General features: G+C 40.0%; 1 protein-coding gene across 15 annotated transcripts; it reads right to left on the bottom strand.

Annotated features, from left to right (window-relative positions):
- Nucleotides 1–39377: 39377 nt before the first annotated feature.
- On the bottom strand, nt 39378–56557 carry LOC106604631 (protein FAM204A). Of its 15 annotated transcripts, none has more exons than XR_006770040.1 (9): nt 56174–56557; nt 55864–55955; nt 55305–55347; nt 53194–53299; nt 51956–51991; nt 51277–51366; nt 50207–50257; nt 40192–40449; nt 39378–39766 (listed from the first exon to the last, which is right to left on the bottom strand). XR_006770040.1 is itself a non-coding variant. In XM_014199507.2 (8 exons), the coding sequence occupies exons 1-8, from the start codon at nt 56419–56421 to the stop codon at nt 39715–39717; spliced, it is 777 nt and encodes a 258-aa protein (XP_014054982.1). In that variant the 5' UTR covers nt 56422–56557; the 3' UTR covers nt 39514–39714. The 15 variants fall into 15 exon arrangements, 8 of the variants coding, with proteins under 8 accessions (XP_014054982.1, XP_014055001.1, XP_014055010.1 ...); XR_006770041.1 differs by having other exon boundaries at nt 39514–39766; nt 53194–53296; XR_006770044.1 differs by lacking the exon at nt 50207–50257 and having other exon boundaries at nt 39514–39766.
- Nucleotides 56558–72089: the final 15532 nt, after the last annotated feature.

The following is a 72089-nucleotide window of genomic DNA, read 5'->3' as shown; positions in this document are numbered from 1 at the left end:
AGCTCGTTAGCTACCACCAACCCTGCACAAACCTGTGGCTAACTCTGCTGCTGCTGAACTTTGACTTTCTGTCTGTTCTGCCCTCCACCCCATTCACTGCTTCCTCAACCTGCTCACTTTTTTTTGTCTGTCTTTCGGAAGAAGTTCAGAATACCCATATTTTCTCTGAGCTATGCTGCAGACCAGGAGGGGTTAAGGGACGTGAGCGGTCCACTGCGTTTTGAAATCTCGACCCATAACAGCAGGCACCTCGTCCAATCAGTGTGGTATATTGTACTGTTTATTTTTGCCATAAAAATGTGTCAGTATGTGTGTGTGTATATGTGTGTGTGTGTGTGTGTGTGTGTGTGTATATATTGCATAGCGCAAGTGATGCATGGTTGTGGAAAATAAAAATACATTTGGATCATCAAAATGTTCGGGGCTGGACCAAAAACATCCGTGCCTGAAGCCACAGAAGCCCTAATGACGCTACTGTTCCGTTGCACATAAAAGCATCAGTATTTTAGCTCTGGATCAAATTCCCTCCTTTATGCCCTAATTTGGTAATGAAATTGGTGTCTATACCTATACCAAGTTGTATTGGAATTGACAAAGGTCTTAACCTAGCCTAATAGTGGCAATAGTATCAGATGCAATAGATTCCTCAAGAAGATATTGGTGTTCAAAGACAGAAATGCAGCATACTCTTTCTGACGTTTACCATAAAACATTGTGATGTTCCGTACAGTATGGTCTTGTAATGTGTCACGTCCTGATCCTAGTAAGATGTCATTTTCAATAGTAGAGTAGGTCAGGGCGTGACAGGGGGTGTTTTTGTGTTTTTCTATTTCTATGTTTAAGTTCTAGTTTTTCCATTTCTATGTTGGGATTGTTTGGGTTGAACTCTAATTGGAGGCAGCTGATCCTCGTTGCCTCTGATTAGAGATCATATTTAAGTAGGGGTTTTTCTTCATGGGTTTTGTGGGTAGTTGTTTTCTGTTTAGTGTATTTCACCTGACGGAACTGTTGTCGGTCATTTTGTTCTAGCGTCTTCATAATAAAAGTGAATATGAGCACTATACACGCTGCACCTTGGTCCCCTTTATACGACCCGCGTTACATAATGAATAAAACGATTTAACGTTATTGATAGTAAGATGTACACCCTTGGGTGTCATCTGTTGCTATTGATTAAAATCTAAGTCTGTGAAATCTTAGAGGAAAACATCAGGATGATAGGAAAACTGTGAGGAAACCTACACCTGCACACATACATCAAGGATCTTGTACAGTAACTCCAATTCAAATGACACGTCTTCTTACAATGCCAGCTATCTGCTTTGACACAGGAGAAAAGAGGATGTGAGGAAACACAAGGTCTGTAAAGTGTCAGGAGATTAACTATGACATTTTATGGAACTTAATTTTTATACAAATTATGGCGACTACATTCAAAGGAGAAATATGTAATTTGCTGATGATGTGGGTCCACCTCAGTAATGATGTAAAATTGTAATTGAATCCAATTAATATTTGTCTGGTTTGAGTACAGCTCTATTATCAAAAGAAAAAAACATCTAGACTAATGCATAGAGTAGGGTGTCATAACTTCCTTATCCTGATGCTGACAGAGGCACAATTCTAGAACTAGCTCGAGATATATAAAAATAACTTTTCATTTATGGAGTAAGCTCATATCAACATCATTCTTCAAGTGTTCTATTACATGAAGAGATTAAAAGTCAAATTAAAATGATATTAATTTGAACTAACTGTAAATATCAGCAATAATTTATGTTTGAAGGTTTCAGTTACTGAATTTGTAATAAAAGAAAATTGTAATGAGTCCATGGAAAGTGTTTGATACAGCAGAAGCATATTTATTACATAAAAAGTATATTATTAAGTACGTATACTGTGCCATTGTAGGTATTTACAAATACTTCACAATTAAAAACATGCCAACTGGTGCTAAGTTGTTGCTTCTCCAGTGGAACCTTAACCTGCTAGTGAGAGTGAGAAAATAACCTCTTGATTAGAATACCAGACATTATCCCTTATTGCAACACATAAAACAACTTAAATGGAAGAAGCATGTGAACTCAACAGACAAGTGTGAATAACTTAACCTTAAATGTATTGAATATACTGCCCAGTATCTTCAACTACATAAAAATACATAACTTTATGATTCACCACCCTATTACCCCTGATATATTCAATTGTCATCCACATGCTTGACTCTGAAGCACACCTTGCAGTGATACAGTAAGATTGTCAATAAAGTATGTGGACGGTCCAGTAACGCAGCATCTTAAAATGGGATTCATAAATGGAAACGAGATGTCCAAAAATGAAATCCCATACATTATTGAAGGTTGATTATCATTCTTAATGTCTCAATTGAAAAATGTACCAGGACATCACTCATGGCTCTAAACAGGGCTGCATATTGTCTAAATGGTGCAAGATTCTGATGTGGTTTTGAACAGAGAGCTCCACGGAGCAGGCCATAAGCTGGGGAGACCGTTGTTCCATTCTTTCAGTAGACATTTAGGTATTTGTATGTCTCTCACGCATGCTCACTTAAGTTTCCAAACTACACCGCTGTCATGATGACATGCAGGCCATCTGAGGAAGTATTTGTTTGTGTTCGCCATTTTGCATGATGGAGCACTTTTCTTATAAACAATATATTTCAATGTTGTGCTTCTACATTTAGACTTAGAATTGGAAAGAAAGAGTATCTATTCAGGTATATTCGGAATACGTTCATCATATGAAGTCAGATGTTCCCTTTCAAAAATACGCAAACAAAATCCAATACTCTATTCAGTATTAATGTCAACAGAGATTTGTCTGATTGTAAGACCTGTCAGGGGGATATATGTGGGCAAGAAGAACACATAAAGGACATAGTTACCTTTCTTCAAAATGCTTTCACAGCTTAAACACATTTAATAAGAATCTTTTGATTGACAGGAGCGAGGACTCCCACAATGTATTTTTGCTCTCACATTCCTTCTCAGCAGCTGTGTGCTGTTTTGAATGGAGTTGAAGAGACTAAAAACCGGCACAGCTCAAGTACTACCTGAACTATTAACTATGAACCATTTATTCATCTGTGACTGTGCAGTTCAGTTGACTGCACACTAGTTGTGCCTTGTATTTGTGATGCAAGTATTACTTATACTGCATCAATTGTTTTGTGGGTGTGCTATATTTTATCAAAGGGCTTTACAATTTCCTACAACAATTAAAGGAGTACAATTGAGAGGAAAATATTTACAGAATAAAAGTCCAAACAGTGGAGTGGCGCAGTGGTCTGAGGCACTGCATCACAGTGCTAGCTGTGCCACTAGAGATTCTGGGTTGGAGTCCAGGCTCTGTCGCAGCCGGCCACGACCGGGAGACCCATGGGGCGGCTCACAATTCGCCCAGCGTTGTCCGGGTTAGGGGAGAGTTTGACCGGCAAGGATGTCCGTGTCCCATCGCGCACTACGACTCCTGTGGCGGGCCGGGCGCAGTGCATGCTGACACGGTTGCCAGGTGTTTCCTCCGACACATTGGTGCGGCTGGCTTCCGGGTAAAGTGGGCATTGTGTCAAGAAGCAGTGCGCTTGGTTGGGTTGTGTTTTGGAGGACGCACAGCTCTCGACCTTCGCCTTTCCCGAGTCCGTACGGGAGTTGCAGCGATGGGACAAGACTGTAACTACCAATTGGATACCACGAAATTGGGGAGAAAATAATAATCATCCAAACAGAGATATTTGCATTTATCTTTGTGTTGATGTACATTTTTCCAGGAGTCATCTAACCATGTATTGGTGTTGTCAGACAGTCTCAGCTCTGTGCTGAACCCAGGCTGATTGAGTGTGAGTCAGAGCCACTGCAGAGGTCAGTGCAGGTGGCATCGCTGCAGAGCCCAGTGGGGCTTTCTCTGCTCCATCTCCACAGGTGCTTATTAGCACATAGGAGCTGCCATATGTTCCTAGCTGGGCCACAGCCTGAGGGAGCACAAACAGTGTTTGCCTATAATCTTCAGAACCTGATCAGGCCTTACTCCCACTAACAGGGCCACATGGTGTTGAATATATGTTAGTTCAGCAAAAATATAGCTCAAACATGATCTTTTTTTGAGTTACAGGACAACCTTCCTCCGCATCCCACCTCTATTTCCATACTCACCCGGTTCGAGTTGAAGGTCCGTTTGAAAAGAGATATGTATGTACAGAACGTGTAAGAGATATCTATTCTCAGAGACCAAGAATGATTCAGGTTCGGCACATGTCATAGTAAAATGTTCTTTTAACAGATATCAAACAGCTTTTGACTTCACAGCTTTTGACTTCACCACTTCACCGAAATGTCTCACATCTGGTCAGCATGACAGAAACCCATCATGACAGAAACCCATTGTCATCTTAACAGCCCCCGCTTTGTGAAACGTGAACGGTTCTGCTGTGAAAGTCTGCGAGGGACAGAAGAGTGGGGAGGGAGGTGTTGGGGAGGATGGGAGCTGTCCGTGTTTGAAGTGGGCATATGGTCGTCGCATTTGCATTTAATACCCTTCAGATTACTTGTTTTAACTTGTGCTAAACACCTCACTGGGTTGAGGCTAATTTGATGAGGTCATGGTGTGACCCGATGACCCCCCCCCCCCCCCACATGTTCTCTAAGTGAAACCAGCTGAGCCAGAGAGAGAGAGAGAGGGCCTCTGCCCTATCGACCGTGTGTGAATAGCTCGGGCTATCCCATCCCCACCCAACACTCTGGAGTTCTGTGCACTTATCTGCACAGTGGACCCCTGTGCTGTGTCCACAAAGTCTGTAGACCTAGACCCTATTCCAACCCCCTAAAAGCTAAAGAGCTTCACAATCCTCTCGGCCACCAAAACAAGTGTAGTCAAAACACATACAATTGAGTCTGGAAAGAATAACATACGCCTCAGTTTCTTATCGCACACTTTCCACTTTGAAGATGTTTGCAGGAGAGGAATTGGGAAATATACAAAATCTATGTGAGCATGACCTGCAGGACCCACATTAGGTTATTTATTTTCATTTCCAGGTATATACTTTCTTGTGTTACAAAACGTTAAATTACTGCTATGCCGTGAGATGTTCATTAAAATGGTCTTTTGACTTTACTCACAAGGAAAATAAATAATGTTTCTAATTGTCATCCTCCGCTTGTCATTGTTGTTGAAAAGGACAAACCAATGACGTGTTACCGTTTAGGAGTTGAAGGTGTTTAGGATGTCAAACTTTTGGATTGTTTTGCATTTGTATCAACAATATGATTTGGCAGAACACTTGCATTAAGTTTTGTTCTAAAATACTGATGTCCTTTCAAAATAATAAATGGTCATAAAAAAAGTTTCAAAAAAGGTATAATAATACATTTGTTCTTCGCAATTCATGTTAAAGGCCCAGTGCAGTCAAAATGTTAATTTTTGTGTTTTCTATCATGTTGTACAACAGCTGATGAAATGAACACTGTACAATTTTTGGAAAATGTGATCAGTGTTATTTCCTTCTAGTTGGTGGTTGACAATACAATCCACACAGGACATTCTAATCAGCAGGTTTGCATGGGCGGGAGTTTATGACATCACCATGCGGTAAATTGGTTAATAGACCAATAACAAAGAGTGTTCCAAACCTCTCAGCCAATAACAGCTTGTTTTCAGTTCCCCCTTCCCACTCAGACCACGCCCAGGCAAGTCCTAGCAACATTTTAGCTTGAGAAATATATTTTTCCTAAAAGCTACATTTGGCCATTTTAATGGAAATCTATTACAGTAAGGCACTTAATTGTTACCCAGAAATGATTTGATATTGATAGAGAACAGCTGCATAGGGCCTTTAAAATAAACAGGAATTATGAAAAGTCACAGTAGGGTGTTTACAATTTCCATTTTACTCTACTGGAAAGGTCTGTTTGACTGATGCACTACTAGACAGATCATACAAAAGAAACATCGAATACAATTATATTTTGTTTCTGTATTTGCTTTAGCTCACATTGTCTTTCTAAAACACAAAAAACACATATACATACACACACACACACACACACACACACACACACACACACACACACACACACACACACACACACACACACACACACACACACACACACACACACACACACACACACACACACACACACCAACATGAATGTCCCCTCATACAGTATAGAAACACAAAAAAAGCCGTCTTATAGAATTTCAGTGAAGGTTGTTGAGGACACTGATACGCAGTGAGAGTGAGACCACTCTGCTGGAGAGCAGGCTCAACTGTTGTCCAGAGAGCAGTCTGAGGGGCTATGTTTTTCTAACCTCCAAGGCTACCGCTGCGAGGGCGCCTCAAGAGAGTCCCTCTCGTGTTGAAAGGGGAAGCCATTCGGCCTTAGCCTTTTGATCAGTTCACAAGTTACAGTTTTGCTCAGACCTTTTTTTCATGCAAATGGAATTCCATCCAACACAGTGCCGAAAAAAACATCTCTTTCTTCCGTGCCTTAATAGGACGTGCTCTTAACATGGGAAATTTCACAACCAAGGACTTGCCTCAAGAGTGTACCCAGACAACTGAAAAATAGCCTCAACTTAGGCTACAGGTGTAGACGGGGTTCCTTCTAAGAACTTATTTTAGGTCCAAAGTACTTTCCAATCATTGCCTTTGTGTGCTTAGAAGACCACATTGAATCCCAATTAAAGGATTCGATATTCAGGATGGCATTTAGGACAAACTGCTTTCAAATAGTTTCCCACAGCATACAATTAGATCATCAGGTTGAATTTATATTGTGTAATAGTGTGGCTGTTTTTCTGAATATTCATTTTGTAACCAGTATTTCCTATTTTTAAAAGAAATCCAGCGTGGATCGATTTTTTGGTAGAAACACCATCCCACTGGACGATCAGTTCTGGGTTTTATTTGGTGTGTTTCATATCATGTGTGTGCATTGGCTCTCCAAAGCTTTTAATTACGTCCCTCATAAAGTTCATGGTGATAGAAATTGGGAAGGGGGTGAGTCAAAACTCTTGTCAAGGTCATGTTCCGACAGAAAGCACCAATAATGCCATGGATAATCCCTCCCCCTCCAACACGATCTGACCCGGGTCCTGCCGCTTGGAGGACTCAGAGGCTGGTGGAGCCTGGAGAACTGGAGGACAAGGACCCGGCTCACTCCTCGTCATCCTCGCATTAGGCATCCGAGAGACCCTGGATTATCTGCCAATTAGCACCAATTGTGGCGAATGGTTTTACTATAATGTTCTATATTTTTTATACTGTTTCATTTCTGCTCCTCTTCTCTTCCCCCTCTTCTCTTCAGCACAACTGAGATTGTCAACACTCTCCCTATGCTATTTCTCAATTAAAATAAAAGATTTGGGCTTTAATTAGCGTAGAATATGCCCTGCCAGCACAGCATTTGTTAGAGAGAGAGAAAGGAAGGGGGGAGAGAGAGAAGGGAGTACTGTAAATCATTTTAAGGGGGATACTGTGAAGGACTTGTTTGAACAGGCCCCAAGCCTTCCAGTGTTCCCTAATATTGGTGGAAAAGTCTGCTTTGTGTTGGAAGAACGTGTTGCCTGACTATTGTGCCCCCTATGGTGGTAGGGTTTGGTGAGTTTGGATTAGGAGACTCCATTACATTACCCTAATAACTGGATCAAACTGTCACATCCAGTGCATCAGATCCTCAAGTATTAGTGCTCATGACTCATTAAAGCGTTTCAGTGGTTGATCTGAGGACGATGGTTACAGAAATAAATGTCTGAAATCTTCTGAGTTAGCTAGTCATCCTTTGTCTCTCTCTATTAGATGTTCACATTTAATTATTTGAACCTTTATTTAACTAGGCAAGTCAGTTAAGAACAAATTCTTATTTCCAATGATGGCCTAGGAACAGCGGGTTAACTGCCTTGTTCAGAGGCAGAAGGACAGATTTTTACCTTGTCAGCTCGGGGATTCGAGCCACCAACATTTCGGTTACTGGCCCAACTCTCTAACCACTAGGCTACCTGCCGCCCCATAGAGTGGGGTCCGAAATGATTGACACCCTTGATAAAGATGAGTAATAATGACTGATGTTAAATATTTCAAATACTGAGCTATATTATATGCAGACAAACTGGGAAATTATATTATTTTATATTAATACAATTGCTCAGTGAAAGAGATTTTGTTTAACAAATAATATTGTTTTTTCTCAAAAAGGTAAGGGTTAAAATTATTGACATCCCTAAAGATTCTTATAAAATAGGAGTCAAAAGTTTAGTATTTGCACCCATATTCCTAGCACACAATGACTACATCAAGCTTGTGACTCACCTCTCACCATTACCAATAACAGGGGAGGTTAACATGTCTTTGGGGTATGATAAATGACATTCTGTAACTTTCTCACTCATCATTATTCACTATTCATTCAGGATTATCCGTAGTCATGGTAGCATCCACATTCATTTAGTAGTGTTGAGAAACATTCTATTGTCATTTACAATAAAAGTGGCAATACATTATTTACCATACATCTCTATTGGACACAAAATAATCTTAAACACAACCAAAGCGAACTGCAAATGCATCCAACAAGTTTGTAAAGTCACAAGCTTAATGTAGTCATTGCGTGCTAGGAATATGGTACCAAATGTTAAACTTTTGACTATTTTATTTATAAGAATATTTAGTCGTGTCAATAATTTTGACTCTAACGTTTTTGACAAAATCGTACTTGCTAAACAAAATCTATTTCGCTAAGCAATTGTTTTGGTGTAAAATAATATAATTTCCCAACATTTTGAGCATACAATATAAGCTCAGTATTTGAATTATTTATTTTATACAGTTATTCCTCATCTTGATCAAGGGTGTCAATAATTTCAGGCCCCACTGTATATTTGTATTTTCCATATAAAGTTATGAGTATCATATTTTGCCTTAACCTTTCATTTACAAACAATTAATGAATACCATTATCTTAAACTTTTAACTTGCACTGTATGCAAATATTGAAAACAGCTAGAAGAGCACACTTCACGAACACACATGTGCAGTTATTGTCATTTTGAAGACTACCGTAAAACTCATTAGTCGTTTTCAACATCCTAAGGTGAGATTGTGGTACAAACTGACAGTCTTTTCACATGCCTCCGTGATTACTGTGGCAAAATGACAACAATTAATCGGCTATGTCAGAATTTCCACATGGGTTACAACTCTATTGTACAGATGAATGGTTTCTAATTTGGAGGCATTTGACTAACTTTAGTGCTACCTCAGAGTATTTACAAAGGTCATCACAGTCAAGTGTCACCCTAATGCCTTGATACCCACATATTGTGACAGCAATGTGGAACAATAGAGAAAATTCCCCTTATGATTACAAGTCTTTATGGGTTTATGGGTCGTTACAGACAACAATAGTTTGTGCAGGTATCAAATATCCTTCTGTGTGTATACCTCTTGATAATGGAAAACTGTACATTTGTACCACATCCATTGATAACAACATTAATTCATGCATGTTGCAACCTTTAAAATAAATCAGCATTTGATTTTTAAGTGTAATATATTTTTCGATTTTAGCTTTTAGTTTCTGGGATAACAAATGACTTTCTAGAACACAACACATAGGGTAGTCTATGGTACATTCACAAACATTATGCTATACACCCTTGCAGTAATTCGACATAGCCACAAATTCATATTTTCCGTGTGTGTGTGTGTGTGTGGGGGGGGGGGTCTGTACAGTAAAGGATTCTTATTAAAATGCTAAACTTAGTGCATTTACATCAAAGTGAATTAATGGAGAATGACCTTCATTATAATGTTTGAATATAAAAAAGAAAATGGTCTGTATGAGAATGCGGTAAAGGCATGAACAGATTACATATAAAGCCTATCTCCTTTGATGTTAACTGTCCAGACCAATTAGGCCTGAGGACATCAGTGATTTCTGATGGTTTCACGGTTTCAGGTTGCAGCATGAGCTTTCACTGTGCTATTCTTCACTGGAAAACCAACCCAATCTGCTGAGATTTGGCCGAAATTAAATCAAATGTCTATAAAAAAAAAAAAGATGTAGATAGTTTTTTTTAGGGAATAGGTGATTTGTAAAAGTTGTTACAGTAACTTTCTTTATAGAGTTTATGTTGCTATGTTTATGCAAAGGATCATGTCTACAATGGAATAGCTCATAAATGGTCAAATTAACCTCCACTGTAAGCAGGTGTAAAGAAATAAAAAGCTGTCAAGGAAGGGATATCACACTTTGCAAACTGTACGGTCTAAAAATAAGTATGTGCATCCACTGTACATCACTAAGTCTAGTTTTAACTTAAAACTGGTTCAGACTTTCTCTGTTGCTCTTTCCCAAAGTTATCACCAACCTGCCTCCAATATGAGAAACCAGCGTCCAGAGGTATGTGCGTTGTATGGAAGGGGTGTTTTGCTCAGGTTGGGCCAGAGGCCAGTGGTCATTAGCAATCCGGCTTCCCTTTATAGTGTTAATATGGGGTCAGGCTGTGGACTAAAAACCCTCGGCCACAGCTGGCACATACAGAAACTCCATGGCCGGTGTTTTCACTACTGGAGAGAAAACAACCCACCCGCTGTTCCCCCTGGTCTGCTGTCCGACCTTGCCCTTGGGCAACACCAACATGCCCAGCTGCTGTCGATCTGTGGCAGGGGGAAAACTGACCAGTTTGTCTCACTTGCATGGGCGTTCTCTTGTCTATGCTGTCGGCCCTTCCTTCAGGTGTGCTAGGGCCCTCTACCTCCCCTCTGTTTGATTACCTCGCAGAACCAACGCTTAGGGCTTCCCTCTAACCCAATTCTCAGACTGATTCAGGGCCTCCAAAAGCCTTTTAGATCCCTAATCCCAAACATTTAAGCCCTTCCTGATGGGTTCAACTCCAGGTCCTGCTGTTTAACCAATCCAAAGAAATTCTACCTACCTTTTAACCTTTTTGTATTATTATTTGCTGTCATAACTTAATTCTTCTGGGGAATAATCTCTAGATCTCTAGAGTTATTGTTATAGCACAAGTGTGTGTGTGTGTGTGTGTGTGTGTGTGTGTGTGTGTGTGTGTGTGTGTGTGTGTGTGTGTGTGTGTGTGTGTGTGTGTGTGTGTGTGTGTGTGTGTGTGTGTGTGAGTATACAGGTACATAATGTAAACATACTGTATAGTACATGCTCTTAGATTCCATCTAACTTACTGGGACAGCCTATGTTCGTTTATACATGCAAACATACAGTATGAATGAATACAAAACTCATATACGAACATTGGGCCACACCTTCCTGGAACTATCAGATGCCTTGGGCTTTGGCATGTATGCTTTTAGATGTATGTTTTTACTTTTCTAAACAGGCAAAGTAACAGTCACTATTTTCGTTTCTTAACATGTCTTGCATATTTTACTTGTAAGTGCTGCACTCACTCTTTCACACAAGAGGTCAGAGAAATGTCACTGTTTTTTGTGTACGCTTCTGTACAGGAGTTTGTGTACCCACCCAAACTCCCACTTTCTTATTGTGAAACACTATACAAGGGTGGTATTTCTTCAGCAGTGCTTCCACTTCCCTCATTTAGTTTGGGTAAATAGTGGTGTCCAGGCCGCCACCTGTTTCAGGCTGCTTGAGAAATTAACTTTTCCTGAAAAGTCCCCTGACCTCTGATCTCTGGGGAGCAGGAAGGGGCTGCCAGCAAACCAGTGAGCCTGTGCCATCCTGTGTGGCCAGCTGCCATTTAACCCCCTAATTGTTACAAGGCAGCTCCTGGCCCTCAAAAACCTAGTTTCCGGAAATCGCTCTTAAACAATCAAATAAACGCACATGCACGAAATTCGCTATGCCCAAGGCCTGAGAGAGAGTTTGTGTGGGCACACTCGCTGATTTTCTTAGGGGTTCGACCAGAGGAACGACGCATGACAAATTATGGGGGAATTTTCTCAAATCTAAAGGCCATTTTGGACATAGTATACAAAATATATTTTGACAGAATAGTCATTAGTAAGCTTAGTATCGCCGTTCATTTGCTAAAGAAATATACAGTTGTCGTGTTCACTAGGCATATGAAACATCAACAGTCAGGCTAAAAAAGATTAAGTATGGTTCACTAGGTGTCACCCAATGTAATGGCCTACTCAGCATTCAGTTGCCATTTCACAGAAATCCTATAAAGGCTATGAAAACACTGTTATAGTCATAATGCTGTACACATTCAAGTTAGAAAAGGGTGCAGTAATATCAAGTTCAAAGACAGTGCAGTAAAATGATTCCTACCTTTAGGAAAGTGGTCAGTAGAGTGCAGATCTCCCTTTGCTTACATAACACCAGAGAAGATGTCTAACGATGTTTCTGTGCGTTTGGTAGTATTGACTCACACCAGGCCTCAGAAAGTGTTGTCGATTTCCTCAGTACTTTTTATCATTCTATATGCTGGGGCCCATCAGGCTCTCTATGTGGTTGGCTGCACTTTGCTATTTTGTTCCATCCCCACACATTTGCTTTTTGCTTTGGCGCTCACCTCCGGAGTCAGGCTTAGAGTGTTTTCCAACAGCCTTTCTGATAGCAGTCCTCACCGTGATTGCTTCCCAGCGAACGCCAAGAGCAGGCGGCTCGGCATACCACACATGCTGCAAGATCAAAGGTCATTCTTGGAAGCCTAGGATTATGGGGGAGGTAAAATTATATTTAGTATTCCTTCTGCTTTGTTTTTGATCACCCTAACTGACCCACCTTAACCTGTAGTCCCATGCCACCTCAACCTAGAACTTAGACTCATGTAATTTCTTAAGAGGGGCTCTTGTGGGGCGTAGGGGTTGAAGTTCGGTAACGTAACGAAACAACAGACAAATGCAACGCGAACTTCAGCACCAGCAAATGAGGTTTGGAGAGAGTTCTAAAGCGACGCCAAGGTCAGTTGATGCAGGAACTGATGTCTGTCCCGAGCCTGACGGAAATAGAGACCGAATCAAAGGCAGCTCATGACTGATGTTTTCAACGGAGGTCATTTATTACTGCAGGCAGAAAGTATGACTTATACAATACAGAAGCTAGCATCCACATTGACAGATAATGTATATGATAACCTCTGCTTTATTGTGCTGTGTAAATGACTGGGTTATCAAAGTATTTACTGTGCAAGTAGCTACTGACGTTTCCACAATTGTTTCAGCAAAATATTACGGTACTGTTCAAATGTTCACCTATTTCACCATTTTGAATCTTTAAAAGTTGAGGCATTTACTATGCAATGCTTGACTACAATGCAATATCTTAAATCTGTCATCAATTCTATCCAGCCTTTAACTTTATAAGTGTTTGAAGCTTAAGAAAGACACTCTTTTTTTATATTGAAAAGCTATAAAGGTAATTTGCACACTGGTAGGAATCCCAAAAGTGCAAATTGCTAATGATTTGTTCAAGGTGATGTCAGGTTGATAAAACAATAAGACGAGACATACTTTCTCATAAGACGTTCTTATCGCTTACCTAATGTAACTCAGCTTTTACGTTTCTGCACAACGGAAATATTTCTTACAGTATTCTCACTAACAATTACGTAAGTAAGAATATACATATTCACACAAAATAAAAGATGAAAACAGAACGTCTGAAATGGTGGTGGATGAATGAAACGCCATTTTCTCAAATCCAATTGTTTTAACACCCTTACACCCATCATATTACCTGTGTTGATCAGTCATATATCTTCAATTCAAAATGTGCAGAAACTGTATTAAATGCATATGAAAATTGATTACATCGTATTACTATCGTCAGTATTCGCAATTGAAGACAATTATAAATAACGACCATGACAAGTGGTAATTATAGTCACAGTAAGCGGTTTATGCTGACATAAGCCATTTTAAAATAGTTAGCCATTAGTTTGGGTAAGATTGTCTTTGGTTCTTCTTGATTTAAAGAACCATCACCAACCAACCACAACTTCCTGTAAATCTGTATTGACTAACGTGTATTCCAAAAATATTATTAGTACTGAAAATGTACAGATGTGTATATGTATATACTCTATTTGCAAAATGTTTTGTTCAGCATGTAATATTGCTTAATTATGCCCGAGTTTATGCTTTGAACATGTTTCTCTTTAACCTTGTAATAAGTTTGAACTTTTGGGATTTATATGATTTTAATATTGGTCTTTTGAATAATGATGAGTATTGAAGGTAACTTTGATATGCAATATCTGTGTTTTTCTTATACTTTGAAACTAAAGTAATGACATTATATATAAAAAAGAAAATAGCATCAGTTTTGTGCAGGGTGTCTCTAAAAGCATATGTTACAATTACTTTAGGTTATCACATTGATTAAATTGATATAGCAAATATTCATTCTAGGGTGTTTACAAAACATTTAGCTTTGACTGTCCATAGCCTATTTATACATATGCACTGTACATATATATCTGTATTTCAAAGAAAAAATAAATACAATTACAGAGTGTAAAGACGTTGTCTCGCTATTGGCTAAATATGTACTGGAGTGTATTTCTCTAACTATGTGTGCTACAGTGCCTAATCAGAACAAAGCTATGATGAGCTGGTATGCAAAGTCATTGAAAGGTATTGTTTTAAAAAAGGGGGGGGGGATTACTTTTGTACAGATTTCAAAGGAACAATCAATTTGAAAAGTAAAGATTGTCATGCCCATTTTAGATTTCATAAGAAGATCCTCTTCAAGATTTCAAGATAAGATAAAGAACCTTCCTGTCCTTTCTTCTGAAATTCATTGATAAACAGTCTGTATTTGAAAGGCAAATCATATTTGTTCATTATTGAAATGATATAGACTATCACGCTGGTTGTGAGTCCTCGCTGGTCACATCTGATTTCCTTCTGTCTGTTAAGGTCAACAGGAGTAATGGTATAGAGGAGGGGAGGCTCTGGAGTCAGGACCACGGTAGAAGACAGACACTGCCCCAAAGAACTGTGTTCCTCTACCTCCCTTTCCTTCTCCATCCCCAATGTGATTCAAATGCTATCTCAGCGTGCTAGAAGGGAATTGTCAGACCTGAGAGTGTCATTAAGTGGTGTGTTATTTACACATCATAGGCCAGTCTATTACATTGACATCCAGAGGGCCCTGTTCACCGCTGTTCTCAGTGGGCTAGGGCCTTGCTCTCTGTTTGCTCTCGGGCCCCGCATGCTGATTGTGTGCTTTTGTGATATGACATTACAATACTGTGGATCACATGTACATTTTCCTCTGATATAGTCTGAAAACATTTATTATTTGGGGAAAAACTTGATAAAAGGTCAAGTAAGTGATTGGGTGGGATGGGATGGGGTGTTATAGAGTGGAGGGGGGGGGCTTTACAATTGGATGGGGGATTAAGTTCTCCCTCTTATATCTCTTACTTACAATTAATCCACACGTTTCATCCAAAAGATATTGTTTAAACTGAGGAAGAGCATGAAGCAAATGTTTGACTTATGCTTGAACTCAATGAATTTGATATAACATTGCTGATCAGGGTGAGCCCTGAGACTCTAAAGGGGACCAGTACAGGGAATATCTCTGTCCCCCAAAACAGTCCTGCCATTTACCAAAGGCATAAAAATATTTGACGTATTATAATGGGATCTTTTTCCAGAGTGATGCCTGTAACTATTGTTGACAGAGGTGCCCCCCCAGGAAAATAAATCTGGTTTAGCTATTGGTATGAGTGACCCTTGACTGAACCCAAAGAAAGCACCAATGCAGATGATGACCTATACATTTCCCCACCTAAATGTGCTCTAGTACCTGGCCACAGATATATTAGTGTACCGCAAATCAGTATGAAAATAGTATAGCTATTGTCAATACATTTATACGGACATTCACTTTTATGTATGTGTTGAAAATAGCTGCAGAATTGACTTCATTTGTTTTCCTTTGACTAAAGATATGAATGTATGAAAAATGTATGTCAATTACTAGGCTGGTGTCAATGATGGTACTATATATAGGATAGAAATACAAACTTATGAATGCATGTCCAAGCACACCATATACTGTACCTATTGAAAAACACCATCTTCCTCTACGTATACGTTCTATTATTTATTAAACATTTATCATGCTATTATATAATATCCATTGTCCCTTAATCTGCATGTTATTCAAATCACTTGACAGGTCATCCCTATCAAACACAACCATAAAAGATAGCACTTTCCCAATGAACATATGCTGTAAAATAACACATGGGACAGTGACTCCCAGCACTACAAACGAGATGCACTTGGTAGTGTCTGTTTACCCCTCTTCCAAAGTACTATGCATTTTAGCTCATGTGATTTTGTATTATATTTTGCCATTTGTAACAGGTTAATAATATGAATAATATGTATATTATTATTATTATCAGTGTAACTAAAAGATACAGGACATTAGAGGGTAATACAGCCTTCCATGTAGCTCAGTTGGTAGAGCATGGTGTTTGCAACACCAGGGTTGTGGGTTCGATTCCCACGGGGGGGGCCAGCACAGAAAAAAAATGTATGAAATGTATGAAATTGTATGAAATGTATGCATTCACTACTGTAAGTTGCTCTGGATAAGTGCATCTGCTAAATGACCAAAATGTAAGGTAAATGTAATACAGCATATGAGACAAAGTGGTCTGTATAACAATCTAGTATGGGGGAAACCAAATGTGTCTCAAGTGTGATGAAAGAGCTCAGACAAACTGCAAATACAACGATAGGCCACTCTGACAATCTAGTGTGAGGGCCAGAAATGTACACCAGCCATCATGTTGTTAAAGTAATTTACAACTGACCTTTATTGGTCTGTCCCTTAACGATTACATTTCCCACTTGTAAAGACAACCATAAAAATGATAAAAACAGTGTACTGCAATTGCAAAGTTTTCATTCGCTCAACAAAAATATTGACAAATCATGTACGGAACCTGTGAGAAGGCAGATCGGGAATCTATCCTAAAATCTGTTCTCCACTCCTGTCTCTCATCCCGTGGTCTCTCCTCTAGCGAGCAGCACCCCGCCCCACCAGAGTTGGAGTCAGCCCCAGTGGGATGAGTCTCTCTGTGGTTATCATACACCATCTAGTGGCTACAGCGGGTTAAAGGAGATGCAGCAGGCCACCTTGGCCAGCACCTCTCTGTCTTAAAGTGGCAGTGTGGAGAGGAGCTTCCATTCATGGAAAAGGAATGAACGTGGCTGTTGAGGAAGCACTGCGAAGCTCAACATTACAGCCAGTAGCGGTATTATGTTCTGTGTTCTACTTCTATGTTAGTCAAGTGACAGCTAAGAAAAATTGCAGATGATAGGGATGTGATGGTTGGAGTAGAAAACAATTGTTTGGGAAATATTTGTATGCGTTATAATAGTAGTTGTTCACAATTGGGAGAAAATAACAGTTCGTCACATAAACGATTCAAAATTGTATTTTTATTTGACAAAGTCTTACCTTTTACCTGTAAGTAAACATATGTGGTAAAATACATGTGCTATGCAAATACATGGTCTGTTTTACTGAAAGTAGTTGATCAAATGTTCACATGCCATACGGCTAATGAGATTATACTGAATTCATACAGGACTAAAATACAGACATGAAAGGCACAATTTGTTGCTATAGAGGTACATGTAGGCACTCAGTGAGCATAACTCTCCTAACCCTCAGCCTAATCACTATGATGCTAATCTCAACATGGGTTTACACAATTATAGGTCACCGTGAGTTGAAAGGAGTAAAGGTGATTGAGATAAAGTATTAGCTGAGGGGATTAATATAAGGACTCAGTATAGTATAATGGTGTACGCAGAACGTTGCCTACAGGTTGAAGGGGAACGGTATAAACATGTCAGATGAATGTTATCTTTATCGTTTTAGAGGTGTTGAGATATGAGCTTCAGCTTGTCCAGTCTAGGTTGCTTTGAAACATGATGTGTGAATTGAAGGTGATCTCTAAAAAGGATACAGAGAGCGGTATTGAGATTTGAGCAGAATGTGGTTCACGTTACAGAGATATGAAGCCATAAGAATGTGTGAAAGCAATGCCCTCGCCATCCCCTCACTTCACAAGCCGATTATCCAATTGAAAACTGATCCTTAGTTAACTCCCATTGTGTGCCTCTCTCAAAGAAGAAATGCACAAAATTGATCTCAGGTCTCAAAAGTGGAGGCTGTGGAGTTTGGGTTACAGATGGGACCATTTTATTCACCACTGGTGGCAATTTACACACTGAAAAACAGAGCTCTTGCAGAGAGAACCTGTGAGCCAGAAGTGTTCCACCTGTTTCATAACCTTGTTGAAGCTGGAGCACCATTTTGTCTGATTTCACTTCTCTGGAAGAAAATGTCTTGGTGTGACAATGTCAAACAGGGTATGTTTGACGATTCATCCCTGTACAGTAAGCATGTCATGGTAAAAGATCTCCTAATGGATTGTGACTCCTGCTGTCAACGGCTCAGCTCTGTGCTCTCTCCCTGTAACTTCCACCCATCTTCACTGTTATGGTGTACTTTCAAAAACGTGTGTACAATAATTTAAGTCAAACCAGGGAGGGGGAAAATCTATGGTGTTTCTAACAGCAACTTTATAGAGCTTATGGATGTACTTTTGTAGAACAGAAATACTTTTATAGGAGAACGGAAACCACTCTGATAACGCTACATTCCAGTTCTTACATATAACAACTACAGAGGATGCACTCTCTTCCAACAATATCATTTGAACACAAACATATTCACATTTTATGTCCACAGAAGGTGACATACTGGTCTATAGTTCAATTTTACATGATGGTTTTGCTCTACAGTTATAATCAACAGCCATGCCTGGGAATCAACCAGGACAACAAGGAGAGAGTTGAAACCCTTCTCTCAGTGTGAAATAAAAAGGTGTCACAAGACACCTCATTGTATAGCAGAGAAAAAGAGAACTCAGTACTTAAAGCCTTTCTTTCAAAGGATTTCTTTTAATCAGCCCAGAACCTCCATTCCATTTGTTCATCTGACTGGTGATGCAATCCCTACAGTCCAAAGCCCTCCATTCATTAGATTGTTTTAATATGACTGAAAGCACTTGTGCAAATAAACAGTCAGTTACAGTGGATAGAAAGGAATCCCTGCGTCCACGCATGAACCAACAGTGACTAATTCCAAGTTGTGCCTTTTATCTTTTTAATCCCACGCAATGCAGTTTGCAGGTCTTAGAAAAGACTTAGAAATTACATCTAATAGGCTTCAAATCAAGTACTAATTAAAACTGCATTAACCTTAATGAATCGGAAAAATTGAGACCCCAATTTATTGGTGTTTATACAAGAGCTGGCTTCAATAATACATGACGCAACCTGCTCTTTTGGGATGAAGTCCTCTTCCTAATGTGAACCTCCTGTGTGTGTCTCTGAATGTTTCTGTGTGTGTGTGTGCGTGTGTGTGTGTGTGTGTGTGTGTGTGTGTGTGTGTGCGTGTGCGTGCGTGCGTGCGTGTGTGCGTGCGTGCGTGTGTGTGTGTGTGTGTGCGTGTGCGTGCGTGCGTGTATATATATGGTGTGTTTGGCCCTCCTCATCATTACAAACCTTGTTAGAGGTTAACTTAGCAACATTAAGACATCTTTAGAGTCAGGAAAACAGACGGAGCAGCATTGTGCCAATCAGCATCACAGGTGTTCATAATTGTCTGACTAATTGCTTCATTACTTATTTTAAGGGCCTGAGCCCCGTTGAGCGCCGTCTGTGGTTCCATCACATCTGCATTCTGTGAAGCCCACTTCAGCTTCCACGGGAAGTCTCTCCAGAGTTTTAACATGTATCTGCTTGTTACATTGATTTCCCACGAGGACATCATTTATTTATTCGCTGATTCCAACTCAAACGCCTTTAATGGAAATTCCCACGGCGGTATATGAGCAAGGTGGTATGACAATGTGTTGTCGGCTATCTCATTAGTAACTGAGAGAAGAGAGTTGTAAAAAGACCACATAAATGATGCCATTCAAGTCATTGTTTTAGCCCTATTGTTTAGGGTGCAGTGTCCTAGCGATGCTGAAGTCTAGCATTGGCAGATGACTATGACTGCTGTGAGTTACAGCCTCAGTCTGTTGCTGAGGGGACCCAGAAGAGTTTCCACTGAGACCTGCCATCCTAATAAATCAGGGACCACAAATGAGTGGAAGACCTGGGGAAAACATTATGGTTTTCTAGCACTGAGGCATCAGCATAAACCACCAGCTAACCAGGGATCTGATTTCAACCTATGATATTATCATGGTCATGTCAAGATTTGTGTAAATGACAAAACAAAGATACTAATTTGTCCATTGCCGTCAAATGCTGCTATTTATGTATTTTAATTATTAGGAAGTATGAACAGAGCAGATGTCATCAATAGTACTGAGACGTTTAACATTCCATATACAGGAAGTACAGTGAGAAATCCCATCTCCTAGACCAATAAGAAAACTCCCCAGGCGTAGGCGTATGGATACCCATGTGAAATGACTTGAAAAAGGACCCCTCCAACCTGAGCCACCTTTGCCCACCCACATAGGCAATGAGGCAGTTATGTATCCATCCTCATGTCTTCATGTGTGCAGACCAATTATCTCCTAATCATCTATGGATGTAACCTGTGACTTATGGCAGATGTATGTCAAAGCCCTTATGCATTTGTCTGTATTTCAGAGGGATTTTGAAGTGACGATGGGAATGTAAAAGCTATACTACCCTCTCTCTGTTGAGTCAGTCTTTAACCAGCATGAAATGCTTGTGGTCAAATGTTATTCATTTAAAATGTGTCTATGCTGGTTATCCCATAAACCTATACAATAATATTCACTTGAAGTTCAGTTCCATGCAATTACATACAGTAAGTCACAACTAGTGTTGGCTAACTATATATCTCGCAAATGATCAAATAATGAACTCCTGTGGATATCGTATCTCATAAAGAGTTTGCATGTCCCTGTTACATTAGTAGTACAAAAAACCTAGTAGTAGTACAAAAAACCTAGTAGTAGTACAATAAAACCTAGTAGTATTACAAAAAACCTAGTAGTAGTACAAAAAACCTAGTAGTAGTACAAAAAACCTAGTAGTAGTACAAAAAACCTAGTAGTATTACAAAAAACCTAGTAGTAGTACAGAAAACCTAGTAGTAGTACAAAAAACCTTGTTCCTCTAAGGCCCCTTCTATGTGTAGGTTTTTATCAATAGTAATAGTCAGACAATAATAGCCTGTCACCTCTGTCACTTTTGCTCGAGAGATTCACCTGGAAGTCCCTGTCAAAAAAAGAAATAATACATTCATCAAGAACTGAAGGCTAAACTTGAACAGTTATAGGCTGCAGCGCACATATGGGCTCACAAAGTAACACAAGCACCTTCCATATTTACATCATCTTCACCATCCTCTAAAATGGTCATTTCCAGAAGAAAGAGTTAATTAAATTACAAAGCATTTAAAAGTAGAATATATATCTCTCCTCCTGGCCAGATGATGGTGGGCATGTCCAAACTTGATTCTCCCTGACAACACAGCTAATGCTTGTTATAGTCACTCAGGCATGCTAAAGCCTTTAGAGAATTCAAGAGTGTCTCATGTAATGTCAACATTCTAGCCAAAACATGCTATACATGATTTAAATCAGGGATCAGATCATTACAATTCTTGTAATGTAGGGGATAATCGTCGTAGAGTCGTAAGGAAACATCAGACAGATTAAACGGAGGTAACATGAAGTGGAGCAAGAGGTTAGAAAGACGAAAAGGAGTTGGACTAAATATATTATAGGAAATAATAATACGATCAGTAAGTCAAAGCATTGTCTATGTTGTTCCTTCAACAGTGGGTATTTCAAAAACAAGTGGCAAAATATTTCATGTTCTTTGCAGCTCATGTGCAATAGACTTGGCATCAATGCAATAGCTATGGGAAGTGATTTATTTTCTTAAAGCAATTAAATGCCTACTTGATCATTTTTCTGGGAAAACATGAGAACGTGGCAAACAAATTAAAAGACCACTCCATGTCTAAACCTATCCTAGGATTGGGTTGAAACATCGCATTTACAGTCCATGGAAGCCAAACCTTTTAATCTAAATTGGGGGGGAGCAAAGAAATGCAGAAATGTGCATTCAATTTATGTATACAGACGATTATTAATTTCAATTTATGTAACCCCACTTACTCCCACAGTTTAATTAACGATGCTTGTTAACAGCTGTGTTTAAGAGGTAATGGACAATGCTGAATTTTGAGTGTTTACAGTGCTAGTGAAAAATCCTGCTTTACCCCCTTTGTAATGTATTGCCAGCGAGCATGGAGATTAACAGTCATTCTTCCTGCAGCTGTATTATAATGCAAAACAAGGAAGGGAGAGGGAAAAAAGCTACGAGCGTACAACTTTGAAATGGTGACTTGAAATAGCTACCACGGTCAGAAGAACTGGCATCCCCCTCCATCACCTAATCCACACCGTAATTCCTTATCTAATTAGAGGGAGGCTTTGCGCTAGCTAGGCTGCAGCAAAAACACGGGAGGATGGATGGATTGTGAGAGAGGAGGAGGGAAAGAATGGAAAGAGGAGATGGGGGTGGAGTTGAGGAAGACGTGGATGTGTCAAGGCCTTGCAAACCATCGCTGGGGACAAGCTCAGCGGCTGCTACGTTGACCTATCATTTTTACCATGAGCGATCATCATGATTAATCTCATCTAACTGCAACTTCCACTCAGTGGACATGAAACCTGTTTTCAATCAGCCTCTGTAGTGCCCCCATGTCGTCTCTTGATACCAAATTGCCTGTACCGTCTACTGCTATGGAGCTTATCATATACTGTACAAGTATGTTTTACAAGATTTTAGCAGACAGCACAAAAGTTATGGAAGGCGAAGGAAATAGACAACACAACAGTGCATATTCACCAAGCATTTTTATTACCCATCACTTACAGTGACGCAATAGATGCAAGATTGGAGGCCTATCAATCAAATAATTAACATGCAGTAATTAAAAGACAGTGCTGATGGAATAAAGAACATCTGACAAAACAGGATGATTGAATAATCATCAGTCTCTTCACCAGGGCATAATCATATTATGACCTACTTAGCTCTCGAGTCAAATGTTTACATCATTAACATTTTTGTATTTATTTATTTAACCTTCATTTAACTAGGCAAGTCAGTTAAGAATAAAATCTTATTTACAATGACGGTCAAGCCCGGCCAAACCCTTCCCTAACCCGGACGACGCTGGGCCAATTGTGCGCCACCCTAATCGGACTCCCGATTACGGCTGGTTGTGATACAGCCCGGGATCGAACCAGGGTCTGTGGTGACACCTCTAGCACTGCGATGCAGTGCCTTAGACCGCTGCACCACTCAGGAGCAAAGCCCATTATATCGATAACACCATATGTCTTGATCCTTTTGATTTAGATCAGTTTAAACTCATTCAATTGACTAGATTGAGAGTCTTTAGTCTATTTAAGGTTGAAAAGCATCTGAACAATGGCAAAATAGGACAAACATGCCTCCCCAATGATGCAACAACAAAACAATGGTCAATGAAACGACTGAATAAATCAATAAGCAGTGCAACGTTCTTGCATTTAGAGTTTTACATTGGATTTCTTTAGCAAAGAAAACCTTATCTAAATAATAATAATGCATATTGATTTCTAATCCCACTGTGGCTCACCTTCATAGATGTTCTTCCTTGAATGAGGTACATACAGTACATATAATAGAAGAGGTAACTGGAAGGTCTAAGAAGCTATCCATAGCTCTTTCATCCTTTCAGACCTATGTAACGCAAATACTATTAAACAGACTTTCTTGGCTTCAAAGTGCTTGTCTACTAAAAAGATCAGACGGGCACTTGCTATGTTGGAATGTCCAGAGTCGATGCAGCATAGGATGAGGTTTAGTACATTTTTATATAGAGAGGTATTTTATAGCCAAAATGTGTGGTCTAACGAAGAAAGAGTCTAGATTATAAGGTTAACAGTATATTGAGTCATTATAGCTTGGCCAACCTTATACACAATTCATCAGCGGGGTCAGAAATGATTGATAAAGATGAGCAGAAATGACTGTATAAAATAAATAATTGAAATGCTGAGCTACATTGTATGCAAAAACATTTGGGACATTATATTATGTTATACTAATACAGAGAAAAATATTTTGTTAAACAAGTAATACAAAAAAATCTCAAAACGGTAAAGGTTCAAATTATTGACAACCCTGTTTTCAATACCTTTCTGATTACCTCACCTTGTGAGGAAAACAGCTATAGTAATTAATGCAGTCTTTTGTTGATTGTAGTATTTACTGTTGTGTTTTTGTGGACTGTGGTATTCTGCAGTATTTACTGTAGTGTTATTGTAGACTGTAGTATACTGTAGTATTTACTGTAGTGTGTTTTTGCGGATATTAATGTAGTATTTACTCTATATAGTGTTTTTGTTTTATTATCTTTGACATAGAAGTTGAGGATTTCTCCTTGAGGAAACCTAATGGAGGAATACAAGAGAAAATGTTCCTTAATAACCTGTAGGTAGGCAGGACTGGGGTCTGAGCTTCTGCTCTTTTCTAGAACCTGTAGGGATACAATATATGGTCTATACCTGGCATGTAGGATTCTCACTTATGGGGGAGGGGAATGGGCAGGGTATATGCAAATGAATACTGTAGTTAAAAAAAAGTGTAGTGTTTTTGCAAACTGTATTGTTTTTGCAGACATTGCTGTAGTATTTACTATAGTATTCTACAGTATACTACAACATTCTATAGTAAGGACTACACATGTTAGTGGGACACTAGAGTGTGTAGTATAGTATTCTACAGCAGGGATTCAATGTGTTCTCCAACTCATAACACATTCATTTTAGAAAAAGGGTCAGTGCCGTTATCCTCACAAGGTGAGGTATTGAAAGATATTGAAAACAGGGGTGTCTTCACTGCCTTTCATGTACAGTGCATTCAGAAAGTATTCAGACCCCTTGACTTTTTCCAAACTCTAAAATTGAAATAATTTTTTCCCCTCATCAATCTACACACAATATCCCATAACGACGAAGCGAAAACAGGTTCTTAGAAATTTTGCAAATGTATAAAAAAATAAACTGAAATATTCAGACCTTTTGCTATGAGACATGAAATTGAGCTCAGGTGCATCCTGTTTCCATTGATCATCCTTGAGATGTTTCCACCTGTGGTAAATACAATTGATTGGACATGATTTGGAAAGGCACACACCTGTCTGTAGCGCTCCAAGACAGGGTTGTGTCGAGGCACAGATCTGGGAAAGGGTAAGAACACAGTGGCCTCCATCATTCTTAAATGGAAGAAGTTTGGAACCACCGAGACTATTCCTAGAGCTGGCCGCGCGGTCAAACTAAGCAATCGGGGGAGAAGGGCCTTGGTCAGGGAGGTGACCACAAACCCGATGGTAAATCTGACAGAGCTCCAGAGCTCTTCTGTGCACATGGGAGAACCTTCCAGAAGGACAACCAATCTCTGCTGCACTCAACCATTCAGGCATATATGGTAGAGTGGCCAAACGGAAGCCACCCCTCAGTAAAAGTTACATGACAGTCCGCTTGGAGTTTGCCAAAAGGCACCTAAAGACTCTCAGACCATGAGAAACAAGATTATCTGGTCTGATGAAACCAAGATTGAACTCTTTGACCTGAATGCCAAGCGTCGCATCTGGAGGAAACCTGGCACCATCCCTACGATGAAGCATGTTGGTGGCAGCACCATGTGGGGATGTTTTTCAGCGGCAGGGACTGGGAGACTAGTCAGGATCAAGGGAAAGATGAATGGAGCAAAGTACAGCGAGATCCTTGATGAAAACCTGCTCCAGAGTGCTCAGGACCTCAGACTGGGGCGAAGGTTCACCTCCCAATAGGACAACAACAACGCAGGAGTGGCTTCGGGACAAGTCTCTGAATATCATTGAGTGGCCCAGCTAGAGCCCAGACTTGAAAAAGGTGCTTCAACAAAGTACTGAGTAAAGGGTCTGAATACTTATTGTAACATCATATTTTTATTTTTTATTTTAATAAATTCGCAAATATTTGTTAAAACCTGTTTTTAGGTTTAATCAATTTTAGAATAAGGCTGTAACGTAACAAAATGTGGAAAAAGTGAAGGGGTCTGAATACTTTCCGAATTCACTGTATTTCAAACGTGAGCTTGTCCGAGGTGTCGGACTCAACAACAGTTGCTATCCATTGGAGCGCTGCGATTGGTGCCCAAAATTCTCTTTCTCTGAGCAATTGGCCCTTCGCAATGCACCTCCCCCAAATTTTGGGAAACCAATCGCAGTGCTCCAATGGATAGCAACTGTCGTCAAGTCCGACACAGCACTATCCCTTTAATATAAACTAGAAATAATAGAGGTCCAAGAAGCAATCCCTGTGGAACGCCACATTTGATCTCAAGAGCGGTGGAAGTTTACTCCTTTGAAAGTGACAGATTGCATTCTTCCTTTTAAATTGCTGGAGAACCATAGCAAGGACTAATCACTCACACTTACAGTTCTAAGCTTTTGCAATAGAATATTATAACCAATGGTATCAAATGCTTTGGCAATACTTTGTTACCAATGGCATTGTTAGTTATGCTGCCACTTACAGGAATTACATTGGACTTCCTCACTGGTTAGATCCAGTAAACTCCCTGGTGATAACTCCTTGCATTAACAATATAATACAGTACATTGAACCAGGAATATGATACTGTAGACAGTGCTTACCAAGGTCAAGGAAGCTCCCAAGCGTAATTACTAATACCCCAAACACAAAGGCATTGTTATTGGACAAGTATAATGCCAGATATTACCAGAGCAACACTGCAGTCTATCAGGGAACAGCCTAGGAAGACATAGGGTGGCCATCAATTTAGCCTACTTATCTAAAGTCTCTAATTACTTGGTTTATTTGATAAACAGAACAAGAAGAATCCTTAAATGATTCTGCAAGATCCAAAGGGGATTAATTTCTCACTCCTTGAAAAAAACACATCTCGGGTAGAATCCCTTATTTCACTCTTTAATCACGCATTAATTAGGAGCAATAGGGGCACCAGTTACACTTGGCATTTTGGAAGATTGGGGGAGAAAGAAACCTCCATTAGCCTCTCCAGAGGAAGAGGCAAACACATCAGGCTAAAACAAAGGCTCCGCAATCATACAGAACAGCAGGAAGTGAGGGTTGGGGAAAAGAGGATCTGGGCTCATGAAAGTCCCACACAATGCTGATATTTCCTTAATGCAGAGCCACACTGGAAACCCACACTGGCACAGCCTAGAACACTGTTCTATTAAAAAATAATGAGCCCAGACTCCAGTGGATTATGCGCTGTCTAGACGTTATTAAAATGGAAAAGGTACGGCATGGCTAAGAATTTTTTTACATGCCAATTTTCAACCGTCCACTAGGGGCAATGCAAGTGCCTGTTACCATTCAGGGTGTTGGGGATGCGGTTGAGGATGGGCATAAACTGTGAACTACAGCTCTGAGCGTCGCAGGTTCAATCCTTTGAGAAATCAATGAGAGAAGTGAAAAATTCTTAGTTGTACATTTTCTCGATTTCTAAAGGCACAACCTAGATTCGAGCCAATGTCTTAATTTAAAGGGATAGTTCAACCAAATTACTAAATGACATTGGTTTCCTTACCCTGTAAGCATTCTATGGTCTATGGACATGCCTTGGTTTAGTTTCTCTGACACTGTATCCATGACTTGAATGGGATTTGTGCCACAGGCTAAAATGTTAGCATGTGGAAACAGTGCCAGGGAAACTAAACCAAAGCATGGATTGCTATCATGTCTTGTCCACAGACTGCTTACAGGGAAAGGAAACCAATATGTCATTTTCTAATTTGGGTGAGCTATCCCTTTAAGTAGCTGAACATGCTATTGCTCCAACCTCGTAAAAAAACGACTTTATATCTAAGGAGTGCCCATGATTTGATGACATGCACATGCGTAGTTCGGTGTGACACGACCGTTAGACCCGATGACATGTTTCTGTGCATGACCTTAGCTAGCTAACATCGTCATGACATCGCCTACAAGCGTGATCAGGGATTTCTATTGGAGAAGCAGTTTGAAGATATCTTCCTACTAAACCATCTTTGGGGATGCTTTCTCCCAGCACCTGGACAAGCGTTAAACTCTAGATGGCTTAGTGATGTCTGTTGATGAATCTTTTAGTTCTTTTTCAAAATGAAAAATTGTAAGGAACAAAGCTAAAAACAAAGACTATTTAGTTTGTTTTGAAATCATTACGTTCTCGCTCCGCTTAATTTTTTTCTACCAGCTTAAATAAAGAGGTAGCTTTTCAAGCAATCTTGGCCTTGTTTGTTTAAGGTAATTACTACTTGTCCTCCCATCCTGCCAGCCCAGATGATGCATGAAAATTACCGTTCCCCTACTTCAATCAACGCGGAGAAAAGAAAAACGGAGAAAGGGGAACAGAAGAAAGCAGATGGGAGTGGGGTGTTGCTGAGAGAGGGAAACTCTGTGAGACACACACAGCTCCCTCCCTGCATGACAAGAAAGGGCACTGTCTCTGATTAATTAGCTGGAGTTGGTAATCAGTTTAATAAGTCTGAAGTTGATGGTGAGAGGTCCCCTTTGGCGGGGCCTGGCTAAGCTTAGCGCTGCGTTCGAGACCCGCTCTTTCTTCCACAGAGTAAACACACAGTCTCTATTTACATAAACAGTTGTTTCTTTTTTGTCGGGGCCTATTTTGCCAAAACTGCCTGAAAGCCTCACACCACTGCTTAAGTCACTTCCAAACAAGGAAAGGGGGGAGTCTGGGACAAATTCATGAATTTTTCAACATATGAGAACTAATTAAATTGCAGCCTTTTGAAATAGGTATAGGGTGAAGACACCTCTGGTCACTGGTCCTACAAAGGAGGTATAAGGCCTTTAAAGCTAATGTCAGCTTCTTAGTATTCAGTTCAGTCCTCTAACAATCCAAACACTAGAAAGGATCAGTCTTTTTCACTCATTCTGAATGGCAAATCTTATTAGAAGAGTTTTGCCAGCTGAACATTGTGGACAACATGACTTCAATGATCTGCCACAAAGCCTTACACTGCCGTAGGCATTGCATTACACTTGATAGGACATACTAGGACGGCTCATTACACTAACATCATGCTTTCCATAAGTAAAACAAAACAGTGTATCTCAGCTGTCAGTCAGTGTCAATCCATGCAACAACAAAAAACAACATTTCCCATTTTCATAGAGGCGCTCGCTTGTACCCTTACCAATAAGTTCGCTGGAATTCTTGCTATTTTCAAAAATACTTCCTTTAGCTAATGCATGTGTTAGTATCTGCACTCACCATCATAGATGGGTGTGATGTGGGCATCAAACATGTTCAGAAACTCTAAGACAACCCAGGACAGCATTATCTCATCCTTTTGAAGACGATTCATCTTCTCTCTCTCTCTCTTTGTTTCTGCACTACATCTTCAAGCAGCGAACCCGGAAATTTCACAAAAGCAAGAGAGATGGGATGCAGGTCTCTACACCATTTAAGGAACAAAAGAAAACATTTCTATGAATATGATTAAAATGGCTTTAACACAACTTTTTCAAAATGAATGCTTTTTAGATCAATCTTGTTCATGAAGGACATACCAGGCACCATAAATATATCTACTCAACATAACTTGATTTATGTTTATGTCAAGTGCCATTGGCATAGTCAACTTGGTAGGGTTAATGTACAGTCCTGAGAAGTTATAAATGAAGACAATAACCCACATTAGATAATAAAAGATTTCATGTTACATCCCACGTGGTCTTTTTTTTTTCTTCCAATGAATGTTTTGCATAAAAACATCCAAGAAAATCTAACAAAAAGTTAAAAGATATTACTTGTAGTACTGTGTTCTTTTGAAAAAAATTGCATTCTGTCATGGTACAGCAGTTGTTTCCAAACCAAACTCACAGGACTCAGCCTCTGATAAGGGACGGCCACATAACCCATGCAGTTAATGATAGTCCGTTGTTACAACACAAAGCCAGTCAAGTAGCTGATAGTGCACCGAAATTATTTAAGCGGTGTTAAGTGGCCTATTGTCATTCAAATGATAAATTATGCTTGGCAGAGGTTTTAGAATGGATTTTACAAAGCTTTGCTATTGTTTGTGTCGACACAAGGTTTTAGGAAGTCAGAATTTAGGGAATACTTTGGAGCGTTTCGAGAAGTCACTTGGGGTTTGAAGATAAATGTGTCCCATGCTCATCGGGCCTTCCCTAACAGTCAGAAGAGCCTTAAACCACAACCTTCTGCCTCGGCTATAACAGCAAGGAGAGGACTGTCACAAAGCTGCAGACGAGACTGATAAATGGTTCAAAGAAGCACTACATTTTACCGAAATGAATTTTCTCCAATCAGTTCAAGACTACCATAATATAAAATGTACTTGTGTGTACATTACATCAACCAACAGGACACCCCCCCAAGCCATAAGACTGCTACAGCTAATCAAATGGCTAACCGGACTACCTGCATTGACCATTTTTTTCACTGAGACTGTATGCACCCCCCCCCCCTCACACACACTCACCACATACACTGCTGCTACTGTCTATTATCTATCCTGTTGCCCAGTCACTTTACCCCTACCTACAATGAGCTCCAAAAGCAAATGTTTTGTTTAGGCTCTGTACTCCAGCACTTTGTATTTGAAATTATACATTGACTATGAGGATAAATGAAGACGGTCAGCTTTCATTTGAGGGTATTTTCATCCATATCGGGTGAACTGTTTAGAAATTATAGCACTTTGTACATAGTCCCCCCATTTTAGGGGATCAAAAGTATTGGGACAAATTCACTTATATATGTGTATTAAAGTAGAAAAACGTGAAGTATTTGGTCCCATATTCATAGCATGCAGTGAATACATGAAGCTTGTGACTCTACACATTTGTTAGATGCATTTTGTTGATTGTTTTGGTTCTGTTTCAGAAAAACAAATCCCAATAGAAATGAATGGTAAATAATGTAATGTGTCATTTTGGAGTCACTTTTATTTTAAATAGCAATAGAATGTTTCTAAACACTTCTACATGAATGTGGATGCTACCATGATTACGAATAATCATGAATGAATCATGAATAATGATGAGTGAGAAAGTTACAGACACACAAATATCATAACCCCCAAGACATGTTAACCTTTAACCATTACAATAACAGGGGAGGTTAGCATTTTTTTTTGGGGGGGGGTGTGATATTTGTGCGTCTGTAACTTTCTCACTCATCATTATTCACAATTCATTTTTTATCTTTAACTCTGCATTGTTAGAAAGGGACCCGTAAGTAAGCACTTCACTATTAGTCTACACCCTTTGTTTACAAAGCATGTGGCAATTTATTTATTTTTTTGATCAACTTTCAGGTGGGAATTTTTTTACCCCTTATTGGCGACAATGGGCTTCATCCAATGTTAGATTTTTTTATGAAACAGTGAAAGGCAATACATACATAACGTTCATTCAGCAATGATTGAACAGCTCTGTTGTTTTCGATCAAGCAAAGTTCTATAATAACCAACTTATTGTAGGTGGTTCTTTCTTTAAATGAAAAGTTCATCTTCATTTAGTCTTCTTTAAGTTATGTAAAATTATAATACATTATTTCAAATGATTTTGCAATTTGCAGCTCATATAATGTAATATAAGTAATCCACATACAATCCAACAATAATAAAACAGTGTATTTAAACAATCCTTTATCAGATTTTATAAATGTTATGTCTACTTGACCTCACTCCCATAGCTTCAAACAAGAAAAATTAGGAGAGCATTAATCGAAGTATGATACAGTGGGAATATTTCTTGCTTGGTACTTGGCAGCTTGGGTCTTGGAATTTATCATGAGTTCCAAACTTCAATTAGTGAAAGAAATTTGAAATAATATACAATCATAATTTGATGTGAAGCTTTGTGGTCACCCAAGAGGTCCTCTGTTCTTGTTCTGGATTTTATATTAAAACAGTCACATGAATCTCAGGTCCTCATTAACTACTTCATTTTCCTTCCACATCCCTATTATATAGACCAGTGGTGTCAAACTCATTTTTTCCCAGGGGGACACATTTTTTTTTAATCAAACCACCCGAGTCCCGGCCCGTGGGCCATATGTTTGACAACCCTGATATAGACAATAGACACAGTAAGTGATAATATGGTCTATATAAACACTTTATAGACCATTTTTACACTTACTAAGTCCATTGTCTTTCACTCTCTCTGATTCTTTGAAAGTAAGCTATTGATTGCTGCACATTGACGTTCAATACAGTTCTGAGATTACTATTCCCGTGCAGTGAAAGCGACATATAATAAGTCTTATTATAACATAGTAAAAAGGCTCATACATGCTTATAATATAACACATTATAAAGGTTTATACCTACAGTCTTTAAGAAAGACCACTCTGTGGACTGAAAAAGTAGGAACACCCAAACACTGTCAAACAAATCTTTTCAAAGGACATGGGGTTAATTTGGCTCGGAGATTCATCTATTTTGCTGTGATTCATTGTGACAGAACCATAATCATTTAATGATTGTTGCATTAGAATAAATGGCATGTATTTAGTGTTATAACTCTGCACATCTTGACAAACAAGACCCATTAAATAACCCTGTGGCCTTTTTCAAGAGTGATGATTACGCTAATTAAAACCGCATAACATCTGTGAGGTGCCGTGGACGTGCCAGAATTAAACAGGTCATTAAATCAGCCGAGGAAAAATGTCAACATCCACACCGCCTGTCGCTCTGAGGATAGTTTACATTCATCAGGAGGATGAATATGAAACACAACTGAACTCCTTCAATAAGGAAGCATCAGCAGTGACACAAAATGCAACATTTTTTTTTTTTTGACTACAATTTGAAATAATACAATTCTATAACAAATGCTCTGTATATCCAGCTATCCGTGGATGCACGTGAGCCTATGAGAGATCCCTCTTCTAAGAGACCAGTCTATTGTGTGTCAGCTATTTTGAATATTTCCCTTATCTGTGGCATCTCAGTTGAGACATTGAGATATTTCCCTGGGGTCAAATCCTGGAGCTTCTGGAGTTATGTCTGTTTTTATATTTGTTTGTTTTTAATCTAGTGATCCTATTGATATGTTATTACAAGGTACATGGGTCCCTTTTCACGGTAGAACCGACACAACAATGCGCAACAACTTTTTGTTCAACCATTTAATAGGATTGCTGTTGTTTTCATCCCACTGCTGAGAACAACCACTTTTCCCCCATAAAGTGTTTCAACATGTGCCCAAGGAGTTTGTCTATGCATTTCACAACAAATCAACGTAGGTCAGGGGCCAAGCCTGGCTTGCAGTAAAAACCCATTGGAAATGGCTCCTTAACATGGAGAGAAGGAAACAGGATTTTACTGCTGCTTAAAAAGCAGCTCCTCTTTGCTCAAGGCATTATGCAGTGTTCAAAGAGATTAATAAACTGAGATGCTATTGATACGGTGGCTGCACCGCTCTTGGCTGTATGCTGGTCATGTTCAATGAAAACCCTCGTCTTGCTAACATTTAAATGGCTCTATGGCTTCTTCTTTTTTTCCCTTACATATATCAAAAGCATATTCACAGATGCGTATTGCTTCTGGCCATTGTTCTGAGTCAATTGGTGCAACAGAATTATGCCAAGGACACAGAATGAGATGACATACATATAAAAAAGCCTTTCCAAGAGAAGGTAAACATAATCTGAGAACAAGTCAAATGGAATATCACCCCTGTGTAAAGCAGTTACTTTCTCAGAGAGTTGGGGGTCATGCAATGTTTATGAAATGAACTGCAATAACCACACAGTGCCAGCAGTGCAGTACCAAGTCGATGTGCGTGGGTACAAAGTAAACAGGTACAGTTGAAGTCGGAAGTTTACGTACACTTAGGTTGGAGTCATTAAAACTCGCTTTTCAACCACTCCACAAATGTAATGTTAACAAACTATAGTTTTGGCAAGTGGGTTAGGACATGACACAAGTAATTTTTCCAACAATTGTTTACAGACAGATTATTTCACTTATAATTCACTGTATCACAATTCCAGTGGGTCAGAGGTTTACATACACTAAATTGACTGTGCCTTTAAACAGCTTGGAAAATTCCAGAAAATTATGTCATGGCTTTAGAAGCTTCTGATAAGCTAATTGGCATAATTTGAGTCAATTGGAGGTGTACCTGTGGATGTATTTCAAGGCCTACCTTCAAACTCAGTGCCTCTTTGCTTGACATCATGGGAAAATCAAAAGAAATCAGCAAAGACCTCAGAAAAAAATGTAGACCTCCACAAGTCTGGTTCATCCTTGGGAGAAATTTCCAAACACCTGAAGGTACCACGTTCATCTGTACAAACAATAGTACGCAAGTATAAACACCATGGGACCATGCAGCCGCCATACTGCTCAAGAAGGAGACACGTTCTGTCTCCTAGAGATGAACGTACTTTGGTGCGAAAAGTGCAAATCAATACCAGAACAGCAAAGGACCTTGTGAAGATGCTGGAGGAGACAGGTACAAACTTATCTATATCCACAGTAAAACGAGTCCTATATCAACATAACCTGAAAGGCCACTCAGCAAGGAAGAAGGCACTGCTCCAAAACTGCCATAAAAAAGCCAGACTACGGTTTGCAACTGCACATGGGGACAAAGATCGTACTTTTTGGAGAAATGTCTGATGAAACAAAAATAGAACCGTTTGGCCATAATGACCATTGCCATGTTTGGAGGAAAAAGGGGGATGCTTGCAACCCGAAGAACACCATCCCAACCGTGAAGCACGGGGGTGGCAGCATCATGTTGTGGGGGTGCTTTGCTGCAGGAGGGACTGGTGCACTTCACAAAATGGATGGCACCATGAGGAAGGAAGATGATGTGGATATATTGAAGCAACATCTCAAGACATCAGTCATCAGTCAGGAAGTTAAAGCTTGGTTGAAAATGGGTCTTCTAAATGAACAATCACTCCAAGCATTCTTCCAAAGTTGTGGCAAAATGGCTTAAGGACAACAAAGTCAAGGTATTGGAGTGGCCATCACGAAGCCCTGACCTCAATCCTATAGAAAATGTGTGGGCAGAACTGAAAAAGCGTGTGCGAGCAAGGAGGCCTACAAACCGCCAGCTCCCGTTCTCCCTCTCTGGCGTTTTAGGGCACCAGGCTGCCCTTTATTACGCACCATCATTAAGCGCATCTGCGCTCATTGAACTCACCTGGACTCCTTCACATTGTTGATTGCCCTCTCTATATGTCTGTTCCTCAGTTTTGTTTCCCAGCATTATTGTTTGTCAGCATTATTGTCGTCATGTCGTTTTGGTCCCCCGTCCAGATGCTGTTTTTGTTTTGTTTGATGTCCGTTTTCCATTAAATGTTCACTACCTGTACTTGCTTCTCGTCTCCAGCGTCGGTCCTTACACATGTAGGGATAAAGTGACTAGGCAACAGTATAGAAAATAAACAGTAGCAGAAGTGTATGTGATGAGTGAAAAAAGTTTGTGAAAAAAGGGTCAATGCAAATATATTGCTCAAAAAAATAAAGGGAACACTTAAACAACACATCCTAGATCTGAATGAAAGAAATAATCTTATTAAATACTTTTATCTTTACATAGTTGAATGTGCTGACAACAAAATCACACAAAAATAATCAATGGAAATCCAATTTATCAACCCATGGAGGTCTGGATTTGGAGTCACACTCCAAATTAAAGTGGAAAACCACACTACAGGCTGATCCAACTTTGATGTAATGTCCTTAAAACAAGTCAAAATGAGGTTCAGTAGTGTGTGTGGCCTCCACGTGCCTGTATGACCTCCCTACAACGCCTGGACATGCTCCTGATGAGGTGGCGGATGGTCTCCTGAGGGATCTCCTCCCAGACCTGGACTAAAGCATCCGCCAACTCCTGGACAGTCTGTGGTGCAACGTGGCGTTGGTGGATGGAGCGAGACATGATGTCCCAGATGTGCTCAATTGGATTCAGGTCTGGGGAACGGGCGGGCCAGTCCATAGCATCAATGCCTTCCTCTTGCAGGAACTGCTGACACACTCCAGGCACATGAGGTCTAGCATTGTCTTGCATTAGGAGGAACCCAGGGCCAACCGCACCAGCATATGGTCTCACAAGGGGTCTGAGGAGCTCATCTCGGTACCTAATGGCAGTCAGGCTACCTCTGGCGAGCACATGGAGGGCTGTGCGGCCCCCCAAAGAAATGCCACCCCACACCATGACTGACCCACCACCAAACCGGTCATGCTGGAGGATGTTGCAGACAGCAGAACGTTCTCCATGGCGTCTCCAGACTCTGTCACGTGCTCAGTGTGAACCTGCTTTCATCTGTGATGAGCACAGGGCGCCAGTGGCGAATTTGCCAATCTTGGTGTTCTCTGGCAAATGCCAAACATCCTGCACGGTGTTGGACTGTAAGCACAACCCCCATCTGTGGACGTTGGACCCTCATACCACCCTCATGTAGTCTGTTTCTGACCGTTTGAGCAGACACATGCACATTTGTGACCTGCTGGAGATCATTTTGCAGGGCTCTGGCAGTGCTTCTCCTGCTCCTCCTTGCACAAAGGCGGAGGTAGCGGTCCTGCTGCTGGGTTGTTGCCCTCCTACGGCCTCCTCCACATCTCCTGATGTACTGGCCTGTTTCCTGGTAGCGCCTCCATGCTCTGGACACTACGCTGACAGACACAGCAAACCTTCTTGCCACAGCTTGCATTGATATGCCATCATGGATGAGCTGCACTACCTGAGCCACTTGTGTGGGTTGTAGACTCCGTCTCATGCTACCACTAGAGTGAAAGCCCCGCCAGCATTCAGAAGTGACCAAAACATCAACCAGGAAGCATAGGAACTGAGAAGTGGTCTGTGGTCCCCACCTGCAGAACCACTCCTTTATTGCGGGTGTCTTGCTAATTGCCTATAATTTCCACCTGTTGTCTATTCCATTTGCACAACAGCATGTGACATTTATTGTCAATCAGTGTTGCTTCCTAAGTGGACAGTTTGATTTCACAGAAGCGTGATTGACTTGGAATTACATTGTGTTGTTTAAGTGTTCCCTTTATTTATTTGAGCAGTGTATTCCAGGTAGCTATTGGTTAACTATTTATCTAATTATTTAGCAGTCTTATGAATTGGGGGTAAAAGCTGTTCAGGATCCCGTTGGTTCCAGACTTAGTGCATCAGTACCACTTGCCGTGCGCTAGAAGAGAGAACAGTCTGACTAGGGTGGCTTTAGACTGATAATTTTTAGGGCCTTCCTCAAACACCGCCTGGTATCGAGGTCCTGAATGACAGGGAGCTCAGCCCCAGTAATGTACTGGGCCGTACACATTACCTTCTGTTACACTTTGCAGTCGGATGCCAAGTAGTTGCCATACCAAGTGATGATGCAGTCAGTCAAGATGATCTCAATGGTGCAGCTGTAGAACATTTAGAGGATCTGAGGGCCCATGCCGAATCTTTTCAGCCTCCTGACAGGGAAGAGGCTTGTCGTGCGTTCTTCATGACTGTGTTGGTGGACCATGCTAATTCCTTAGTGATGTGGACACCAAGGAACTTCAAGCTCTCGACCCACTCCACAACAGCCCCGTCAATGTGGATGGGGGTATGCTCGTCTCTCCGTTCCCTAAGGGCCGCGATCAGCTCCTTTTTCTTGCTGACGTTGAGGGAGACCACATTGCCAGGTCACTGACATCTACCCTATAGGCTGTCTCATCATCATCGGTGATCAGGCCAACCACTGTCGTGTCATCAGCAAACTTAATGATGTTGGAGTTGTGGGTGAGCAGGGAGTACAGGAGGGGACTAAGAATGGACCCAAGGGGCCCCTCTGCTGAGGGTCAGCATGGCGGATATGTTGTTGCCTACACTCACCACCTGGGGGCGGCTCGTCACGAATTCCATGACCCAGACGCAACGGAAGAGTTGAGTCCCAGGGTCCAGAGTTTAGTGATGAGCTTGGAGGGCACTACTACCAAATGAGCTACATGGGACACCATTTTTCAACAATAGATTTTGTTGATGGTGATTGAAAATGCTGTCTCAGGCACCACTCCAGAATCTCCCATAAGTGTTCAATTGGTTTAAGATCTGGTGACTGAGATGGCCATGGTTAACATCGTTTTCATGCTCATCAAAACATTGTGACCACTCGTGCCCTGTGGATGGGGGCATTGCCATCTTATGGGGTATAGCCATGGTAGCCAAATTAATGGCAAAATAATGGCTTGCCCAGCATTTTTTATACATGACCCTAAGCATGATGGGATGTTATTTGCTTAATTAACTCAGGAACCACACCTGTGAGGAAGCACCGGCTTTCAATATACTCTGTATCTTTCATGTACTCAAGTGTTTCCATTATTTTGGCAGTTTTGTCTAACAAAATGTGCACCCACAAATAAAAAAAAATAGCATCAAGTAAAATTATGAAAACTATTGTCAGTGACAGTAAGTTAAACCCTTAACCTGGTTCTGCTTGTCAGTGTTACCTTTTTCTGTGGAATTCATTGTAGTTCTCAGCCCTTTTCAGATGTTCACAGTTTTAAGCCGCTTCGGTCAAGTAAACTTTTTATGCTGATGTTCTGTCTATTTTTCTTGCAGTGCTAGACTGATTCAGCATACACAGCAAGACTATGAGAATAGGATACAGCATTTGGGAGTGGGTGCAAAAATGTGTGAAGAGCAAACAACTGAGGTGGATTAATCCAGATTGCCTTGGAGCAAAGCAATCATTTTGCATTGTTAACAAAATAATATAGGTTTACGAATAATGGCAATTACCAGTCGTGCACTTTTTCCGCATGCAATTTCAAATTACAATAAATAATCACAATCTGCATTGGGGGAAGCATTTGGGACGGACCAGTTGGAGAGCAGGTCGTTGCAGAGCAAAAGAAGATCACAGTGCAAAGAAACTGTAAAGAGGAGCATCAAATCTTCTGAATGCACAACAATTTAATCATCGCTCATACTCTTACAGCTATAGAGTAGGCTCCTTAGAAATATCCTGCGCTTCTTGTTTAAGCGGAGGAACAATGACATCTCTCTCAGCATGGGTGAAGGCCAACAGCAAAGCCTCTGTTTCATGTCTCTCTGTTCACACAATTTACAGTTTACGACTGCTCACAACAGTTTACAGCAGCCAAATTTCATTTTGCACAGGCAAATCCTATCGCACATTATCCCGTACATTGCATTAGGAACCTAATCTTTTCTTTCTCTACCTCCTCAGAAGAAAGGAGCACCTTCATGATTAACCCACTTTACAGCAATGAATAAACGTATCATCCAGTAATGTACACCAGATTTAATTTGAATGAAAAAAATCCACGAAATGCTAAAAATCACAGAAATGTAATGGAAAATAGCACATAAAGCAGCCACCATGGAGTGCTCAGAGAATTAATTTGAACATTCCATAAATTCAATTTTTTCTTTACAGATTAGATGTTTTTTATTGTTAGTTGTGTACAGTATCTTGACAATTTCTCACAAATATGATGGTACAAACGTGAAGAAAAAATTATATGCATAAACAAAAATGTTATCTAACACAAACGTCATTAAATTAACTGAGAAATTACACAAATCTTCATTTTCTTTCTCTTCAGTGAAGACGTAAAGTCACATATAGCCCATGTTGCTTTTGGTTTCCCATCTTTGCTTGGCTTCAAACCTGAATCAATGTTAAAATACTGATTTAGCAAAACTTCTTTGCAAAATGTATTACTTATTAGAGAAATTATAATGACAAAAATGAATCTGTATGAAATATACATATTTCCATGTTCTTGAGAGCTTGAAATAACAGTTAGTTGTGTGTTGTTCTTAGACATTAGCATAACACATTTTACACATATTCTTACCATGACATCCACTGTGACAGTTCAAAAAGTGCCTGTCTAATGTTAAACGACGGCTACAGTACACACTTTCTCTGTATAGTCAAACCCTAGCATGTATTTATACCTGTGCATGAAATAAGTAAGAAAGAAGCTGGCAAGCTAGCAAAATATGCATAACAAATGTATGTCACTAACAAACTGCAATTGAATGTAAATTAGGGAGATAATTGTGGGGAGGAGAGTAAAAAAGACAAACCCCCAAGCGATTTGTTCCTTCCTTTTCTGGGCTGCCCGCGAAGCCTCCACTTCCTGTTTGCTTTGCACAAAGTCACGGCAATCGGTGGCTTGCGCGATTTTCACGGCCAACTATTGAAAGAGAGACAAGGCCCCTTAGATGATGTAAATCAGTCTCTCTGGCAAGCAGAGCTCTTCCAACTGATATGTCAGGGTGTCTTCTCATGAGTGCCTCCGGTTCCCGTTTTGTCTCACCCTGACCACGATGCAATGACGGCACCTAGATTGTGGGTTGGTGAAGAAAAAAACATAGTAAATACACATTCAACTGCTTAACAGTAATCGAAAATAAGACAGTCAACCATTTACCATGACTGTCATAATATTTACTTCATCGTTTGGATGTACAGTAAAGGAAAACATTTGATTTGAAACGTGCAGATCTTTAAATCAGAAGTTAAAAGGAATGACCGTGATTGCAAGTGGCAAACACGTTTTGTTCAAATATCTGTGAGGAAGTGCATGTATTGTTGAGCAGAAGAATCCCAATAACCCCAGTCACACAGAAGCACAGGAAACAGAAGGCAACATCCAGTCACTCCACACTTGGAACAAATCTCCAAACCTTTAGAAATAATTATCTAACACTCATAGAGTACAATCAGGGGAAAGAAAAAAAAAGTAAAAAAAAAAAAAAAGGCAGTGAAGAAATGTGCCACCATTTCTCAACAACACAAAAAAACATGCTAGTCAATTTAAAAAATATATATAATTAAGTGGGATAAACTTTATTAGAAAGACAAAATGTTGGGATTAAGCAGGACAGTGCAAGCAGCCAGGAAACATTTAACTCTAAAGGCTTTTTATCACCATATTTCAGGAACCAAGGGTGAAAAAATGTTCTAATTTGGGATACATTAAAAGCCATAAAGGTCTTTCAAAAAGATTAATGGTACTTTGCTTGGATTTGAGATAAGGGCTTCAGCTGGCTGCAAGTACTGGGCTCCGGCTGGGCCCTCGAGGCATTCATCTATACAGTCACTTGGAAGATTTGTAAAAGCGTCTGCATAACCTGAAGCTAACATACTATGACAGTTTTCTAATTCCTTGCAATTTTTTTATAGGTTTAAAGGCCCATAAATCATGTTTTCTAGGCAGAACTCTGGAGAAAGGGAAAGTTACAATGGGTGATCATTCTCATGTTGGGAGTAGATTTGCCAGCAGATAACACTAGGCCATTTTGAGCACCATGTTTAAGTGGTGTAGGTGCTAAATGCTTTTGCTTGGATGTGGCGCAGGCTGGGATCATACATCTGAAGGTTTATTCAATTGTTGACAATTCTCCTGCGTTCACACATTTGCCAAAAAATAAAGTCATTGGGTAAAAGAGGCATCGTTTTGAGAGAAAATCAAATGAAATTGGAAGATGCTAAATGGCTCCATGAGCTTTACAACCAGAGATGTATCTTTTTTTGAACACAAGGATTACCCACATTAACCTGCTCTCCTGTGGGGAGCATTTGAAATTCAAAATGTCTAGAAACCACGCCTTCCTAAACCCCCCGCCAACAAAAAAAAGACACCGACACATTGACACTTTGACATAATTAAAACCCTCTCACATACCCCCCTCTTCCCTTTTGAATGCAGCCACTGAGCGGTTAAAGCGGTAAAGGTCTTTACATTTTTTCTTTTTTTATCAATGCAGTCTACATCCCTGATTGTCTTTACTGGGGCTCAACATTAATGTCAACCAAGTTACCTAGGCGACAGAACAGATCAAAGAGACAAAAAAAAGCCCTCAAATGTCTGATTAATCAAGCCTGCAAACAGCTTATTTCTTTTAGCCTGCATGCAAGTATGAAAATGAGATTCCGAGAGCAGTACATTGTGCAGATTTGTTCATTCTTATCTGAACAAAGCCAGCGGCAGCTTATTTCATGGATCACTGGCACTGTCAGCGCTGTGGCGCCGAGCAGGTGACGGCTCCTCTTTCTGTGGCGAGAACAAAATTAGCAAAAAGTCGGCACAAATTAGCCTCTCATATTTTCTGTAATATGACATTATTTTTCATTTACTTTTTGATCCACTTTTCAGGATTTTTTCCTCCCCCTCCCCTTGTGTGTGTCTTAGTGCCAAATCCTTTCAAATCACAAGCCAGCAAAAATGAAAACATTTGCTGCCAGAATAAAAATACAAAGCTAGAAAAGAAAAATGGGCCTACTCGACGCAAAAACCTCATGTGTTCTTTGTTTAAAGTAGTCATACAAGCATATTCCATGTCTCCGTAAGACCAATGTTAAAATGAAGATTTAGTGTCCGATAGCTTCAATTTTCTTCTCCCCAAAACCCTTTTCTTTTCTTTCAATTCTGTCCTGAGCACAGCCTCCATTTAACACAAGGTTTATTCAAAGGATTAATACTGTGACCTTTGGAAGGTTTGCAGGCAGCGGATTTTTGCTGCATTATACTGCCGCTGCTGCAGTAGCTTACAACCACTAGGAAAGTTAAATCAATAGTACCACTTTGTTGTCACTCATGGTTGGGTTGTCATAGAGATTCAAGTGGACTCCCAAATATGTGGCCTCGCTATATATATATATATATATATATATATTATATATCTCACTTCAGCACAGGCCATGTTAAAGATAAGGCCGTGATAAGGCATGTCCATTGTATTGACACAATATAGTATTGAGATAATGCAAGTTATCGATCATAGTCCCCTTTGAGCTGACTTCTATGCTGTGGCACAGCCTACTGCATAGACAGCATGGATGTGGCTTCTGTCAGTGACACAAATGGAATCCCTTCCAAAGTATGCAAGACATTGGGGATCATGCAGGTATTTCAACCAGTTTACCAACATGAGTTCATAGTCATCACAATGATTTACTGATAACTCTGTGCATTTCTCAGAATCCTTGGATATTCCAAGATACACATTACAAACAACAGCAGCAGCTTCAAAAGATAATGGTAGGGAGAGAAGATTCAACTTAACGCAAATGCTTCTCTATATTAATAAAGTGTTCAGGCTGGTATTAACAATATGAAATAAATGATGGCTTTAAGGAAGAAATGGCCTTAAACCCATTCATAAAATGTCCTATCCAGGGAAGCCTCTTCCAATTAAAACATGTGAGAGGTGGATTAACAGGGGCTATGTGGCTTTGCCTCGCTAAATCACCACCCCGAGCTGCTCCGCTGCATTTGACGTGTAAACGATTAATGACCAGCCTAATTCCCTTATCACACTACCTTAATGCCTAAATAATGTGGCCTTAGTCAACTTTGGAAAGCAGGGCTATATAAGAATGGAATAAATATCAGATTAGGCAGCTCATATGTAATTTCAGTCTAATTTCGAAGAATCGAGGTAGGGAGGAAAAAAGGAAAAATGGGTTTCTAGTCTGAAAAGTCAGATTGCTATACTTCAACTTGACCTTGTTTATGCCATGTAAAAGCATTACTGCGACAATGAAGCATAAGGCAGTCTGTCCACTAAATTGCTTTGATGCCATTCAATCTATTTCCAATTATTGGTTGTCCTATCGGTGCAAGTTAAACAAAGAAATTATTATGTTGATAAGAACAAGTCTTGACAATGATTTGAGTGAAGCCCAGCAAACTGGGGACGTCCTGAAGACATGCGGCGACATTCCCATTAGGTCCCTCAAGGGTTACGAAGCGATTATTATCCCACTGGACTTTCTAAAAACATTCTAAGAACATTGCGTGACAGTCCCAAAGGAACGTTCTCTGGGGGGACCTTTGTCTAGTTCCCTGTAAGTTCCCAGGACGTCACTGAGGACCATGTCAGGACATTCTCAGGACTTTAATTTTACTACTCCTTAGGATGTTGCATGATGGTCCCAAGGGAACGTTCTCTTTGGGACGTTTTTATAGTTCCCGGTTTGTCCAATGGTCCCCTGAATGTTCTTGGGACATTGTGTCATGTTCCCCTGGAGGTTTTATCTAGTTCCCGATTTGTCCCAGGGATGGTTTTTAGGACGTTCTTTGGATGTTGTGTCATGGTCCCCTGGCCGTTGTCTAGTTCCCGGTTTGTCCCAGGGACGTTTTTAACACGTAGCAGGAAGACTGGAATGCTGTGAACCAAGAGGTTGTGAGTTTAAATCTCAGGTGAGAACATGTTAAATTAATAATTACTGTATGAATCAACATACACAATGTAATCAAGTATGTCAAAGTGTTCAATATGTAAGTTGAAAACACTGTATGCAATATATTGTAGTGTGTAGCTACCTCATCAAGAGGTCCTGAGTTGATCTTGTCATAAAGGCTATGAGGAGTTGGGTTGACAATCCAATGACCCAAGTTTGAGTCCTGGTCAGGGCTACCACCGAATTTGCGAATTGGTGTCAGAAGTGTAATGGCGCTACCATGAGGCCATCGAAGGTGTGCCCAGGCATTAGGAACTTGAGATGGGGACGAAGAGGGGTAGTGACGCGACTTTAATCCAACACCTAGCAAACTCGTCAAGAGGTTTTAGATCTCTTGGTGTAACAGCTAAGGAGTTGTGTTGGCAGTCGCTGGAACCGGTTTTGAGTCCTGGGAAGTGGGCGAAACTTGGTCAATATGGAATTTCAGTCCATTTTTTTGTGATGACGAATAGTCCTTATTCTGTAGGTGTTAAAAAACATCTAAGTACATCAAAGCATTACTGGCATTGGTTGTCTGGTGAGACCATTTGACTGCTTATCTAATCAAAGCCATGAGCTGTATATCCTTGCCATATCATTTTTTAATTCAGGATGCATTGCCATATTCTCTCAATAAAGATGAGCATTATTGTCATTCAGGGGGCAGTCGTGTAAGAGGTTTATGTAATCTTGCTGCCAATTTGACAAACAGCATTACATGACATGCAAAAAGAGAGCCACTCCTGGGAAGATATTGCCGAACTGCCAGTGGTATAATGCATGTCTCTATTTTTCTGCTCCCTAATAATCTGATGCTAGATACTGTCATCTTTAGGGACTGAAAGAGAGTCGGAAAGTTTGCCCGCTTTGTGCATATTCCATTATCTTGCCTCTTCTGAGTAGGGAAGGCTTATTAGCAAGCTTTGAACTCATACTTACAATAATGTGCCATCAACAGTTTTATAAGCTAATTAGAAAAACAGTTTAATTAATGACTGACTGGCAATAAAATGGCAATCATGAAAAAAGAAACTAAGGGTGCTAAGCTTCCACTACCACCAATTAAGGCCTAATTACAAACAAATTATATATGTGTTTTGCTGTGGGCTTTAATAAAAAAAAATGGCTTTAATTAAAAGAGAAAACATGCTAATTAATTAAACAGCACAAAAAAAAAAAATCTACATTGAAAAGTATGCTTTGCCTATCAAGTAATTAATGAAATACAATAATCTAAATGAGATTCCCAAGCAAATGATAAAAGCTTAGTAACCATTTCACAAAATCCATTTCAAAATGAATGGGCAGAAACTGCATGTGAGTCATCCAGAGACGCATACAATAAGAGTTCATTCTGTGATGAATTGCTTATGCTGAAGGAAAAAGGAACGAAGAAGAGACTTTCCTTAACTGTTTCTCAGTCGCCCGGGGGCCTTGCAGGAGAGAGGAAGAGAGCCTCATTTTCTGATGTGGGGCGGGCACAGCTTAAATCTGATAACGAGTGTTTTCCACAAAAGCAATGCTCATTAAAAAAATGTGGCATCACAGGGAAAGGTACTGAAAAGAGAAAATACCAAAATAACATGAAACAGTCTTAGTTCAGCTCCTCTTCTCACCTAAATAGCCATGTTGTGCCACCTTTGCTTTACAGTACGTAAACAGTGGTTTCCAAAGCGATGCATGCTATGGTGGTATGGGTTTCTTTCCTAATATACAGTACCAGTCAAAAGTTCAGACACACCTACTCATTCCAGGGTTTTTCTTTATTTTTACTATTTTCTGCATTGTAGAAGTGTATATTTGAGATTCTTCAAAGTAACCTTGATGACAGCTTGGCACACTCTTGGCATTCTCTCAACCAGCTTCATGAGGTAGTCACCTGGAATGCACTTCAATTAACATGAGTGCCTTATTAAAAGTTAATTTGTGGAATGTATTTCCTTCTTAATGCGTTTGAGCCAATCAGTTGTGTTGCAACAAGGTAGGGGTGGTAAACAGAAGACAGCCTATTTGGTAAAACACCAAGTCCATATTATGGCAAGAAGAGCTCAAATAAGCAATGAGAAATGACAGTCCATCATTACCTTAAGACATGAAGGTCAGTCAATATCAAACATTTCAAGAAATTTTAAGAAACAAGAAGTTTCTTCGAGTGCAGTCGCAAAAACCATCAAGCGCTATGATGAAACTGGCTCTCATGAAGTCCGCCACAGGAGAGGAAGGCCTAGAGTTACCTCTGCTGCAGAGTATAAGTTCATTAGAGTCAACTGCACCTCAGATTGCAGCCCAAATAAATGCTTCACAGAGTTCAAGTAACAGACACATCTCAACATCAACTGTTCAGAGGAGACTGCGTGAATCAGGCATTCATGGTGGAATTGCTGCAAAGAAAGCACTACTAAAGGACACCAATAATAAGAAGAGACTTGCTTTGGCCAAGAAACACAAACAATGGACATTAGACCAGTGGAAATCAGTCCTTTGGTCTGATGATTCCAAATGAGACTTTTGGTTTCAACTATTGTGTCTTTGTGAGTCGCAGAGTAGGTGAACAGATGATTTCCGCATGTGTGGTTCCCACCGTGAAACATGGAGGAGATGGTGTGATGGTGCTTTGATGGTGAAACTGTCAGTGATTTATTTAGAATTCAAGGCACACTTAACCAGCATGGCTACCACAGCATTCTGCAGCGATAAGCCATTCCATCTGGTTTGCACTTAGTGGGACTATCATTTGTTTTTCAACAGGACAATGACCCAACACACCTCCAGGCTGTGTAAGAGCTATTTGACCAAGGAGAATGATGGAGTGCTGCATCAGATGACCTGGCCTCCAATTGAGATGGTTTGGGATGAGTTTGACCGCAGAGTGAAAGAAAAGCAGCCAACAAGTGCTCAGCATATGTGGGAACTCTTTCAAGACAGCTGGAAAAACAATCCTCATGAAGCTGCTTGAGAGAATGCCAAGAGTGTGCCAAGCTGTCATCAAGGCAAAGGGTGGCTACTTTGAAGAATCTAAAATCTATTTTGATTTGTTTAACACTATTTTGGTTACTACATGATTCCATGTGTTATTTCATAGTTTTGATGTCTTCACTATTATTCTACAATATAGGAAATAGTAAAAATAAAGAAAGACCCTGGAATGAGTAGGTGCGTCCAAACTTTTGACTGGTACTGTATCTCTTGCTTCATTGAAATGGTAGAAGAAATTAGGGTCATAATAATATCATACCATTTTGAGTGGTATGAGAAGTAAAAATGCAAGTTAGCCTGGGGACACAGCATATCTGGCCTTCAAGCAACCACCATTTACATGACTCTAGGCCTATAGCTCAGTCATACAATGATCTAACGTCAGGTGACTGTTAATTTGCTACTTATTGCCACGAGCAGCACCTGTGGATAATTTGGCGTGTCTTTCTGTGTTCAGAAATGTCACTCCTAACCACCTATCTATGGTGTGTTGAAGAGTGAAATTTCTCTGGGTTCTGTACTTTAGACTACCAGTGGTTAGCCAAGTGTTTATGATGAACCATGCAGGTGTTTCTTTCTTTCCATTATTTCCATACTCTTTAGCTTCTGGAACTCATGAAAAGGATACGACACCCCCTATTGTGTCAGAATACATCGTTTCTGTTTTGAAGTGGTAATGTACGCTAATAGCTGTGATCACTGCTAAGGGGAAACTGGAAGCACTAACACGGTGTGACAGTCTTTTGTCTTGTATTATTCTCACTTATTATATAAAAAGTGCTGCCTCAGAGTAAAAAAACGAAATATTAAAAAAGGGAGCTTATTGCTTGGTTTATTGCTCGGTTTGTAGAGGAGAGGGATGTAATCAATTGTTGCAGGATGGAAGTCCGCTGAAGAGACAGTGAATTACAAATCACCATTGGATTAAGTTGTGCTTAGCTATTTTACTTAGGGCTAGCTGTTAAACTCATTCATAATGTATTATGAATGAATGAATAATAGGCATTTATGCACTTGTGTAGGCAGTTATAAGAAGCTATGCGCTGTTATGAATGCTTATAACAGTTGCTGTATTATTGGATATACGTTTTAACTGAATACAGCCTTCTTTGTTGCATTTTTCAGGAATGCTTTCTGGAATCCATCTTTTAAATATGAGCTGCCGGATCCTATCAACTCTCCTGACAGAGGGTGAGCGAGTTATATATAGCGCTTAATATTATGCTAATTAAGGAAATTAATTACTCCATATGCAACGTACAGCTGTGTAAAATAATGTTCAGTAATCAAAGGATGGTGTCGCAAGTGCCCTAACTGGAAGACTTGCACCACTTAATCTACTGAACTAATATTAAGAAGTACTTTAGGGGCCAGAAGCTATTCCGAGTATTTTGGGACTTCTAAGCCGGCCTTTGAGAAACAACAAGAAAAGTACGGCTCTGCAAAAGATCAACAAACCAAACTGCACGTGAGAAAAGAAGAAACATTGCCAACCCTATCTGCAAACAATGGTTTTCTAAAATGTAAAGGTATTAGCGATGAAAACGAAAGAGCTTCCTTTGAAACAACACTGCCTCAGTAAGGTACCAGTTAATAATATGAACAGATACCTAAGAAGAAATGTGATTGCTTTGTGTCACATTTTGGTGGACTTAATACTTAACTTGAACTTTTAAGAAGAATCGAGCTTTAAAAAGTATTTGAAACAAAGAATTTCAGACTTTGGAGAATATTTAAATATATACTTTAATGAGGAGACAATCTCAAAGCAACCTGTAATATTCTGGCAGTGTATTTTAGAACTCGAACAGATGAAAGCACATGTATCAGAGAATTTATAAGAAGCCTTAAAAAAAAGGGTTTTACCAAATTGTTTTAATATTCAGATTCAAAGTCAACAACAAAATAATGAATTGATTGTCGCGAGCTCAAAACACAGCAGAAACAAACAATTCCTTTATTGGAGGAACATCTTCAGACATTTCACTTTGGTTCGAAAAGCAATGCTGGCAGATTGAGAATTGAAATACTGTGACAACCTGGTACACTGTGAACTGTGTTTCTTTACAAACAATGCCTTGGGGGACAGACACAGCTTTCTTCAGTACTTCACAGCTGTCTAAATCCTTTTCCGTTCTTTCCACTACGAAAACCTGGTACGATTCCTCCACTAAAAAGCCTGCCATAATAATGTCTCTCAAGTGTTATGACAGTAAACAAATAAGCCATTACATACAGTATCAAATGAGACGCTTCAATAATAACCTTGAAATGTATTCTGACCACAGTTGGGAATATTGATCCACTAAATGTTTGTCACCATAGGACTGTCCAGAGTCAACACTAGTGTCTCAATCATCATTTGCAAAGTGCAATGAGGTTGAACTCAGGAAGAATTAGACGTGGGTATAAAACGCTCCACTTCTACGCACATTTCCCCAGAGCATGTTTAATACACCACATGCTATTATTTAACTAGGAAATGAAGCCGCAACCTTGACGCTGCCAGCAGCCACCACTTGAGCCATCTGTAGCAAACTACACTTCTCTCAAGTTTATCCTCTACCATAGATACTGTATATTTGGTCCAACATCCACTAAAGAGACGGAGAAAAACATATTTGAAAAGGGATATTGCAGCAGTAACACATCAGTATCCCCTTCTGTGCAACATGGTCAACATACTACAGTAGAATAAATGGTGAAATGTCTATGTCCTACTCATTCATGGTACTGTATGCGCTGTATTTTCCTATCTATTTACAAGAAGTCGGTGGAATTTGTAGGTCACTTGTCATTAGCTCTCATTGTCATTTAGACAATTTTACAGACAGGCTGATATTGGGCTAAATGTTACCAGGCATTACAGAACAATGAATGCAGTTTCTTACTCACCAGTTTTGTTGTATGTGAGAATGTCTTGAAAACTTCAGTCAATTCACTGTTCTGAGCATGAGGTAAACACAGATACAGAGTGAGCTATGGCTGCCAGACTGCTGTCAAGCCCATCCTTCATGTTCCTGGCAAGCTACAAGGGAGGTGACAGAGAGGCAAAGAACCTCAGCTAAGTCTGCCCAAATCCACTAGTGCTCTAAGAGGCTTTCTGGAACTACAGGTGCCACTTTGTCAGCCACAAAGCAAGTTTATTTGAATTTCTCTAACCTTTTCTTTGGCCATTTGCATTATTGTGTTTTATCGTCTGTTTTATTTTATGCTGGGTACAAGAACCAGTCTTCAACATCAGTCTGCTGGCACGTAAAATCAAATCACTTACCGTGCGTGTCCCTCATCAACATTTTTAATAGAGAACTAGGTTTTAATGTTTGATAGAGTACGACGATTTTGCGTGCATTGCCTAACCTTTGTTGAAGTTCAAGTGTTTATCTGAATTAAGGTTTAGGTACATGGCTGACAGACTTAATAGCGCGTATGCTGTACTGATGCACGAATATCACTGCTTCTATAAGAGCATCACATCTCTCACCTCTAGTTGTGACAATTGAACATACTGTAATCCCCAACTATGAAAAGTAGTAGCTGTGTCTTTTTAACTGCAATTATGGGTGCGTGGGCTACATTTTCTACTAAATTAGCTTCAAACCGCTTGATCCATGATGCCTGCCGAGACGAGTGGTTTCAAAACTGCAGGCATAGCATTTAGGGACGTGTGCACTTCAAAGGTATGAAACTTGCACCTTGAGAATGTTTTAAAAGTTGGCTTGAAGGCAATGTACCCCTTCATTAAAAAGCAGAGCCAAAAGTCCTTTAGACACTGCCACACTTCAAAACTAAGGGGGAGGGATTTCCATTAACTCAATGGAAAAGGGCTGCAGGACTTCTCAATCAAGTGTGCCTGTGTGTGTTTTTGTTCCCCTATGTCTTTGCAGGAAGAAATGGCCGCGGATCCATTAGTTTGATTTGTCACAGCGGGAGCGCCCCAAAGATCTCTTATCAGTGCAACGTACCTCTCGAGTGGCGAGTCTGTCGCTCATCTCCTCCGCCTTCCCAAAGTCCCCTTCAGCGATGGCGCTCTCTATGCTCTTTTCTAGGCTGGACTGGAGAGAAGGGGAACATTTTGTGATTTTAGAAATAGAAAGGGGGGAAAATCTAAGAGTAACTTCCCCTGGGCCTTATTTTTTATAGGATTGCTATTAATACAAATATGTAGAAAACCTTTTTGATTGGATATTAGAAGGGAAATCTTTTTTTTTGGGGGGGGGGGTTACCAAACATAAATGTGACTCTTTAATTACACATTTCCATTACAGACTGGAGCAGGGGAGGGGGCAAAGATGCCCCTGGTTACTGATTGCAGGGTGGTTCCCTAAAAAAGGAGACTATCCGAAGTAGTACAGTAAAGAGCATTTCTCCAAAAATCTTTTACAGGGCACATGACGGGCAAGATATTATACTTCTATATTAGGGGAGCCCTCTCTGAAGCATCTTCATAAAAATGATTCAAGGACTCATGGCCCTGTGTGGTTCAGTTGGTAGAGCATGGCGTTTGCAACGCCAGGATTGTGGGTTTGATTCCCGGGCCCACCTATATATATATAAAATGTTTGCACGCATGACTGTAAATTGCTTTGGATTAAAGCGTCTGCTAAATGGCATATATAAACATATAAATAAAGACACACTCACCCCCAAATGAATTTGGAAAAAGACAGCAAGTGGAGCCTAATAATGAAATGAAAGATGGTAGTAATAACTACATATATACAAACTTCTACCACCACAACTTTACAGTAGCCTTTTTTTCTGGCAATGTGGACTGAATTATAGACTGAATGTGCATGTCCCAAAGAAAATATTTTGTGCCTAGTGTGTAATTGACTTAACATTTGTTAATGTAATATGAATGTCTAAATGACATTGATCACTAATGAGAATGTTTGAACATGGAGGAGCAAGACCTTCTCGTTATGTTGACTTGACAAGTTCTGTTTAATTCAGCTTCTTGTTAATTATATCTTATCCATTCAAAGTAGGCCTCCTCTTTTGAAAATGAGTAAAAAACTCAGCAAAAATTCAATTTTATGGTACTTTGAGATAAAGTGAATTCAAATAACACTCCAAATAAGCATTACTAGAACTTCCAATTGAATTAGGACAAATTCCACAACTTATACAAAATTATTATATTTGCAACCACTTTGCTTACATGACAATTTACATATAAAAATATGAATGTCTCTTTCTTCAGACTTATCAAGTACACAACTTAATTTCTTACTTGAATCCATTTAGAAATAAACACATTTTCCCAAGAGTTGCTTATCTTATGACACACACACACTACAGCTATTCGCCAACACTTTCCTGTACACAGACGCAGGGCTGAGACACACAAAAACAAAAGCAGGTGACTGTGATTCCATTTTCCATACATGAGTTTCCAAAAATATAGCCTAAGCTAGTGCTATGCAGGCTAGATCCATGCCCCTGTAGGCTAGATTCATGGGTCTGACAATTAGGCTACTCAAAGTGTGAGAGGCTATGTTATTGTTGTATACGGAGCTTTCCACAAACAGTAACAAGGTGTGCAGGAGCTGTCAGGTCTTTGTACAGACATGCAGTACATACACTTCTCTCTAGAGCAAATCTACATCTTACATTAATCTCAACCAAAAAGGACAGTGGAGAATCATCCCAAATGTCAAGATTAAGGTAATCTCATCATTACATTTAACACTATCTTTTATATTTTACTCAACGTCAGATTTGAGTCTAAAAACCTCTTAATCCACCTGTCATATTTGATAAAACAATGAGAAGTTACATAGGCATGGAAAGACAGAACACGTTCAATGCTTTTACCATAACTTGATGGCATTAAACACAGACAGGCAGGCGAGTAATGTGGCAGACATCTTTGTTACCTTGGGAGCAGGCTTGCTACAGGCAGGAGGTTGAAATCTATCATTGATGCCAAAGTACTGCGTAAGCCCATCCCAATGCCTTTCATGCTCCGCTTGAGGTTCTCTGCTGAGAAAAAAAAAAAATGGTGTTCATGTTCATTATCGGTTCAGTACAAGACTACAGCATATGTTTAGAATATACATGGGTGATAAGTACCCATCCAATTTTTTGAAATCCCTAGTAGAATAGGCTATTAGGTAGGCCTACACCAACAAGGCTATGTCCCGATTCACCACCCTTTTTCAGAAGTCTGCACTTGAACACCTACCGTCATGGATTAAAAAGCATAGGATTGGTGTAGCCTAAGCATTGGCTAGAGCGAGTTTCCACAATTCTAAAATCCATGCAAGAAAGTGTGCAAGCTGTAGTGGGTGAAGTACCGGGACTCAGCCTTGAAGACTTTATTGTAGAGCTACAGTTGAAGTCAGAAATTTACAAACACATTTAAACTCAGTTTCACAATTCCTGACATTTAATCCTAGTAAGAATTCCCTGTTTTAGGTCAGTTTGGATCACAATCTAATTTATGAATGAAAAATGTCAGAATAATAGTAGAGAGAATGATTTATTTCAGCTTTTATTTATTTCATCACATACCCAGTGGGTCAGAAGTTCACATACACTCAATTAGTATTTGGTAGCATTGCCATTAAATTGTATAACTTGGGTCAAACATTTCGGGTAGCCTTTCACAAGCTTCCCACAATATGTTGGGTGAATTTTGGCCAACTCCTCCTGACAGAGCTGGTGTAACTGAGTCAGGTTTGTAGGCCTCCTGGCTCGCACATGCTTTTTCAGTTCTGCCCACAAATTTTTTATAGGATTGAGGTCAGGGCTTTGTGTTGCCCACTCCAATACCTTGACTTTGTTGTCCTTAAGCCATGCAAAATGCCACAACTTTGCAAGAATGCTTTGGGTCATTGTCCATTTGGAAGACCCATTTGCGACCAAGCTTTAACTTCCTGACTGATGTCTTGAGATGTTGCTTCAATATATCCACAATTTTCCGTCCTCATGATGCCATCTATTTTGTGAAGTGCACCAGTCCCTCCTGCAGCAAAGCACCCCCACAACATGATGCTGCCACCCCCTTGCTTCACGGTCGGGATGGTGTTCTTCGACTTGCAAGCCTCCCCCTTTTTCCTCCAAACATAACGATGGTCATTATGGCCAAACAGTTCTATTTTTGTTTCATCAGACTAGAGGACATTTCTCCAAAAAGTACAATCTTTGTCCCCATGTGCAGTTGCAAACCGTAGTGGCATTTTTTATGACAGTTTTGGAGCAGTCTCCTTGTTGAGTGGCCTTTCAGGTTATGATGATATAGGACTCGTTTTACTGTGGATATAGATACTTTTGTACCCATTTCCTCCAGCATCTTCACAAGGTCTTTTGCTGTTGTTCTGGGATTGATTCGCACTTTTCGCATCAAAATACATTCATCTCTAGGAGAGAGAACGCGTCTCCTTCCTGAGCGGTATGAAGGCTGGTGGTCCCATGGTGTTTATACCTGCATACTATTGTTTGTACAGATGAACATGGTACCTTCCGGCATTTGGAAATTGCTCCCAAGGATGAACCAGACTTGTGGAGGTCTACAATTTTTTTTACTTAGGTCTTGGCTGATTTCTTTTGATTTTCCCATGATGTCAAGCAAAGAGGCACAGCGTTTGAAGGTAGGCCTTGAAATACATCCACAGGTACACCTCCAATTGACTCAAATTATGTCAATTAGCCTATCAGAAGCTTCTAAAGCCATGACATTATTTTCTGGAATTTTCAAAGCTGTTTAAAAGGCACAGTCAACTTAGTGTATGTAAACTTCTGGAATTGTGACACAGTGAATTGAGTGAAATAATATGTCTGTAAACAATTGTTGGAAAAATGACTTGTGTCATGCACAAAGTAGATGTCCTAACCGACTTGCCAAAACCATATAGTTTGTTAACATGACATTTGTGGAGTGGTTGAAAAACGAGTTTTAATGACTCAAACCTAAGTGTATGTAAACTTCCCACTTCAACTGTATGTAATACAATTACATTTTCAAAAATAGATAGGCCTACATTACCTTTCAGTGTTTGATTCCATGTTCTTAGTTGCTGATGTATCATCTGTTTAGTGACGTGAAACAAAGACATTAATCGTGGTTACCTGTGAACTGCCAAGTAAACTCCAAAAATCACCCTTTGTTGTATTGTGTCATGACTCATGACCTCAGAAATATAGACTACACTGTGGTAATATCCCTTCAAAACAATGAAAAGGGGTAGACTGGTTGACTATTTTTTTCAGTGACTTTTGATGGAACTGTATATAATTGAATTATGTTTGCCTTGGATCCATTCCAGTTCAACTTGTATAGCTAGAAGACTATTACCTCAATTATAATACCATTCTGAATTGAACAAGGACAAATGAAAGTTAGTAAATAGTCACTTAAAAAAACAAAAAAACAAGGGTCATGACACTTGGACACAGGATGACTCCTCTGCTCTGGTTTTCCCTTTTCCATTATTTCTGTGATAGATAGGTCAAGTAGGTTAGGCTTACATCTGACCAGAGCAAAGATGTCCTTGATCTTTATCTTCAGTGGCTATTATGGGTATGTGTTAAAAAGTGCAATTCACCTTTCTTATATCGTCCTTTTCTCTGCTGTCTTTTTTGGGGGAGTTTCATTGTGTTGATCTCATCTTTTTTTCTTCTGTTGCTCTTTAAATTTCTAAAGAACATGAAGCGCAACCATTCACATTTAGCATTAACAAAAGCATTAACCCATTAATGAAAACCTCCTTTTCAACACTTAATAAATTATGTTTGTGTGACGTGTATATCACGTTGGTGTCTTTAGTCACATTAAAACATACAATGTAGCTTTTCAAATGAGTAGCATATCCACATTTTACTTGCTTTTGAAAGGTGGTGCAACACTTCACATACTTGCCAAATCTCCTCGGAATCCCGGGTAAGGAGTCCAAACACGGGTCATTTTCTATGAAGGGCTGGATAGAAGAATAACTTGTGTCTCCGAGTGTAACACAATTTTGCTTAAGACCAGGCGAAAGTCCAACTGCAGGACGTTGAACGTTAGTTGCGGCTATTTCTTGATTTGCAACACCTTGGTCGTCTTCATCGTCTGAACTCATTTCTGCATCGGTCAGACCTTTCGGTAAAAGTCCGCTGTACATGTTGAGAAGGGCAAATCAACAACGATGTATGCTCGGGTTATGACGTGTTAGTCATAATCCAAAACAAACTGGTATACCTCTTTTTTTTACAAAATCAAAGACTGTAAACATTTTCTCTTCCTGGTGGACACTATGACTCTGGCAAAACAACCGCTCTGATTGGGTAAAACAATATCACTTCTACCAATGAGAACCGTTCTTCTATCGATGCGCCAAACCCCATGGTTGCGTTCCAGGTCGTCTTTCTTAGGCTACAATTGCAATGCGCATCTCAGATTATTACTGAGATGTTGAACACTTGTCCATGATAGATTTAACAGAATTGTAAAGCAATAATTTGCCCAAAAAGGGGAGAATTGTCACACCCCAAAAAATGCTTTGGGGAGGGTTGTGTTTTTTTATTAGGCAAGGAGGGGGGGGGGGGGGGGGGGGTAGTGCGTCTTCTCCCTGGTTTACCTTTGCCCTTATGCAGGTGTTCACTATAATTTCTTCCATTCTAGCCAAATTTCCTCATCTGCTTGCATGCCCCTTCCCTACAGTGCATTCGGAAAGTATTCAGACCCATTAACTTTTCCTAATTTTATTATGTTACAACCTTATTCTAAAATTGATTAAATTGCTTTTTGAATGCCAAGAGTTTGCAAATATGTTTCAAGGAAAACGGTGGCTACTTCGAAGAATCTCAAATATAAAATATATGTTAACACTTTTTTGGTTACTGCATGATTTCATATGTGCTATTTCATAGTTTTGATGTCTTCACTATTATTCTACAATGTGGAAAATAGTAAACATAAAGAAAAACCCTTGAATGAGTAGGTGTGTCCAAACTTTTGACTGGTACTCTATATATACACACATCTGCCAACCTTTCTAGAAACCTGTTTTCGCTTTGTCGTTTTGGGATATTGTGTGTAGATTGATGAGGACATGTTTTTATTTAATCTATTTTAGAATAAGGCTGTAACGTAGCAAAATGTAGAAGAAGTCAAGGGGTCTGAATACTTTCCGAATGCACTTTAAATCAAGCTGTTTTGGTGCTTTCCTTATGTACTACGTTTTCCGAGCGCTAACTATACCACAAGTCAATACAGTCTGCCAGTTTAACTGTCCACGGGCGTAGCCGTATTTATCCTGCATTATTTATCTCAATACCAAATTCTCTTGGTAACAATTAAGTACCTTACTGTAATTGTTTTCCACTAAAATGGTCAAAAATAGCTTTTTAACAAAAATACATTTTTCAAACAAGGTTTAAAATCACATATTTAGAAGATAAAGTAGGCGGGTGTTATGACTTTGTGGCTGTGGTAACCAGGCACAACTCTGATATAAAGTTTTTTTCTCAAAGTTGCCGGTATGTCACGTGTCCTACTTATATCAGTACACTCGTAACAACCTAATCATTACGAAACTTCTATTCGATCAAATCAGCCATATGTAGCAAATAAGCCATTACATTTTTTTGTTTACCAAATTCGACACTCTCAATGACCTTCTAACAAAAATTCCTCGCTTGGTGAACAAAAAAACTCAAAATCGCCACCTGCTGAAGACAGATTTTGGGCCCAGTTATCCCTCTCGCTTCGCCGGTTCCTTTCTGGTGTGTATCAATCCACTCGAGCGGAGGGGCCTAATAGGAGAAATATGTAGCCTGAAAACTAGCTGTTATTGTCAGAGAGGTGGAACTCTATTTGTTATTGGTCTATTAACTTATATCACCTGGTGATGTCACCAAGCAAGCCAAAACTCCACTCATGCAAAACCTGCTGATTAGAAGTTCCTGTGTAGACAGTGGCATGTATTCATGGGTGCCAAGAGAAGCCAGTCTTCCCCCCCAAAAATTAAGTAAAAACTAAAAGTAAAAAATAATTAAGAAAAATTGATATTTTGTCTCTCTGTTTTTCATAATTTTCCTTAAATTCGGAAGAGGCTGAATGTATCTCACAGGAGAAAGCATCCGAGCGAGCGAAACAGCGCCCCTCTGTCTCTCTACGTGTAGGCCATCTGTCTGATGCTGTCTGGTCCAAACGAGTATGACATTGTTGCCGTCCGTAGCATTGAAGGCAAGGGAAGCCAGTGAGCATCTAGCCTCCCTTGACAAACAAAGTTTACAAAATTAGCCAATCAGCTTTGAACTAAACTGAGCGAGCTCAACTGTGAATGTTCCTGGCGCACCAAAAAAAGAATCAAGGGAAGCCAGCTTGGATTTGGTGTCACTCCTATCCAATCCAAATGAAAGCATTATGTAATTGACAGAAAAACTTCAATTGTTGCATCTTGTTGTGTTGTTGTCCTCCGGTGGCTAGCTGGCCAGCTAGCTAAAATTGTCCCTTTCCTAAATTAGCCATGGATGGAGTTAGGGATTTGGACTTGTGGTTTTACTTAATTCTCCGTACTGGCCAATGATTATAACAGCGATTCTGATCCAACCATTAATTTATACATTGTTGTGCCCCTGGCCTAAGAGGATGGAAGTTCAATATGTAGCTAGATGTATAATGCTAATGTTAACTAGCTAATGTTGCCTATGAATGGAAGTTAGGCTACTGATCAAGCATTTTAGCCAGGTAGCGTAGGCCAACAAAAAATAAAAGTGTGTACTGTATGACAGAGTCATAGACCGTTTCGTCAACATGAAAGAGAGGAGGATGGCATTGGCATTCCTCTACAAGTAGGGTGAGTTAACATGTTTTTCTACTTGCACGAACACGCACGCATACCCACAGAAATCAGAACCATGGACAGCCACATCATTCCCCAGTGATTTTACCCACATACCACTACTGTGTGTAGATTGTATTTTCAACCAGAAATGATCAGGAAATAACAATGATCACATTTTTTTCACACTTTTACAGTGTTAATTTCATCAGCTGTTGCAAAATATGATACAAAACACAGGAAACAGAATTTGGCACTTGGCCTTCAACAAGGTTTAACATTAATCATGGCTTCTGGAAGGTTTGTAGAAAACGTAGTAAGAGAGGAAAGATATATTTGAGTGGTGTTTTAAGGGCAATATAGTAAATACAATGTTTACCTATTAAATTTCAGACTCAGAGCCATAAACGCTAACCAATACACTTTTGGTTCAAAATTAAATAATACATTTTTATTGAGTTGCCGCCCACAGATTTAGAAAATGTGGCAGGTGGTTGATCTCCCGTGAGACAATCCGATCATTGGCCTCTTTCATCCTCCTCACTCTGCTCTGACTCTCTGATTGCCTGTCATAGCAGACACAGATATGAGATGTACCGTAGTGGGCCAGTGGCAGAACAGTAGTCATTGATGCAGGCTTTTAGGTGGGGTAGTGTACACTATATCTTTCGTGCCAGTTCCAGAGCCATGCTGCTATCATCAAGTGTACCTTTGCTTTATGAAGCTGCACTTTACATGTCCTGAGACAGCAGCCTGTTTCAAACTCACCTGTACACCTTCCTGTCTGAATCTGAATCTACACTGTATCTCCTCCTGCTGCTTTGTGCTCTGTCTCTCCTCCTCTCTCACCCTCTTGCACAGGTATGACTGAGGAAGCCAGTGACAGATTACATTTAGGAAGAAGTGTAGTTTACCAAGGATACAGTAATATAGTGATATGACATCTCCAATACTTTGTCACAGATTGTGTATTGACGAATACTATGTTGACCAGAGTTATTATTTATAGTCAGGTAGAAGGTCTTAATGTGTCCCACAGATAAAGGCTGCAATGAGTTCATCATGCAGACATTGTCGCAATGGTATGTTTGTGAACATGACAGGTAATTAGAGAATTCACAATATATGTGAAATGCTTTATTCACATCTAATACCTATAGAGCAATCAACCACCCAAGCCACAGCCTGTTCACCCCGCTATCATCCAGAAGGCGAGGTCAGTACATGTGTATCAAATCTGGGACCGAGAAACTGAAAAACAGCTTCTATCTCAAGGCCATCAGACTGTTAAATAGCCATCACTAGCCGGCTTCCAGCCGGTTACATAACCCTGCACCTTAGAGGTTGCTGACCCATATACATAGACATGGAATCACTGACCACTTTAATAATGTTTAAAATAATGTTTACATACTGCTTTAACTCATCTCATATGTGTATATACTCCGACATTGCTCAATCTAATATTTGTATATTTCTTAATTCCATTCTTTTACTTTTAGACTGGTGTGTATTGTTGTGAACTGTTAGATACAAATGTGCTGTTGGAAATAGGAACACAAGCATTTCGCTACACCCGCAATAACATCTGCTAAATATGTGTATGTGACCAATATGATTTGATTCTGATTTGATACATGTGTGCACCAAAGTTGAATCTGAGTTTAATTAAGCTGCACTCTGTACACTCCTGACATTAGGGAGTATCACACTCACCTCACCAACTTCCCTACCTGCTCTTTCGTCCTCCTCACTCTGCTCTGACTCTCTTGTTGCCTAACATCGCAGACACAGACATGAGATGTACCGTAGTGGGCCAGTGACAGAACCGTAGCCATTGAATTTGGAATAAACAAAATCGCGGAGCTCCTGTGAAAATATTGGGGGGGTACAAAATAGCCATCTGGAATATACATTTAAAGTTTGATTTTATTCAATTATATTCGTCAACTTAGATGTTTGGTTGAGATGGAAACGTGAATCCAACATATCAATTATTAATTTGTAGACAAACTGGATATTGAATTGTGTTTGATTGTCAACACAACCAAATGTCAACATTTGAAGGAGATGTATCTTCGGCTTGGATAGTTCCATCTGTGGCACTGACTTAATCGTCTTTAATTCCAGTTTGTCTACAAAGTAATCATTGATATGTTGGATTCACGTCTCCATCTCATCCACAAATCTAAGTGAAATAATAGGACTAAATCAACACAAATTTTATTTAAAATGCATTTAATGTTTGATTTGATTTAGTCCTATTCTGTAACTTAGATGTTTGGTTCAGATGGAGATGTGAATCCAACATATTCATTATTAATTTTTAGGCAAATTGGAATTAAAGACAGACTAATTAAGTGACACAAAAGATACATCACCTTCAAATGTTGGTATTTAGTTGAGTCGATAATAAAACTTTTGCACTACAGTAAATAGCCTTACAAAATCTTATCAATATCTTACAAACTAATATACTGTATTTATTCAAACTTAAAATGAGTAACACATTCATGGCCACATTTTGAGGTTACTGTAACTACAGTTGAAGTCAGAAGTTTACATACACTTAGGTTGGAGTCATTAAAACTCATTTTTAAACCACTCCACAAAATTCTTGTTAACAAACTATAGTTTTGGCAAGTCGGTTAGGACATCTACTTTGTGCATGACACAAGTAACAGTTCTTTACAGACAGATTATTTCACTTAATTCACTGTATCACAATTCCAGTGGGTCAGAAGTTTACATACACTAAGTTGACTGTACATTTAAACAGCTTGGAAAATTCCAGAAAATGATGTCATGGCTTTAGAAGCATTTGAGTCAATTGGAGATGTACCTGTGGATGTATTTCAAGGCCTACCTTCAAACTCAGTGTCTCTTTGCTTGACATCATGGGAAAATCAAAACAAATCAGTCAAGACCTAAGAAAAAAAATGGTATAACTCCACAAGTCTGGTTCATCCTTGGGAGCAATTTCCAAATACCTGAAGGTACCACGTTCATCTGTACAAACAATAGTACGCAAGTATAAACACCATGGGACCACACAGCCGTCATAGCGCTCAGGAAGGAGATGCGTTCTGTCTCCTAGAGATGAACGTACTTTGGTGCGAAAGGTGCAAATCAATCCCAGAACAAAAGCAAAGGACCTTGTGAAGATGCTGGAGGAAACAGGCACAAACGTATCTATATCCACAGTAAAACGAGTCCTATATCGACATAACCTGAAAGGCCTCTCAGCAAGGAAGAAGCCACTGCTCCAAAACCATCATAAAAAAGCCAGACTATGGTTTGCAACTGCACATGGGGACAAAGATTGTACTTTTTGGAGAAATGTCCTCTGGTCTGATGAAACAGAAATAGAACAGTTTGGCCATAATGACCATCGTTATGTTTGGAGGAAAAAGGGGGACGCTTGCAAGCCGAAGAACTCCATCCCAACCGTGAAGCACGGGGGTGGCAGCATCATGTTGTGGGGTGCTTTGCTGCAGGAGGGACTGGTGCGCTTCACAAAATAGATGGCATCATGAGGTAGGAAAATTATGTGGATATATTGAAGCAACATCTCAAGACATCAGTCAGGAAGTTAAAGCTTGGTCGCAAATGGGTCTTCCAAATGGACAATGACCCCAAGCATACTTCCAAATTTGTGGCAAAATGGCTTAAGGACAACAACGTCAAGGTATTGGGGTGGCCATCACAAAGCCCTGACCTCAATCTTATAAAACATTTGTGGGCAGAACTGAAAAAGCTTGTGCGAGCAAGGTGGCCTACAAACCTGACTCAGTTACACCAGCTCTGTCAGGAGGAATGGGCCAAAATTCACCCAACTTATTGTGGGAAGCTTGTGGAAGGCTACCCGACACATTTGACCCAAGTTAAACAATTTAAAGGCAATGCTACCAAGTACTAATTGAGTGTATGTAAACTTCTGACCCACTGGGAATGTGATGAAAGAAATAAAAGCTGAAATAAATCATACTCTCTACTATTATTCTGACATTTCACATTCTTAAAATAAAGTGGTGATCCTAATTGTAAACTTGAGTTTAAATGTATTTGGCTGAGGTGTATGTAAACTTCAGACTTCAACTGTATAAATATCTTCTTGTCTTTACATTTGAGCCAAATCAAATCAAATTTCAAATCATGTCAAATTTTATTGGTCACATACACATGGTTAGCAGATGTTAATGCGAGTGTAGTGAAATGCTTGTGCTTCTAGTTCCGACCGTGCAGTAATATCTAACAAGTAATCTAACAATTTCACAACAACTACCTTATACACACAAGTCTAAAGGAATGAAGTGTAGAGGAATGAATAAGAATATGTACATATAAATATATGGATGAGCGATGGCCGAACAGCATAGGCAAGATGCAAACATTATATAAAGTGGCATTGTTTAAAGTGACTAGTGATACATTTATTACATCCAATTTTGAATTATTAATGTGGCTAGAGATTTGAGTCAGTATGTTGGCAGCAGCCACCCAATGTTAGTGATGGCTGTTTAACAGTCTGATGGCCTTGAGATAGAAGCTGTTTTTCAGTCTCTTGGTCCCAGCTTTGATGCACCTGTACTGACCTCGCCTTCTGGATGATAACGGGGTGAACAGGCAGTGGCTCGGGTGGTTGTTGTCCTTGATGATCTTTTTGGCCTTCCTGTGACATTGGGTGTTGTAGGTGTCCTGGAGGGCGGGTAGTTTGCCCCCGGTGATGCGTTGTGCAGGCCTCACTACCCTCTGGAGAGCCCTGCGGTTGTGGGCGGTGCAGGTGCCGTACCAGGCGATGATACAGCCCGACAACATACTCTCGATTGTGCATCTGTAAAAGTGTGTGAGTGTTTTTGGTGACAAGCCAAATTTCTTCAGCCTCCTGAGGTTGAAGAGGCGCTGTTGCGCCTTCTTCACCACGCTGTCTGTGTGGGTGGACCATTTCAGTTTGTCCGTGATGTGTACGCCGAGGAACTTAAAACTTTCCACCTTCTCCACTACTGTCCCGCCGATGTGGATAAGGGGGTGCTCCCTCTGCTGTTTCCTGAAGTCCACGATCATCTCCTTTGTTTTGTTGAAGTTGAGTGTGAGGTTATTTTCCTGACACCACACTTCGAGGGCCCTCACCTCCTCCCTGTAGGCCGTCTCGTCTTTCTTGGTAATCAAGCCTACCACTGTAGTGTCGTCTGCAAACTTGATGATTGAGTTGGAGGCGTGCATGGCCATGCAGTCATGGGTGAACAGGGAGTACAGGAGAGGGCTGAGAATGCACCCTTGTGGGGCCCCAGTGTTGAGGATCAGCGGGGTGGAGATGTTGTTTCCTACCCTCACCACCTGGGGGCAGCCCGTCAGAAAGTCCAGGACCCAGTTGCCCAGGGTAGGGTTGAGACCAAGGGTCTCGAGCTTAATGATGAATTTGGAGGGTACTATGGTGTTAAATGCTGAGCTGTAATCGATGAACAGCATTCTTACATAGGTATTCCTCTTGTCCAGTTGGGTTAGGGCAGTGTGCAGTGTGATTGCGTCGTCTGTGGACCTATTGAGGCGGTAAGCAAATTGGAGTGGGTCTAGGGTGGAGGTGATATGATCCTTGACAAGTCTCTCAAAGCACTTCATGATGACGGAAGTGAGAAAGTTGTTTAGTTTGTCTGGGAGCAAGACATCGGTGTCCGTGGCGGGACTGGTTTTCTTTTTGTAATCCGTGATTGTCTGTAGACCCTGCCACATACGTCTCATGTCTGAGCCGTTGAATTGCGACTCCATTTTGTCTCTATACTGACGCTTAGTTTGTTTGATTGCCTTGCGGATGGAATAACTACACTGTTTGTATTCAGTCATGTTTCCGGTCGCCTTGCCATGATTAAAAGCAATGGTTCGCGCTTTCAGTTTTGCGTGAATGCTGCCATCAATTCACGGTTTCTGGTTGGGGAAGGTTTTAATTGTCACCGTGGGGACAACATCACCGATGCGCTTGCTAATAAACTCGCTCACTGAATCAGTGTATACATCAATGTTGTTGTCCGATGCTATCTGGAAAGTATCCCAGTCCACGTGATCGAAGCAATCTTGAAGCGTGGAATCAGATTGGTCGCACCAGCGTTGAACAGACTTGAGCACGGGCGTTTCATGTTTTAGTTTCTTTCTATAGGCTGGGAGCAACAAAATGGAGTCGTGGTCAGATTTGCTGAAAGGAGGGAGAGGGAGGGCTTTGTATGCGTCGCAGAAGTTCGAGTAGCAATGATCCCAAATTTTGCCAGCCCGGGTCGCGCATTCGATATGCTGATAAAATTTAGGGAGCCTTGTTTTCAGATTAGCCTTGTTAAAATCCCCAGCTACAATAAAGGCAGCCTCAGGATATGTGGTTTCCAGTTTACATAGAGTCCAATGAAGTTCTTTCAGGGCCGTCGAGATGTCTGCTTTGGGGGGGATATACACGGCTGTGCATACATTTTCATACTGGTCCCCCGTGGGAAACAGACTCATAACCCTAGCATTGGAAGCACCATGCTCTACCAACTGAGCCACATAGGACCATTGTTACGTAAGCATAGAAAGTGTGCATGTTCAAGGCAGCATGCAGGTCGCAGGTCTGTGCTGCCCTACCAAGCAAAAGAGCAGTAACTGCGCATATGGTCAAAAATGTGTTATTCACATTTTTTATACATTAAATACATGCTTTATTATGTGGACACATATCCTGCCTCAATTGTGTTATATTATGGAGAAAATTTGGGATCATATTTGCAGTAACTGAAAAAAGTTAAAGTGAATGCAAGGAAAAAGGCAGTAATTGCCATCACTTATGTCAGTTACTGCCTTTTACCTTGGTTTCGCTGAGCTTTGGGTTGCAGTGTCTACGGTAAACCTTGGTATTATTTATTGTTCTTTGCTGATACAAGTATCAAACTATATGACACTGACAGCCACATACCAATACATATACTAACACAAGATTGTATTAAAATAAAATCATCATGGAAACATATTCCAGTGGGTGTACCAAGCAAGAAGGCAGTAACTGCCGTCTAGGGTCAAAGGTCAGAGGTCAGGGTCAATATGAATAAAAAAATAACCTCATAGTAATACAACAGATAACCACATTTTCAATGATCTGTCTACAATTCATTTGACTGGACAATAAAAAAAACTTTTTTCAGTTTCACTCTATGAGCAGTTACTGCTCTTTTGCTTGGTAGGGCAGTGTGGAGATCTTCACAATTGCTATTATAATCTGCACAGAATCTCAAACAGCATTGATCACTTGCACTATGTACTTTCAATGTAATCACAACTTCAATCCAGGTCTTTTGGTTGTGCTATTATACTGAACAAAAATATAAACGCAACATGCAACAATTTCAAAGATTTTGCTGAGTTAGATTTCATATAAGGAAATCAGTCATTTGAAATAAATTCATTAGGCTGTAATCTATGGGCGCAGCCATGGGTGGGCCGGGGATGGCATAGGTCCACCCACTGGGGAGCCAGGCCCAGCCAATCAGAATGAGTTGTTCCCCACAAAGGGGCTTTATTACAGACAGAAATGCTCACTAACAGGGATGTTAACAAATTTGTACATAACATTTGAGAGAAATAAGCTGTTTGTGCATATAGAAAATGCCTGCGATCTTTTATTTCAGCTTATGAAACTTTACATGTTGCTTTTACATTTTAGTTCAGTGTAGATGAAGCACCATGATAACACATTAAGTTGTTGTATAAATACTAAATATCCGACATTGCATTCCCATTTGAACTTTGTTGTGCTTTTAAATGATTGAAAGCGCAGTGTTAACACATTTAGATGACAACTAAACCAATAATCAGACATTGTTTTTCCATTGTAATTTGGTTGTGCTTTTAGATGGTTGAATGCATAGTGATAACACATTAGGAATTCAACAAACTTCTGGCTGTCTGTTTGAGTAGGTGAATAAAGGTTGAAATGTCATTGATCATCGTCTCAACCAAATATTACCCAAATTTCCATGTAGAAATTACGTGGTGTGCCTTCTCTTCCGATCCGAGCGGCTATTCCTCATGCAAAACTATTCCTCGTGACTGGTTGTGTTAATGTGTGGCATAAACACAATCGGTCACAATGTTTTAGTAGATTTTGTTGCTTCAAAAGTCACATGTAGGCTACCTGAGCACGTTTGTCCAAAATATAATTCCAGCATCCAAACTGTGCAAAAGCCATTTAATGAATGGAAAAAGACATCTATTACAAAAACAAAAAAGTGTAATGATATTTGGAGATTGCCAAGCCTTCGATACTGAGTAGGCCTACAAGGTAGGGAGGGATGTCCCACTGGGCAAAATCTGGTTGAATCAATGTTGTTTCATTGTCATTTCAACCCAAGAAATATGTTATGATGTGGAATCAACGTGGGAAACTGATTGAATTTGCAAAAAGTCATCAACATAAGGGCATTTTGTATTTTTTTTTTCACCCAACTTTTAGCCTAAATCCAATAACATGGTGAATTATTTTGTTGATTTCACATTAGCTGACAACTCCTCCGAATGTAAATTCAAACCAGACATTGAACTGACATCTGTGCTCAGTGGGGTAGGCCTATTTTCTGTTTGTTGAGATTGACATAGTCTATTTGATTGAGGTGTATCAAACGCAAACCATGATGTTGAAGCACCCGAAGTCTGTATGCTTTGCTTATTGATTGTGTGTTATATTGTCACAGAAACCTGTTGATCAAAAATGCATTGCATATATTTTATAAATTAATAAATATAAATATGAAAATCAGATTTCTACCTAGCTGATCATTATCTGCAGCCGTAGTGTAATGAAACAGGCAGAGAGAGTTAGCTCGTCAATGGTGGTCAGCGAACCCTCAACCTTCTGGCCCGTAGCCCTGTGTGGAATCGACTGTGCCACAAAATCACGCTGAAGTGACAAAGTCAATATCCACGTTTATAAACACAGGGTCACTACAGTTATTGTTATATGTGGTCGTAAATATTATTTTGAGTTGATTGAGTAGTACATTTCAAACTATCCCTAATAACTATTTGGCTTACCCGATCTAGAAATTCAGGCAAAACTAATTTAGATTCAGTCAAAAGTAAAGCCAAGTAAGTTTTCCCAGTGTTAGTAATTGTAGAGAAGTGGTTTGTTACAACTGGCAAGTCAATGATGAAAAATATCTGTCAATGCTATTTATGCCATGTTCTCAGGAAGATAAGCATTCTATTTTGTGACCAATGGTTCACCATTTATTCAAACAGCTAAGGGCATTACATTATCATTAGAATGATTAGCATGCAAATCTTGTATAGCCCTTGGCATTGGCAAAGGAACCTCTCCCCTCAAATTGCTCATTCAGTAAATCAGTCTTTTTTAGTTGCATTTGATTGCCAAACCAATCATCTACATGAATTATATCTATACGGGTATATACTGCCTATATTCCTATTTATTTCTGTATGGCAGGATGTGACCGACAACAGTAAATGTGTGCGTGTTCTCTCTGGACTATACTGATTGGAAGACGGCAAACATTATTATTTACCGATGTCCAAAATATGCACAGGGTGAAAGTCACAACTAATGACCCAGATCTTCCTTAAAGGTGACCCTCAATCAAAACAAAGGTGGAATGACCCAGTACTCTTCTTGACCTCCCTGCGCCCTTTGTGGGAAATGTTCCCTAGTTTAATGAGAAATGTAATATGCATATTAAACCTGGGTGACAGGGGCTTATGCTAGACTTGTATATTAATATGTCATTCCCCAAACTGTGAAATCTCTATCTTATCCCCTGAAATATGCTACCATTAGCTGCTATCACTCAGAATTATTCCCTTTTAATTACTTATGTGACAACTTGATGGGGGAAAAACCAGGGTGAACTTTGAAGGTAAATGACTGACCCACAATGTCAGGGTGAATACATATTTAACAATATGGTGGCATTAGAAGCTTGCATATTTTTTTATTGATTACCAGACTTTGTGTTCTATTTCACAGTTGAATTATTGTCTCTCTGAGCTCTTTCTCTCATTGGCATGTGCTCCAGCCCATTATTTCTGTAATTTCTTGGTAATTTGGAGTTGGCTGTTTAAAACTTGGAGCCTCTTATTAAGTTTTGGCCATGGTGGATAAGAGGCAGCAGTACTGTAAGTGCAGAGAGATAAACTAATCATCTTAAACCCCTAATTATTAGTATCTTAGTGTGACAGACTGTTTTTGCGAGCTCGCCAAATTGAGCCTCAAATGAGGAAAGGCATATCTGTGGAAGTGGTAATAATTTTAAGTCATCTCGATCTGGCTTGGGGTGGCAGAATTCATTAGTGCAGATTAGCACTGTGTGTACAAAGTAAATTAGATATCTAATAGCAAACGTGGAGGTCCAGGGATTCTTAATTTCCTGCCGAAGATGAGGGATGACGTTAACAGGCGATTATATATATTTTAACTATATGGATGTGTGTGCTGTTAGCCAGTCAGTTATACTTTATCACTGAACCATTGACCCTCCATCCATAGCAGTCAGCCACTTTAGGTTGTATCTAAAAAGGCTGCAAGGAAGGGGAAAATATGAAGTCCAAATCAGATGATGCAGTGTTACCCGACAGGGTAGCAAGAAGATTTGTTTTCCGCAAGGATACAGAGGAAGCTAATTATATGTGTAAGGAGAAGGTTGGGGGAAAATAATATGATTACAAAGAATAATTTGCTGATATAATTACACCAAAATTGGGTACACACAATCGTCAAATACATGTATTGCTTGACCTGGGTTAGCCAGTGAAATAAATCCTCCTTCTATAGCCGTTGTTAATTTGTTTTTATCATCTCCAAGTGGTGTTTGTGCAGGCAGTTCAATTTGCATGTGTAATTCCACTGTGCAAATTGACAACAAGTAGATAATTCTAGGAAATAGGCTGGTTGCAGGCCCTAGCTATCTTCCCAAGCCTATTCATTTTGAGGAACCGCTGAGGCATGAAACTCAACTATTTCCTGACAACGCTCAGGCTTATTGTCCCCTAAAATGTCATTACAGCCATTATTTATGAAGCTAATTCATTTATTAAACCATATTTACTCTGACGGAATTTGTCACATTCTATCCATATCCCAAGCATAGCTTTTGAACGATTTTGTTTTTATGAGTCAAGTAAAATATCGCAAAGTGGTGAAATAATCTTATTAGTTTTCTGGCATTGGAATTGTTAAAATATATAAACACGTAAATGGATCACGTTTTTGAAAATCTGTTGATAAAAACTGAGCGCAATCTAACGTCATCCACAGAAAATATCATTGTTATGGTTTTCTGTTACTGTAGCCTGGTCTCGGATTAGCAAACTCCCCTGACTATCATTAACAAGGATATAGTCGAACATACACTACCGGTCAAAAGTTTAGACACTCCTACTCATTCAAGGGTTTTTCTTTATTTTCACTATTTTCTATATTGTAGAATAATAGTAAATGACATCAAAACTATGAAATAACACATATGGAATCATGTAGTAACCAAAAAAGTTTTAAACAAATCAAAATGTATTTTATATTTGAGATTCTTCAAATAGCCACCCTTTGCCTTGATGACAGCTTTGCACACTCTTGGCATTCTCTCAACCAAACTTCACCTGGAATGCTTTTCCAACAGTCTTGAAGGCATTCCCATATATGCTGAGCACTTGTTGGCTGCTTTTCTCCTAGAGAGCTCAATTTTTATGGAATGATCTGCCAATCCATGTGAGAGATGCAGACTCGGTCTCAACCTTTAATTAAGTCTTGACTGAAGACTTCAGTAGTTCCTATGATTGAGTGTAGTCTGGCCTAGGGGTGCGAAGGTGAATGACAAGGCACTGTAGTGACGAACCACCCTTGCTGTCTTTGCCTGGCCAGCTCCCCTCTCTCCACTGGGATTCTCTGCGTCTGACCCTATTATGGGGGCTGAGTCACTGGCTTGGTCGCACTCTCCCATCCTTCCTGTCCTCGGGGCTCGTGCAGTGGGGAAAATCTTCATGGGCTATACTCAGCCTTGTCTCAGGGTAGTAAGTTAGTGGTCTATTGATATCCCTTTAGTGGGGTGGGGGCTGAGCTTTGGCAAAGTAGTTGGGGTTATATCCTTCCCGGTTGGCCCGGTTTGGGGGCAAAGTTGGACGGGCCACAATTTCTCCTAAACCCCCTGTCTCAGTCTCCAGCATTTATGCTGCAATAGTCTATGTGCTGAGGAGCTAAGGTCAGTCTGTCAAATCTGGTGTAATTCTCCTATGTGGTCTTAGGTATGCTCTCTCTACCTGGCCTGACGACTCCTGGCTATTTGACCCTGATTTACTAGAAGACCCTGCTATGAACGTTTGAACATCTTGAAGAACGATCTAGCCTTAATGGCAATGTACTCTTATAATCTCCACCTGACACAGTCAGAAGAGGACTGGCCACACCTCAGAGCCTGGTTCCTATCTAGGTTTCTTCCTAGGTTCCTGCTTTTCTAGGAAGTTTTTTCCTAGCCAACGTGCTTCTACATCTGCATTGCTTGCTCTCTTGGGTTTTAGGCTCGGTTTCTGTATAACTGCTGATGTAAAAAGGGTTTTATAAATAAATTTGAATGATTGATTAAGGCTATCTCCATTTTAATGTAGTCCATTTTCATCTTCTTTTGTATTTGACAAAAGCGTAAAGCTAATATTAGAGATTTACTGCCACCTGCAGTGCTGGAGTCCTGAACCAAATCTTGTGTGTCATTCATTTATTGTGGCCACTAGATGGCGGTGATATAGCTTAAAGCTATTTGCAAACCATAACACCCAATTTGAAGAAGACAATGCTCTGATCAGCAGCTGATTGCTCCCAATAGGAATCGATACCCATTTGACAACTTTACCCAGTCGACAATGTCCATGCTAAAATGGATTATATTAAAGTTGAATCCTCTAACTATCTCAATGACCTCCACCTGTTTCATACAAAATGGTGGTGCATTTCCTTGAGCCAGAGGCGGAAGGACAGGAGAAACACTGAC

The sequence above is a fragment of the Salmo salar genome, chromosome ssa01 (assembly GCF_905237065.1).
Source record: "Salmo salar chromosome ssa01, Ssal_v3.1, whole genome shotgun sequence".
Taxonomy (NCBI): domain Eukaryota; kingdom Metazoa; phylum Chordata; class Actinopteri; order Salmoniformes; family Salmonidae; genus Salmo; species Salmo salar.
The sequence above is the reverse complement of the archived record's forward strand: the minus strand, read 5'-3'. Positions and strand labels throughout refer to the sequence as shown.

Bases quoted from the DNA above. Each gene is read 5' to 3' on its own strand.
- LOC106604631 (XM_014199507.2), bottom strand. From the start codon at position 56,421: ATGTACAGCGGACTTTTACCGAAAGGTCTGACCGATGCAGAAATGAGT. The intron at 55,956-56,173 runs GTATGTGAAGTG...CATGTTCTTTAG, and splicing joins ATTCCGAGGAGATTTGGCAA to AAATTTAAAGAGCAACAGAA. The intron at 55,348-55,863 runs GTGAATTGCACT...GTCACTAAACAG, and splicing joins AAAAGGACGATATAAGAAAG to ATGATACATCAGCAACTAAG.